Below are 72,089 nucleotides of genomic sequence, written 5' to 3' on the forward strand. Positions count from 1 at the left end.
AAAGGACATTTGTCCGATTTATTCCCAATTGTTGGTTATTTCTTTAGGCCAGTTCTAAAATGGAGGGTTGTCAAAGTTTAAAGTCGACAAGGTTTTGATAAGAGTTGTTAATATGTTGCAGCTTTTCTGAGGCCAACGCATAAAACACTTGTCACATTCTTACGGGACTAAAGAGCCCGCCTTCTATTGTCTACCATGTTCTAGAAATTATTTGTTAGTTAACGCAGAACTAACACCGAATACTTGCAACGTAACAATAACGGCGAAGCTTATAGTCTGTATGACTTAATTGGAACTGGAGCTTGGTATTTGATATCTTCTTGCAATGTGTGTGCGTTCGCCTAGAATCTCTGACATTAGAAACAGTGTGTGGTTGGAAGTACACACGAGACATTTGGAAGTGTTAAAAAGCTGAGCTAAGTAAATAACCAGCAATTTTATACTAGTGAAGAATTTGTGTTAGTTCCGAGTGCATTAGTCTAATGAAAATGATTTAAATGATGCATTTACATAAGTCAGCATGCATTAAAAACATGCTTGGTTAAGATAATTAAATGTTAATATTAAATGTAAAATAAAAGATTTGTCTGAAAATCATGGCTCCGGACCGTAGAAGCGTGTATCCGACTACCCGTATAATAGTTTTCAAAGACCTAGTATGAAACATACATAGGCGTCGAAAAAAAATATTTTCTCAGGAAAACAGCTCTCCTCGGTCTTCCACAAGTTCGATAACCCAACGAAGCGATTGTCATCACCATCGACAACAACAAAGCCTTCTAACCAAGTGGTATGTAACTTCCGCTTCACTGCTGCAACGAAATAACTGCCAGATATTTGGACGCCTGAGGCAAGTAGTATCTAGCTTTGTGATGAAGCGAGGAGGATGAGAACTGTTGCAATCATCAAAAGCGCCATACCACCATACCTAGGGCCACCATGACTAATGCAAACTGTGGCATGCGCCCAAAGAAAAATAGAAAAGCCAAAGGCAATAACAAAAACAAAGGCAAAGCAACGCCGAAAATGCAATGCCATAACCAGCTGGCGGCCACAGACGTGTGAAGTGTATGGGCATTTTAGAAACCAAGCGAGCAGCGAATCAGTAACGACTCATGCGATTTTTTGGTGTAATTTTTGAAGGCAGTATAACAACTAAGGGAATGAGTGGAGACAGAGGCAAGCGCGGAAGAAACAAGTCGTCAAAAAAGATTTGCTTGCTGTAAACAGTTTTTTGTTGTAAATACTTGAGACAACAAATAAACAGCGGGTTACTCTTTTTTTGTATACTCGCTATACGCAGTAATAACAGCAACACCAACGTCAACTGCCAAAGGCGTCAATGCAAACACAGCACTACAGCTGTTGTTGCCGACGCCAATCTTTGGAAGCATGAGCGCCGTGGCGTTGCATGGTATGACATGAAAAAGTCTTAACAGATTTTTCGCAAAACAAAAACAGAATTGCTTGCTTAGTTATACGGCAAGCACTCACCCAACCAACTTCAAGTAAAGATGCGCTCCCTCCATTGCCACTGATGACATAACATTTGCGGAGTTACGTAACATTTGCGGAGTGACATTCGTTGTTGTTGTCGTGCTTGTCGGTCTGTTGCGCTTGCGCAATCATCGCTGTCAGCCACAGCATCTTCGGGTTGACCTGCAGCTCCCTGTATACTATGGGCTGGTGTGAATGTGTTGTGTTCATTAGCAAACTTCACAAGTTTTTATGTGTGTGTCGCGTTAATAATTACGACTGGTTGCTTGCGACTGTGCTAAATGTGGTTAGCGTGTTTGATTTCATGGTTACATAATAAGGTAAAATGCTGCTCTTTGCACTGTCTGATTTATTGGCGATTCAACTGTAAGGTGCTGATGATTCAAGTGACAATATTGCGAATGGGGAGAGAGAGAAATAAAGAGATATTTACACATAGTAATTTTACTTAACGATTCGCAGGGTTTTTGTAAGAAACATTTGCTTAGAAAATGCTATTTTAATTGCATAGGCCCAATGGTGATTTTGAAATCGATCTGTCTTAAACTACTTTATTTTCTACTGAAATTTTATCGTCTATACAGTTTGTTTGATACGCATCATTATATAGACCTGACTATCGAAGGAATTTAAATATAATAAATGATAATTCAATACTGTAATATACAAAAACAATTATAATTACTAACACCATGCCAATTACCTTATAATTCTTAATGCAGTAATTTTACAGAATATAGAATAAAAAGTTTATAATTTTAAATAGCATGAATATAAATTCTATTACCGATAAAGTCCTCTAAACTAAAAAGTATTTAAGACAAAAGAGAAGAACATTTATTTTATTTTTTCAAATTTGAAATTTATCCTCCTCTTTCAACTTGTGGCTGACAAGAATCGCTTATATTAATCCAAATATTTATAGTTTATTTTCCTTTCTTATCAAATCTATTATAAAATGGGTTGAAGTTATACACACGAATAAAACCACAAAAAATTTTAAATATAAAGTTTAAGAGGCACGGAAGTAGAAACAATTATAAAAACTATTATACAACACTGTGGAAAAATAAGGATGCGCACGCTAGTGAAAGTTTGTGTCAAATTCTATTTGCGAAAATAGTATTAAAAACTTTGACACATAGAATATTGCACCATAGTGGCACAAACACCACTTGAACACAGCGCCACCAGAAGCGAGTGAAAAAATGATATTTCATGAACAACAAATTACCAAAAAAGGAAAATGAGTAAAATACTTCACATAACAACGGCGGCAGCACACAACCAGGAAACCGATGTAATTTTTATTATACATTTTACACGAAAACATGAACTTACATAGCACGTGTATACTGACGAATGCGTGTATGCGTGTCTGGTATATATTTTTCAATTTATTTTACAAGTATTTTGAGGCTGCCGAAACTGCTTATTTGTAAATATTATTTACTAACTTTTTGCCCACACATATACATATAGTGGGATTTGGTTTGGAATTTTAACATACAAAATATATATCGCTCATTTACTTGAATAGTGTCACATCTCAAAAAACTCGATTTTTGAGTTGAGTGTGCAGAAATGTGCGCAATTTCATCGTCCATATTATATAAAATTTCATTCCGATGCGCAGAAAAATAAGCGGTGAAATAAGAATGTGTCGTTATTAAACTTGTTATGTTGCAATATATTTTAACCACAATAACGACACTTCTCAGTTGTGCCAGAATTAGTTATATTTTTTTTACGAAACAACGACATATTTTGTGTCACAACACATATTGTCATAGGGTGAAGTTGGTTTTCTTTTCAGAAAGAACGACATATTTTGTATTGGAACGATATTGGTGAAAATTAATTAAATTTTTCATATTGCTTTTTTCAGCAAAAACGACACATTTGACTTATGACGGCGAAATTTATTTATATTTTTCACAAATAACGACACAATTCAAAATGGGTCACGTTTATGCCCAAGAAAAAGCACTAGTACACTCTATTTGGTCCATTTATGCTCAACATTGTATTTCATATATTACAGGCCACTAGATTTGTCAAGAAATTGATGGCAGTTTTCTATATTTGCTAAATTAGAGACAATTGAAAACTTTAAACCGGTCTCCTGAAAAATTGACTTTTTTGAGTTGTGACATTATTCAAGTAAATGAGCGATATATATTTTGTATGTTAAAATTCCAAACCAAATCCCATTATATCCCCAGATTATGATATTTGAAATTTCAGCGAGAGATTTAAAATCAAAAAATATCACATCTTTATTCCAAATCCGAATGAGACTTAATTAGTGCTTCGAAGAACGTCATTTAAACGCAATGTTATTCCCAGTTCTAAACACTACATAAGTTTAATCAATACATGAATTGTTCACTTCGCTAACGAGCTCTTTTTAACTTGTCTCTATATTATAAAAAAGAGATCGGAGAAGACAACATGTAACTTCAAATGAGCATGTCAACATATTTGGTCTCGAGTTTTTCAATTTCTCCATTTAAATAAGACGATTTCAATAAAAATTGGTCAACACTGAACTGAAAAAACTATATCGACCCAGAGTTACGTAAAAAATTAGCGACCTATTTTACAACAACAACATATATCTAGACAACTACCGTCCAACAGTATTTGCTAACCGAGCGTAGAACTGCTATGATAAAATAGAAAACACGTTCGAAATGTCCAACTCGAATCATGATGAATTAAATGGCATCAAGTGAGTACATAACAGTTGCAAGTTGTCTGTGCGCTTCAGCTGGCAGATTGTAAGGCAGCAAGCAACCGCTGTTGAAGAGCACAAAACCAGTCGCGAGAATTGATTAAGTTGCCGTGAAATGTCGAAATAACGGGTGATTTTTTTGAGGTTAGGATTTTCATGCATTAGTATTTGACAGATCACGTGGGATTTCAGACATGGTGTCAAAGAGAAAGATGCTCAGTATGCTTTGACATTTCATCATGAATAGACTTACTAACGAGCAACGCTTGCAAATCATTGAATTTTATTACCAAAATCAGTGTTCGGTTCGAAATGTGTTTCGCGCTTTACGTCCGATTTATGGTCTACATAATCGACCAAGTGAGCAAACAATTAATGCGATTGTGACCAAGTTTCGCACTCAGTTTACTTTATTGGACATTAAACCAACCACACGAATGCGTACAGAAGAGAATATTGCGTCTGTTTCTGAGAGTGTGGCTGAAGACCGTGAAATGTCGATTCGTCGCCGTTCGCAGCAATTGGGTTTGTGTTATTCGACCACATGGAAGATTTTACGCAAAGATCTTGGTGTAAAACCGTATAAAATACAGCTCGTGCAAGAACTGAAGCCGAACGATCTGCCACAACGTCGAATTTTCAGTGAATGGGCCCTAGAAAAGTTGGCAGAAAATCCGCTTTTTTATCGACAAATTTTGTTCAGCGATGAGGCTCATTTCTGGTTGAATGGCTACGTAAATAAGCAAAATTGCCGCATTTGGGGTGAAGAGCAACCAGAAGCCGTTCAAGAACTGCCCATGCATCCCGAAAAATGCACTGTTTGGTGTGGTTTGTACGCTGGTGGAATCATTGGACCGTATTTTTTCAAAGATGCTGTTGGACGCAACGTTACGGTGAATGGCGATCGCTATCGTTCGATGCTAACAAACTTTTTGTTGCCAAAAATGGAAGAACTGAACTTGGTTGACATGTGGTTTCAACAAGATGGCGCTACATGCCACACAGCTCGCGATTCTATGGCCATTTTGAGGGAAAACTTCGGAGAACAATTCATCTCAAGAAATGGACCCGTAAGTTGGCCACCAAGATCATGCGATTTAACGCCTTTAGACTATTTTTTGTGGGGCTACGTCAAGTCTAAAGTCTACAGAAATAAGCCAGCAACTATTCCAGCTTTGGAAGACAACATTTCCGAAGAAATTCGGGCTATTCCGGCCGAAATGCTCGAAAAAGTTGCCCAAAATTGGACTTTCCGAATGGACCACCTAAGACGCAGCCGCGGTCAACATTTAAATGAAATTATCTTCAAAAAGTAAATGTCATGAACCAATCTAACGTTTCAAATAAAGAACCGATGAGATTTTGCAAATTTTATGCGTTTTTTTTTTAAAAAAAGTTATCAAGCTCTTAAAAAATCACCCTATATTTGAAAGCAACTTTTACTGGTTTTTAAGAGTCTGACTGGGCTTAAATGTACTACTTGGTGCTTTTAATTAGGTTCAATTGAATGTAATGCGGAATTTAAAAAGCGCAACCAAATACAAGCGCGCACGAAATTACTTCATTTGCAATTGCAATCGTACAAAAAAAATTTTCACTCCACTCTAAAAATTCACTTTTTACTACTGAACTACTCTTTTTTTCCTACTTCATTCTCACTTTGTCGCCCGAACACACAAATTAAGCGCTTGTTGCACTCGGTAATTACAAATATTGCCTGAGGTTGATCTCTCCAATATGGATAGTCGGACGACAACGCTGCTACATGCTTTGATGTGTAGTCGACATATGTACATATGTTTAATATAATTCCGAAAAGTTGTATGCAGATTGAGGGTGACAGAGAGAAGCTATCTGTGTTGTCGCAATGATGGTTCGACAGAGAACATAGACAAAATTATTGCCTTGAACCATCCGTTCAGAGTATGGAGGTATCAATATCAAAACAATTTTATTATAATCAGGTACTATTATGAGCCAAGAACCAAAACTTTCCGTTTATCAAGTAAGCCTACAGTTCAGACGGTAGATTTTTTCCCTTATATGCGCGACTTCTTTGTTGTTTTCCATTATTTTGTTGGGCCCACCTTTATGTAGATAAATTCGATTTCATATTCACTAGTGGCATTACTAAGCTGCCAACTCAGTTCGCCAGTAAGCTCATTCGCTAAGAAGTTGCAGCGTGCCCGCAAGTCACAACATTTAATGCTACCACATACTTTTTAATCTCCTTCTGCTTTTAATCCAGCTGCTGTTATATTAAATTTAAAATTCTACATTGCCACGGTTAACCTTTTGCTTTCAGCTTAATCACCCTTGCGCATATGTTTACACTTTGAGCACACGCGCAAGCGTAGCTGATTTTATTTCACTGCCTTGCACACCCAGCTGATCGGTATCTTATAATTCATATGTATACCTGAGCAAATAAATTGTTATGTGCGTATTACTAGCATGCAGAATCACCGCCGTCCTCATCAGCTGCGCTTCGCATACCTTAGCTTTCGGCCACGTTCTGACTTCGACCCGTACCTACCCTCACAATATTATCTCATTGATCTTTTAATCGTCGCGACTTTGGCGCGCATCTTTACGCTGTTGTCGCTACAGCACCTTAGTTCAGCTACAGCCGGTTTTCTTGTGAACTAGGATTATATGTTTAGCAAGCTGACACCGGCTGCTGGAGAGATGTTGTATAAAATATTATAAAAGGATTCAGCAAATTGTACTCTTTTCGAAAGAAGCCTCTTGGTACTGTCTACAACCAAATCTTACAGCTTTTAATGAATTATGGTGACATTAATGTATGCTTTTCTACTTACTTTAATGACTTTTTCGGAGCATATATGATATGTATATGGAAGCATAATTTGCGACATCAAAAATGGATTTGAGAGACGGAGAGGCAGTGGTGTTGTCTGCCTTTAAGTCCTCTGTCCCTAACTCTAAATTCTACCACAATACTCTCGACATCTCCACACCCTCCGGCTTGAGCTAGAATCCATTCTCAAAGAAGTTCATTGATTATCTTCGGATTGTTCAAAAATATGTTGTTATGTCAATATGTCTCTACATATGTATATATGTCACTTAATAATCAAGTATAGTTTTACAAAGAACAGCTATGTGAACAAAACTAGAAACTTCTGTTCCCAACTAGTTATGTTCGGAGATAACTAGCATTGCAAACATCTGTTCATATTCAGGCTAATCATTCTTCCTCAACAATTTCTTTGCATTCTAATGGTTCAATGTTCTTATGTATGTATGAGTTCGAGTATGCTATATAAATGTTCTCATTTACATTTCGTATTTTTGCACTGTACATATATAAGTATTAGCATATAAATCAAGCGTATGACTGGCTTGCATAGCAGTGCACATAATCGATTGCAAACAGGTTCCAATTGGCGAAAGCCACAAAACTACCAAGCTGGTTACTGCAACACTAAGTTTGAAGCTTACAGCAAAGGCATAAAAGATGCCAAAAAGCCATAGTCAAAGTTTGTTTGAATATTGCAAGTAACATGTTGTTATTGTTGCTGCAGCGAAAACGCATACCTTTTTTACAGTTTGTGCTGTTGTTGTTATGATAGATGCAAGATGCTGCACTTTCAAGTTTACAATGTCGGGCGGAGTAGTAACCGATTAGCATTGAACGCGATTAATTTTGGTACAATGCAAACAGGCGACTAATTGGATTGCCTGGTCTTGAAATTGTTGTGCCTATTGCAGTCTCGTAGATGAATTTATAGACCGACGTTGGTGACTGCAGCATGCTTGGTTTTATTTTCCAACTTAATCAATTTGATGAGTTTAGTTGTATCTTGCGTCTCTAATGCGTTTATAAAGATTTCATCTTCATAGCACCGCCATTGTGCGGGGTATGTAGCGCTATTGCAGTGATATTCGTACTTTGGTGTTCCTGGTCTTAGTGGTTTTAGCTTAAGTAAATTTGCAGCTGGCCAACGCCTGGTAAATGGTCTGCTTCTGAGCTAATAAATGTTGTCTAAAAGGTTTGTAACCCGCTGCTTACTAGTTTGAAATTTTTCTTTTACTTACTTTTACTAAAGAGGCGATTCAGGGATATTAGCATATGCCTATACTCTTATTGCTGGGTTGCAACATAAATAAATAAACTTTTGCTTTCGAAAAATTAGTATTGATCAAGTATTGAAAAGGCAATGAAGTCCTTCTTCAACTATGGATCTTTAACAAAATCTTCCACGATACAAGCTTCAATGAAATGAATTAGTGTTAGATTGGTTAAGCTATATCTTTTTGACAATGATCTAAAATCTCGACAGTCTAATTTCGACTCTTCGATACGCCGCTCATCTCCGCTAAACATTTTAATAGCCGCAAAGAGGCACCATCCATCGTCTTTAATATTCATATAGTTTATTGCTTGATTTTGCGCCTCTTTGGCTGGTTGGCTTTCATTTTTAATACGTTTTTGCTCTTGTTGTTGTTGTTTTTTCTTAATAAAAGGCTTCATAAAATCCTTAAGCCATTCAACGATATATAGTATACAGTCTTCTATTCCTATCTAAGTAGTATTAGTATTGCAAATAACAGTACATATAAGAAATCATGTTTAAATCATTTGAAAACTGCGGAAATTTACCATTCTTTAGTAGAAATTTCACTAAAAATTCACTTTAAACATTATTTCATATTAAGTTTAAAATATTCACCTCTTTCTTTCATTATGCCTTAAGATTTTAAAGCTTTTTAAGGACTTTATCTCGATTAATTTTAGCTTTATCTAAGCCAGTCACTCGACCACAATTCATACTTATTGTAAGTATAAAATATTCCTATTATTGTTCGCACTTCCGGCCATTGATGTGGCAACGGTTTATTGGCGGCATTTTTCTTTTTCTGTGTCTTATTTCCTCTCTCTGTGTGTCTTAGTAGCCAAGCGGACAATTCTCAATGGATTTATGTGAAATTGATGTGATTTGTGTGGATATTTCTTGATTGTAATGAGTTGGCGATTGTTGTGCCATTTTCTACACGTGTTTGCCAAAAGCTCGTTTGTGCGGTCTCTAAAGGGAATTGAACATCAAAAGTTAGACATGTAGAAAAACATATTAAAAGCTTAGCCAATAAATAACGAAAACGAATGTCTGATATCGATTTATTAGTTAAGCCGTTGAGAAGTCGAAAAAAGATAGAGTTTCCAAAAAAAATTTAATTCAGTGTGATGTGTTTGTATATTCGCTCGAGAAATTTTGCTTTTCTCGGTGGAAATTGATGGCAAACGAGCTCATTAAGTATTGTAGATGATTGCAAAAGAAATTACGTCATATCTAAATATTATCGAATTATTGACCGAGTTTCTTGATGCAACCATCAGAAATATTTTCTTTTTGTAGAACTACTAATTTCAATATCAACTACTTCTTTGATACTGAAAATTTTAAAAAAGAAATTTCATAAATAATAATATTAACTTAAAATTTTACTTTAATTTTGGAAAAACTGTAAAAAAAAAATTATTTTACTGCCTCCATTTACGCTCCTGTGGCTGATGCCACCGTTACTTTAATTCACCTAGCATCTACCAACAACAGCGTCACAACCATCATGATATTATAGCTTTATCTGCTTAAAAATTAAACACTACTTCTCTATTAATAAAATACGCCCAGTCAGCTGCCACCCAGCTCGTCTGGAAATCGTATGCAACAGCTGCGACAATGGCTGCGAGCAACCAAATTATTTTGACCGGCAATTACAGGCAGTAAATTGCCGTTGCAAGTGGCATAAAAAGTTTGCCCTGCGACATGTACACATAAACATTTTATATAAGGTTTATGTACATATATATACAGTAAAAGCTCCTTATTCGCGCTTCCTTTATTCGCGGATTAAAAAAATGAGACCCAATTTCTATATTTGCGACTAAAAATTTTTTTATTAATAATTAATAATTATTAATTAATATTAATAATAAAATTATTCACATAGGTATCCAACCCAATATTCTTGTCAAAAGGACTAATAAAAAAGTAAAATAGACAAGAAAATGTTAAATATTGCATTATTTTCGCAATATTTTTGAACTTTTGGTAATATTTCCATATAGAAGGCGCTCACATGGAACTGAACTCTTGTTCTTACCCATTTTTTAGAAAACTTTCAAAAAACACTTTAAATTAAATGGAACCAATAAACTCTTCACTTTTTTAATATTTTTTTTTACACAAATCGTGATTGCTAAGGTTTCGTTACATTGGCTTAATTATATGAGCACACCCGACTAGATCACCTACGAATGAGCTCTGCGATTTCTTTATGAACATTGATCCGTCTATGGAACGAAGTCTAATTTTTAAGAGACAAATTTCTAATGCGACTGCTGTGTATCAGTCTGAATTGAAGGAGTTTTTGAAAACTGCTAAGCAAGAAAAAATTACAAAACTCTTCAAACCATTGCCTTTAAAGCTTAGGCTTAATTAATTAAAATGTTCAAAAACTTCAATTAAATCATATTTTATACACCTATTCGTTTTTTTTTTTTGTCACCTAGGAACATATCCCCCATAATCCCATATAAATTACCATCTCGTATTCACGGTTTCTGTATTCGCGGCATATTTATGGAACATATACCCCGTGAATAAAGAGCTTTTACTGTATTATAATAAAACTTTGTACTCCTATGAGGTTATGGTATGTGAGTGTGCGAGTAGTGGTAAGAGTTGAATATGGAGCTTTTGTGAAGTTTTTTTTTTTCATAGTTTTAAAGTATAATAATTAATTTTATTAATATAGCAAATGCTGTTAAGCGAGCTTTACAGCATTAATTTTATATAGCAAATGCTGTTAAGCGAGCTTTACGAGACCTCGTGTTAGAATGTGGCCATAAAGGGACACGTATTTTTGTAGACGAACGTGTTTCTTTATACAATCATGCGTATGTTGCTGGCAACAGCAAGTTTCATAAAAAATATTATGAGGGAATACAATAACAATTAATAATATATCACTTCGATAGACTCAAAACCTTAATGCTATTTAGGGTTAACCAAAAATAATTTAAGAAAGCTTTTTAAGATAAAACTGAACTGAGTTGAAGTGAAGTGGAGACATTAAATGGTTTTAAGAAAGGCATTTTTAGGCATTACAGGACTTTTAGTACTACGCTAGTGTACTTCGAGAGACACCGTACTCATACAAGCTGCATTAAGAACAGTACCACAAATTTATTGTTAGTTTTTGCTTTCAGTTAAGAGATGGGCTCTATGAGTTAAATTTTCAACGCCTATAAAAAGGGAACAGCGCCAAATGTGAGGAAGTCGTTAATTAAAAAATCTACACCGTTTGGCTCAAACTAACTAGAAAATTGCTTCAATAATTCAAAGCTACAGCGGAAACCAGCTGGCAAGGAATAAGAGCCAAAAAAAAACAAACTAAATTGTGAACAACAAACACCAGAGAAACTCGAAAAACAAAATCATTAGCAAAGCAAAACAAATGTGTGTATATATAAATGCAGTATTAAGCATTACGAATATTTAACCGAAAGATTTACTCAGCAATAAGGTACATTATTTTACATGGGATTGGTACTAGTGACTTTAGAACCATTGTTAGTTCGTTTATTGTATTGGAGTAATTAGGTTACGGTGATCTAATATCATAGATCTTAATACATTTGGATGAGTTTTAATTATTAACAATGGTATGCCTAGTGGTGATGTAATCGTTGTACAATCTCAGACCAATACTCAAAAAATATTTGACATTACGAGATACTGGCATATACTCGTAATATGTTTAAGTGGGACACGAATGTTCTCCATCGGGATCAGCATCTGTTCTTGGAATTGAATATGAATTCAGCTTTTCAAATCAACTCTGACTTCAAAGTTTCATGCTGTCGCTGTCAGAAAACATTGGAAAAGTCTAATGTCGAACCTCGTTTTAAGATATCCAGAACTGCTCAAAGGATAATTGGTTTAAATACGGCAATCAGGCTGGAATATAAATGTTATTCTTTATTTACCTATTTGGATATGGCAAGAAGAGGTTTTGCCCAAAGGACATCCACAAAAATTTCGAAAAATACTAGAAACTTCTTCTCTTTACTTAAGTCTAAAAATCATCGATACATCAGCTCGACTTTGTTCTACCTAAGCTTTTCTCGCTCCGGTTTTGAGTTCCTCGTTAACAGAAACTTTCTAAATGCTTTCGGAAGTTCCATTATTGGACGAAGAAATAATAACTAAACAACATTAGTGACTGCAACGAACAACGAGTAACTGACAACTTTTGGCAATGCTATCCAGGAATTAACTTTAAGCAGAACAAGAGCAGATGGTGTGCTCCCGAAAGCCAAAACGGGCTGATGTGAAGTAAAACAAGAAGTTTCATTGTTTTATTTAAGCAGTAGTGGACAAAGTTTCTCCAACTGGAATTAGTAAAGAAACAAAAAAGTAAAGGATTTATTTTAGACGACGACTGAAAGGCAACGAAAAACAATGTAAAATGAAATTAAGTAAATCTTTAAACTAATTCCAACCGGCTTTATTGCGCCTGGAGATGAACAGCCCAGCACTAGCATTGACGCAGTGTAACTCAAGCAACTCGGATGAGCGTCAACACTAAGTGAAAAATAATAGACGTCGCATTAAAGTAGCTCAGCTGTAGACAGTAGCTGCTTAAAAGAATCGCACAGGGCGGCAATAAGTTTGTGTGGGCAAAGCATATTGAATAGGAAAGTTTGCAAATTAAAATAGTGGAAATAAAAAGAAAATCAAAATGAGTAACTTAGTGAAAAAGGAAAAAGGTAGAGAAATAATTTAACTCATTAAGATGTGACAGTCTTTTTTTAACTCTAAATTCTCTTAACACTTTTGTTTTCAACTTTTACATCATCAATCCGTCCAGGCTAGGGCTTACAACTCGGTAGCATACCTCAAAATTATTAGATAGATATAGTATTTTGTATCGCCATATTAGCCGCTCTTAAGCCAAAAGAATTTACGGATAATATAGCTGAGAGTTGTCTGAGTTCCGTGGGAACTGTAACTTCCATATGAAATGACTGCCAGGGAACCGTAAGAACACTGGTTTAAGTTCGAAATGTTTTTTGGAGCTATCAAAAAGAGCTGTCTGTTTTGGCTGGTACCAAGGATCCCGGAACATATTTTCTTAGCACAAAAGAAATAATTGAAATAATTACATCACAATTCCTAAACTCAACTAATCTTCTGCTTAAGTGCTAATTTATTCCATAATGAAGTACAGTGCGTATACGTAACTTTTAAAAAGTCATGAAAGCCAAAGGAATAAATGTTTAGAATAAAAAATAAGACAAATTGTGTCACTCAATTTTCAATGTTCGAAAAAAATAAAAAAAAAAATTATATTAACAATACTTTAGTACTGCAACTATAATAGTTTCGCTTTCATACTGAACGCTAATATCGCTAAGCAAAATACATAATTCATAACAAAAGCTTAATCACAGTCAAATTAGTGTAAATATATAAAGCGTTATCCACACTTTGCCATAAAATAAACCATAAAAGCTAAATAAATAAAAGGTGACAAAAACCCTTTTCATCCTTCAATAGTTGTTTGCGTCAGCTAAGGAAGCGAAACATACAATATTTTATTGAAAAATACTCAATTTGACAGCTTCACACTTTTAGCCCGTGTATTCACATTCTTATTTTCAAAATATTTTATTTCATTTGTTGCCGTAGATTTATTTCACACATGATTGAGTGATATTTGCCGGGTCGACTGAACAACAGTACGCGTTAAAAATATGTTGCTCAAAATTTACATATTTCGCATTGATTGAAAATGCAAAGTCCACGAAAGTGGAAAATCGAATTGCATGCCAATGCAAAAATAAAGAGTGAGAAGCAGAGAGTAAATGTGTATGAGCAAATTTTGTGTTCGATGCTTTAGGAATACAGTTGATTGAAAATAAGTTTTCCATGGCATATTTGTTCAAAATGTGATAAATTGAAATGAAAATAGCTCAGATGGAAATAAATTCGTATGTCGACATATTCATATTAAGAAAAGCGGTAGAGGAAAATAAAAGTACTAGTATGATTACGTAGTAGGAGTAATATTGTTCGAATATGTATGAAATCTAATCAAAATTTGTATAGTCTTTTATTTTGCAGCTTGAAAACTTCTTATGACTTCTTTAGGATAGAAATGATCAATTGATTTTAGAAATGGGGAATGTCGAACGTCGATATATCAGTCGCTAAATCTTTCGAAGTAACTAGATAATTGTACTTGAACCTCAAGAATCCATAAATCTCCAAAGTTTCATATGTTTGGCAATCGAAGAAACTACGATTGCTGTTTTTTAACTCTTAGTTTAACAAGCTTAGTTAGAGTAATGTGGTAATTTAGGAAGATAATTATCCTTTCGATGTATCTTACTATCCCTCTATTCATCGATGTTTCTCAATATAACCGTTACCTTTGACCAGCTGTGAAATGGTACATTTTATTTGTAATAATAAGGTTCGCTTGGCTCTCGTCTTACATTATATTTGCTATGTGTTATTAGTGGTTGCTTAAGCAGTTTCTCATGCTTTCAACTTTCACACTTTCATCTTTGAACCGACTACGTTTCGCCAGTTACACGTCAATTTGTATTTATTGATATGTTGCTTCAACTTTCAACATGACGCAAATGTAATTTTTCAGCTTTAAAATTTCTATCGCTGCTCGATGGCTATTTCAGGAGCAAGGCAAGGCATTCTATTTTTAATATTGTTGTTACTGTTGCTTGCGATTAAGTTGCAAATTGTACATATCAGAATGTTAACTGTCAATTGGTTTGACACATGTGGCAGCAATGTTGTTGCTATTTATCGCAACATTGTAGTACTTGGACATACACACTATAGTTTAGTTTTTACTCTCGCTACATGTTGCACAGAGTATTATAGTTTTGTTCACATAACGGTTGTTTGTGTCACCAAGAAATATAAGCGTTAGATATGGGGTTATATATATATAAATTATCAGTATGACGAGTGGAGTTGAAATCCGGATGCCCGTCTGTCCGTGCAAGTGATAACTTGGGCAAAATCGGTCCACTGCCACGCCCACAAAATGGCGAAAACCAAATATGTTTTTTTGTATATATCTTGTAAACCAAAAACTGTATAAACCAAACTTTCTGCAGTCGTATCTTTTAGCCATTTCCTTATACAGTCTAAAAATGAAAGAAATCGGATAATAACCACGCCCACCTCCCATACAAAGGTGGGCATTAGGTTGAAAATTACTAAAAGTGCGTTAACTCACTAACGAGAAACGTCAGAAACACCAAATTTTACATAAGAAATGGCAGAAGGAAGCTGCACGGTACAGAACTTTGCACAAATACTACGTAAATCGCCGAAATCGGACAATAGGTTTTCAAGGCCCCATATATCGAACATGAGGACCTCGGTGCTTCTAACCTAATATTAGGGTTTCCAACTTTCAATAGACTTTATACAATATATATGACGAATATGTAGGTCAAATTGTGTATTATATAATATTAATTAAGTTAAATAAATAAATTGCGAGAGTATAAAATGTTCGGTTACACCCGAACTTAGCTCTTCCTTACTTGTTTAGTTTTTCTTTGTTGCATCAACGTGAGTTAACATTTTCCTCTGGGAGCCGTTGGTGTTGCAGGAATGAGGAAGCGTGCTCTTGACTGCAAGCAATAAGCAACAGCAGAAGCCCACAGCGTTACAAAGTGTACCGACACCAGTTTGTGTTGCATACATCGTGGGACACACGACAGCAGTGGCAACAACTTATTGCATGGCGCCGAAAATTGCGTGTTTTCAACAAGCGAAGGCAAAAAGTAGAAAGAAAAATTAAAATTGAATAAAATAAATCGTAATGTAATGTTCCTTCCACCTATGTGGAAGTGTGTATTGACTTTGACATCGTAAATTAACCGGTTACGACCGATGCGACTAGGGGCCCTTGAACATTGAACGTGCAACATAATCCTCATGATGCACAGTGGGTCGGATAATGAAAATAGACTTCTTATGTTTCGAAAAAATGCTGACTGTGGATGATCCTAAACTCCCCTTGACGTTCTTTTCAATTATTTATGCTCCATGTGGCTCAACTAATCAAATCTTAACTTTTTCCCTCAGATAGCTCCTCTAAAATAATACAGTGTAAAGATAATGAAGAGATCGAAATTTCTCGAATCCATCTAACATCTATCTACAAATCTATAAGTCTCATTCTACTCGTACCACAGTGCTACTTCGTACCTATTGGCGTCAATGTACTTCTGTTCGCAAGCAATTAGAATTGTGCTGGACGCCAGCATTTCATGGTTACTTCTCAACTGCTGGCCTGACCCCGCAGCACCTTCAACCATACTATTTCGGCTATTTGCTAACTCTACCATTCGTGAATCGTGCACAGAACGAAGATGCATATATCCGAAGCCAGTGTATCCAGTTACTAGTTCTTTCACAGATTATCGCCATGATCTGCAAGAACAAGTAAAACTGATCTTATTTGCTGTTAACCACAATGAGCTAAAGTCGGAATGGACAGTATGTTGTTGCGTGTTGCAAGTCTGTGACTTTACAAACATGCAATGCAAATTGATTTCCAGCAGATATTATTCCCTGGTAAATACAAGATATGCCACGACACGCTACAAACGCGCGCGTTGGGGCAGTGTGTACAACAAATTCCAAGTGTTCTACTTGCAATTAACCGCAAGTTAATTGCAATCGAGTCCAGACAGTCGCCGCAATGACAAATTGACAGAATGACGCTTTGGACGGCCGACAAAACGATGAGGTGGCGAGACAAAACTGGCAGTGCCCTGGAGTACGAGTTATTTGCTAATATTTTAGCTTATCAGTTGGCAAATAAACGGCAAAAGCCGAGGCACACAAACAAGCGTACTTATTGACAGTCGTGTCTTTGTTGTTATACAACATTTATGTATATATCGGAATGCATAACCATGCAATTGTGTTGCACTACAAATTGCTCTTCAATGTGCCAAGTGGCATGTTTTGGAAGCGTTGATGTACTATCATTATTTCTCTGCGTTTTCAGTTCAATTCAATTGAGTTCCATTCCATACCACGAGGAGAGTTTGTAAAGCAACACTGTTTTTGTGAGTACATCAAGAGTTTTTAAAGGACTACTACTAAAGACCATTAAAAATTGTTCCGATTTCGCTATTTCGCTAGGGTTCCTATTTCTACTTGGTAGATCGTCGGTTCGAGTTTCGAACTCAAATTACTACAGACGATAAAATAAGTATATTAGAAATTCAATAAAGTGGTCTGAATTTGGTTGTGAATTTTTGGGATTGAACTCTGTAAAGCATCGAATCATATCCCTGCCATCAAAATCTACCAGATTTTAAGAAATTCCTTAAACCTCTAATAAAATCAGCCAGGCATTCAGACTCTGCTCATTAGTTATGTATTTGTCCGAGAAATGGGTACTTATCTCAAGACTTGAGCTACAGAACTCCACTCTGCTATAAAACATTATCTTCACATTCAACTATCTGCGCGACTCACCAAACTGCCCTCGTATGAACGCATGTTTGTATGTAAATAGAAATATGAAATTATGTCAGTTTCGTAGATGATTTAGTGCAGCGCCATCGGCAAGCGTTTAAACGTGACCAGCTGCTAAACCAGAAATCTCTCGAGGTTGCCGAAGGAGGTCATCGCGTACATATCTGCATTAAATTATGATATTGCAGAGCAATTGCTAGCCTATTCGTGTTCCAGTTTGAGGAGAATGATCCATATTGATTTGGCATGGGGAGAGTCTGGCCAACCTGATATTATTTATATATACATACAATTTGGCCTATGCACCGCTTATGCGATTTTAGGCGAATCTAGTTTTGCGCTAGTTTTCTCTCCTTTTTGCAGTCTGTCGCCAATTGGAAATACCAATAGAAACCAGGTCACTTTTTCGCCGTTGTCTATGTTCAAAGGACCATAAATCTTCCACAAAACCTTTTTCTCGAAAACTCCTAGTGCCGTCTCATCGGATGTTGACATCGTCCATGCTTCTGCACCATAAAGCAGAACGGGGATGATAAGGGACTTGTAGAGTTTGGTTTTGGTTCATCGAAAGAGGACTTTAACATTCAAATGTCCACTCAGTCCAAACTAGCATTTGTTGGTAAGACCGATTCTGCGTTGGATTGCGAGGCTAATATTTTTGGTTTTGTTGATGCTGGCGATGGCTGGAGGTGGGGAAGGGGTCATGTTCAGAATTTCACGCAAGAAAGTATCAAGACTCAAGCAGCTCACGACTTTCGGTCCGGGTGTCATGATGAATAGTATCTCCCCTGGTCTCTAACTTTCTTAATTATCACAGTATTAGTAACTTAGGACAATAAAGGCAAATAAGTTAAATTAATAGTATACGTTATATGAATTACCAGGGGACAAAATCAGTTTTCGAATCCAGTAAACCGCACGATCGGGGAGCAATAACTAAAAAACTACAGCGCTCAAACGGATTTCGCGATTAGTATTATTAACTTCAAGCTGATAAATGCTCTTGAACACTTTTTTCAATACGATCGTCATTGAATTTATGTCGTACCAACGGAACAAAATTTGGCAGGGTAGATACATAAAAAAATCGGGACAAAAGTTAATTTAAACAAGTAAGGAAAGGCTAAGTTCGGTTGTAACCGAACATTTTATACTCTCGCAATTTATTGAGGAAATTTTATCATGATAACGCACAAATTTACCCATAAATTCGGCATAAAGTTTAATAGAATATCAAAAATCGTCATATATAGATATGAAGGCTGAGATAATTCGTGAACCGATTTCATTCAATTTCACCAGCAAGGTACACTATACGATCACTTAATTTTGCTAAGATATATTACATATTAACCAGTACATATAAAGCCCAACAAATTTTTGAAAAACGTATAATTAGGTATATGGAAGCTAGGGGATGATAGTTTTGAAAAACCTATAATATCACTATATGGGAACTAGGAGATGTTGTGACCTGATTTTACTAATTTTTGGAACAGAGACACACTATTGGAAAAAAAAACAAATATCTTTGAATTACATTAAATTATCTGAGATATTTACCCATATTTTCGGTTAAAATTTAACCTTAGGCCCTGAGTTCAATATTTGGGGAATTGAAAAGTTATAGTCCGTGTTCGACAATTTTTTCACAAGTGATGCCACAGATCATATACAGTATTTGTGTAAAGTTTTATTTCGCTATCTTCATTGGTTTCCTATGTATATATTATAATGTGAAGGAATAAGATGGAGTTAAAAATTGAGTTACATGGGAAGTTGTCGTTATTGTGAACCGATTTCATCCATTTTCCACACGTGTCATCAGTGTGTCCGTTATATACCGTATTTCATTGAAATTTGTCGAGTAGTTCCTGAGATATGGATTTTGACCCAAAAGTGGGCGATGCCACGCCTAATTACCATTTTGTAAAAGCTTCCATCTGCCATTTCTTATGTGAAATTTAGTGTTTCTGACGTTTTTCGTTAGTGAGTTAACCCACTTTTAGTAATTTTCAACCTAACTTTCGTATGGGAGGTGGGCGTGGTTATTATCCGATTTCTTTCATTTTCGGACTGTATAAGGAAATGGCTAAAAGAAGCGACTGCAGAAAGTTTTGTTTATATAGCTTTATTGGTTTGCGAGTTATATACAAAAAACCTATTTGGGGGCGGGGTCACGTCCACTTTTCAAAAGCAATTACATCCAAATGTGCTTTTCCCTAATGCGACCCTATGTTCCAAATTTTATTTTCATAACTTTATTTATGACTTAGATATGACACTGTATAGGTTTTTGGTTTCCGCCATTTTGTAAGCGTGGCAGTGGACCGATTTTGCCCATTTTCGAAAGCAACCTCCTCAGGGTGCCAAGGAATATGTGTTCCCAGTTTCGTTAAGATATCTTAATTTTTACTCAAGTGATCGCTTGCACGGACAGACGGACAGACGGACGGACAGACATTTCAAATTCACTCATCATTATGATCATTTATATATATATAACCCTATATCTAGCTCTTTTTTTCTTAGTGACACAAACAACCGCTATGTGAACAAAACTATTATACTCTGTGCAACATGTTGCGAGAGTATAAAAATAAAATTTGGCAGCATATATCCAGGCGCAAACCGCTGTAATAATTTCCAGTAAATGCACAAAGGAATTTCAGTTAAAAATTATGTATATCATTCATCAGCGCTTAATAAAACAATAACAACTGCACAAATATCGATAAAGGCAAACATTCACTCACTTACTAAGCCAAACAACGACGTTAGGCGCCCAAAATTATGCTAACACATAGCGCAGGTAAATAAGCAAACAAATATAAACAAGTAAACGCAACGCAGAAACTTGCAAGGTAAACGAAAATCGCCGCTACGCAATCAGCGAAATATGCAAAGCATAAATTTCAACTAATTGAGGCATACATTTAGGCGCATAATAAATTTATTTCAACGCCGCGCTACGACTGTGAAGCGACGCGAAGGAAAGTGGCGGAAATAACCCATTTTGACTGTAAAACTAGAAAACGAGAGCAGTTGCAGGCGCGTGCTAGCCATAGGGTCAATGCATTTAAATGAAATATTGCCAATAACGAGGCGCACAACATTGAAATACATCAACTTCTAGTCAACGGCTCAGAGAGCGCTAACAGCACTACAAAAACACTATCACAACAAAAACGAAAAACTTAGACACAATACACACAAGCACAAGAAATGGCCTTCATTTGTCGTCGACGCTCTGCGTCCATTGTGAAAATCGTTCCCATGCTCACCGCCATCTGTTCACAGTGGCGTTCTTCCTATACCACGATGACTCTTCACAAGATGGCAGCAGCAAATGGAACGGCATGCAAGAGCGGTATCAAAAAGGTGCCCGAAGAGTATGGTGAGTTCACTGGCGTTTTCTTCATTATTCAAAGGATATATATATATATATTTATTTTATACTTTGTTGGCGCTTAATTTTTGCTGCGCCTCACTGTTTTGTGATTTGCGCTGAGCGTGCAACATTTCCGCGCGCTGTGAGTTTGTTTAAGTAGCCAGCTCATCAAATTAATTTGGCGTATACACCAGCGGATTCGGCTATAATCGCTTAAAGCGGTTCCTACGCCAAATATATATATATATATACACCAGCGTATATATATATTCGTATATATAATATATACATATATTTACTTTATAAGCCATTATGCATTGTGTTAATTCCTACCGATTGCGTTTTTGTGGTCTTTGTTGTTGTGGTTAGTGGTCATAAAACGATGAGGCTGGTAATGTAAATGTCTAATTTGTGGCAACACAATGTAGCATGGAATATTTTTTTTTGCAGCAAAATGGATGTTTTATTAAACTAATTATATTATACCTTCAAATTAAATTCTGTTACATTTTCCAAAGATCGCATTGAGTTTTACATTATTCAAGAAATATTTTATTAATTAGGGTCCGAAAGAATAAAACTCCTTTGTCAAGGCTATTGGTAGGGTCTGAGGACATGAGGACAAGGTCTTGCTGTACAAGCATAAAAAAATTTCGTGATGAGATTGACAAAAGCACTAAGCAACTATGTAGGTACTGGTATTTGGATAGCGATCTGTTCAAACTATTGAATCTCAGACGTCTAGAAATAAACGAAAAGTGAAAGTCAATGAAGCTAACTCATATCCTGCGACAGCTGGAATATATGTATGTATAAAAAACCAAAAGCGCAAGGTAGTAGAATATATTGTTAGACATGCAAAGCACAGCATGTGGCATGCCTATAAAAATAAATATTTGAATTAGTGCATTGTCAGAGGAAGTACCGAACACTTTAGACACGCAAAAAGAAACTACTATTCTTATGAATGATTCTGTATGTAATCCAATGCGTGTTTACTTACATGCATACAGGCATTTGTTTAATTTCAACAGTGCTAGCTGCAACGTCTTCCCTATTTGCACAACCACTCAAGCCAGCAACGGTGCAACGATATATCCACTCAGCTATACATTATACACCTACGAATCGTTCGTATCGTTCTTTACTACATCCGTCAATTGCCCGCGAATGCTTGTCTTCCACAATTCATCTGTCGGCTGGCGTTTAAGGTTTTATCGTTGTTGGTAAACGATTAAAGCGCGATTTAAATGCGCCCTCAGCTTAAATTGCCCTGCCACGCACTTGAGTAACTGCTCGCGGCGGTACTTGGTTGGCAATGATGTGGCAGTGAAGTGCAAAATGATTGCTGTTGTTGTTGATGCTGGCATGCATGTAATGTTGCAAATCAGTAAACCCATAAGAGCATGTATACAACCACATTACTATATTTTTATTGTCAACTGGTGCTTGTTAGTTGTACTCAAAGGGGTGGTTGTTGTTCTTGTTTTCTTTATAATATTCTGCATTTTTATTTATTTGTGGTTGTAACTTTTCATTTGACTATTCGTTTTTATTGTTATTGTTGTTGTCTATGCGTTGTCAATGCATTCGCAAGATGCTGATTTACGAGCGTTTACAGGCAGTATATTCCAATTACGCAGATAAATGGTTTTGAGAATCCGTTTTTAAATAATTACCTACACATTATTTTCCTTAATTACCCCATTTTATTAAGAGAGCATGCGTTTAGGTACCATTCTAGGCATTTTTAGTACAACGAAGGTAATCTAGGCGAAAAGCTTCAAGACTATATTTGTGTATATAAAAGCGTATATAATTTTTATTTTTATATTTTTGTGTATATAAAATTTAATTTTATTAATATTATATAATACACAATTTGACCCACATATTCGTCCGATATATGGTTTAAAGTACATTGAAAGTTGAAAACCCTAATATTAGGTTAGAAGCCCTCATGTTCGATATATGGGGCCTTGACAACCTATTATCCGATTTCGGTAATTTTTAGAATGGGGCTGCCACACTATAAACGTAGTATTTGTGCAAAGTTCTGCATCGATATCTTTACTAGTTCTTACTTTATATATTGTAAAGTAAACGATTCAGATCGTCTTCAAAGTTCTGGTATATAGGTAGTAGGCGTGGTTGTGAAGCGATTTGGCCTATTTTCACAACATATCATTAGGTAAAGAAACTATTACAAACCAAGTTTCATTGAAATCGGTCGAGAAGTTCCTGAGATATGGTTTTTGACCCATAAGTGGGCGACGCCACGCCCATTTTCCATTTTGTAGAAAAATCTGAGAGCAGCTTTCATATGCCATTTCTTATGTGAAATTTAGTGTTTCTGACGTTTTTCGTTAGTGAGTTAACCCACTTTTAGTAGTTTTCAACATAACTTTTGTATGGGAGGCGGGCGTGGAACCGATGAACACAAACTATTATGTTATGATTGTTTCCAGAGCATATTTTTAAACAACTAAACTGTTATTTCATTTATAAGCTTTATGGGCTTCATTTGAAAGCTTTGTAGGATTCATAATTCGAAACGTACGCGAGCGCTGCGGGCTAATTCACTAGTGTGTGTCATGCCATATATCAAATAGAATTATTGAATGTCGAATCGTACTAAAATGTATGTACTAAGGCCTGCCTTTGTGTGTGTGTATGTGTGTATTGAGATACCATTTGTATTAAGTGTTGCATGCTTTTCCTATTGTTGGCGGCATTAATGAATCGCTTCGTGGGACAAATTAAGCGCAATAAAAAGTAAAACAAAATGCAACAAAATGGCAGAAAATCTGAAATTTAGCAAACTCATCGTTGCATATAATTGCTTGATAATTGATTGCGCTAAATTGCATTGCGAACGCTGATTGCATCTCTTGCTGGCGCCTAAAGCCGGCAGAAGCAACAATTCGCTAAAACTGGTGGCGGGTCAAGAACGCAACTAGTGTGGAATAGAATAGCAGTCAGTACCAAAATATACTATTTCATTAAATTACTTTGCAGCAAGTTCTCAGGTGATAATATACTGAATTCACATAATCAAGACGAATATCAATCATTTAAATTTTTATTGTGAACAATAAGGTTATTCTAGAGACCCTTGGCACAACATTATTACACTGGGAACGGTTCCGAGGTGTTCTAGTACCAGATGGCCTGGCATGGCGTAAGCATTGGTTATGAGGATGCGATTTTCCTTTGGGACATATATTTGAACGGACGATATTTGTAAAAATAGTTTAGAAGAAAGCAATTTCTCTATGCCTTTTCATCTTTCAATAGACAAGGTTTAAATAATGCCATAAATTGTTTTAGCCATTAAAAATGTTCTTACTTTTTTAAGAAATTTCTGACATATACTAGCCCTTATCCAAAAATTATTTTGGAAATTTTATGTCGATTTCGTATATATTAATTATCCGCTTGCAATGATTTGAAATTTTATTTGAAAGCACCTCGAATGCTCCTGACAGTTCAACAATCACTAACTGGTACACCGCTATGATATTCATACTTACAATTAATGGGCTAATGCGTAATGCTTTCATTCCAAAAACACACTTCATTCATTAAACGAGTGTGTTATATTACAAACAAAGCTTTTATGAGCGCACAAAACTGTGCTATGGAAAAAAAAACAACAGCAAACAAAACACTATAGAAATGCGTGAAACAAAAGCATAAATAACGCAAATGAACTCGAAACAGCCATCTCAGCATTTTCCTCCCAATCCAACCAATCATGCTAACCCGAGAATTTGCAACGCAAGTGAAATAAAGCACGATTCAATAAAGAATTATTTCAATGAGAGACAGAGAGTAAGCGTGTGCTAGACTTAAATGCTGATAAATTATGTAATGGGGAATATATATATTTATACAATTTTGTGTTTATGTGTATAAGGGCCTCATAAATTCATTGATTTTTCATGTTTAATTGCCAGATATTCACCATGCGCCAAATCTTGGAGAAGACCCGTGAAAAGAGGATCGACACACACCGCCTTTTTGTCGATTTTAAAGCTGCTTTCGACAGCACGAAAAGGAGCTGCCTTTACGCCGCGATGTCTGAATTTGGTATCCCCGCAAAACTAATACGGCTGTGTAAATTGACGTTGAGCAACACCAAAAGCTCCGTCATGATTGGGAAGGACCTCTCCGAGCCGTTCGATACCAAACGAGGTTTCAGACAAGGTGACTCACTATCGTGCGACTTCTTTAACCTGATGCTGGAAAAAATTATAAGAGCTGCAGAGCTAAACCGAGAAGGTACAATCTTCTACAAGAGTGTACAGCTCCTGGCGTACGCCGATGATATTGATATCATCGGAAGCAACAACCGCGCCGTTTGTTCTGCTTTTTCCCGCATGGATAAGGAGGCGAAGCGAATGGGTCTGGAGGTGAATGAGGACAAGACGAAATATCTCCTGTCATCAAGCAAACAGTCAGCGCATTCGAGTCTTGGCTCCCACGTCACTGTTTACAGTCATAACTTCGAGGTCGTAGATAATTTCGTATACCTGGGAACCAGCATCAACAACACGAACAATGTCAGCCTCGAAATCCAGCGCAGAATAACTCTTGCCAACAGGTGCTACTTTGGACTGAGTAGGCAATTGTACAGTAAAGTCCTCTCTCGACGAACCAAAATCAAGCTCTACAAGTCGCTTATCATTCCCGTCCTGCTCTACGGTGCAGAAGCTTGGACGATGTCAACATCAGATGAGACGACACTAGGAGTTTTCGAGAGGAAAATTTTGCGTAAGATTTATGGTCCTCAGAACATTGGCAACGGCGAATACCGCAGACGATGGAACGATGAGCTGTACGAGTTATACGACGACATTGACATAGTTCAGCGAATAAAAAGACAGCGGCTACGCTGGCTAGGTCATGTTGTCCGAATGGACGAAAACACTCCAGCCCTGAAAGTGTTCGATGCAGTACCCGCCGGAGGAAACCGAGGAAGGGGAAGGCCTCCACTCCGTTGGAGGGACCAGGTGGAGAACGACCTGGTCACACTTGGGATCTCCAACTGGCGCCGAACTGCGAAGGAGAGAGAGACGTGGCGCACTATCGTCGATTCGGCTATAACCGGCTAAACGGTTGCAACGCCAATCACATACATACATACAATTGCCATTCAAATTTTTGTTCCATTCAACTTTTCTACACAATTCAATATAAAGCTACTCTATGCATTTTTTTTTAGTTTCTCTCGATTTTCCGATTTTATGCTGGTGAATTTGTAATTTATTGCAATAATTTTTGTTATTGTTTAAATATGTATGCCTACCTTTCCATTGTTGCGTCTTATTAGAGCAATAAGAATGCTGCAAACATCTCATAAAATTCAATTAGAGTCCATATTGTGCATATACGTATGGACGTTACATTCATACAAAATTAATATATACAATTCCTTTATGATACTTTGTTCCGTCGAATATGGAGTAAACATCTACATCTACAAACCTGTTATTATCTTCTTAGTTGCCAAATCCTTTATGCTGGTTAACCCTTTTTTTGCTCTGTATGCAAGAATGCAACCAACTTTAATGTCGCATAACTTTTGTTAACAATTTTGTTGTTCTTGGGCCTATTTTTTTCATAATTTTTACGATTTTCATTGTTTGCACCCAATTTTATGGGGATTAAATGAAATATGTGTACTTTATTTCTATAGAATCTGTTCAGTATGATAAAGGATACAGTTGATTGCATAAATTTAGCAATATATTTAGACAGTGGATCCATAGGCAAAAATCTCAAAAGTCGTTAATCTTCATATGATCAACAATTTTCGGAAGTTTAAAAACAATAAATGGATTGAATGATTCTGACAATAAATTTTCATTATAGTATGTTTACATATGAAAATAATCTCGTTCTAAGCTCCTTCGATAATCTAACCGTTTGCATATAGCCAAATGAGATTATCAATTGTCAAATGTGTTGCATTTGTTGTTGTATTACACATATTTTTTTCGCTGTCGGCCATTGTTGTTTACATTTACATTTTCATTCAGGAATAAAACCGAAAATCTAGTAGTGACGCCTTAGAGTATGCTATCAATGTGCAACTATGTGTCTTAGTCCCCCATAAGGCCAGACATAATATATCTGCCCTCAACAAGATAACTGAACAGTCAGATATGCATGATAATACAGTTGTTTTAAAAATAGAATTCCAAAAAGAAATAAAAATTACGAGACTGTAAGCAAAAATTATGTGTTACAACTATGATGGATAGAGGTATGTAAAGCAGATCTGCAAACAATAGTCAACTCAAATTGCCAAAGTATGAATTGACAACAAGCGACTGCAAAAGCCATAATATGTGAAAATATACGAACGAAAGCAAGAGTGAAATGTGAAAGATTAATAAAAGACACTAATGCAACAGTCAGTGTGTTTGCTTTTATTGTTTTTGTGCTACTTCAGAGTCGATACATTTGTTTATGGTTATCTTTTTGTGCTTCTTTTACTTTATTCAGGCAAAAAGAAAACCCTCGGCTGACTAGACATTGACAAATAGCTTAGCTTCCATAAAAGTCTTATTGCAAATTGGAAAAATTTAGAGCAAATATGTATTCATCACACAAGCTTACGTGACCAGTCCACTTATTCAAAAATACTTTGACAGTTTTTTATGTTACTTTTCTTCTATATTTGTTTTTGGGTATATGTGACGGCAGTCAAGAAATTGAATTGGTTGTCCTTGCAAGCAAATGTATAAGAAGTATCAACAGTTTGGTAATTTTTAGTTTTCGTTTCAAGTTTTGCTATTTTCTAGTATTAGAGGGTTGGTGGTTGACCAATAGGAGGTTAGGTGTGATATTTCTTCGAGACATTTTTATTCAAAGTACTAAAGCCTTCTAAATGCTTTACGAATATAAACTTCACAGTCCAAGTCGTTTATATTGATAAGAGTTTAGATTTATAAGAAAATCTAAAAAGCAGAAATGGTACCTAATCCTACTGTAATTTATTGAAAGTTTTCACTTTCTATTATTCAAAAACCTTTTTGATACACACTTCGCAACTTTTACTTTCTCTTCTTACGGCTCTATTGCATCTGAATGCATTGAAATAACCTTTCAAATATCCTGCCACGTCACGCTTTCAATGGCAGACATGCTGAATTCTCGCTTGGCTGTTTCACATACGTATATCATCAATGTATGTATGTGAAAGGGCTGCGTGTTCACATTCGTGTTTCCATTTGTGTTTCGCTGTTGTTCTTTTAAATGGATTGAAATTCTATCGATATTTGCACTGTTCGACGCTTGCCATTGGCAATATTTGCATCCTTGCAGCGTCCCACAGAGGCACCGCCACATACCCAGATGCATACATATTTATTGGGACCTTAGAAAATCTATTTCTGGGTATTGGCATTTGTTTCTTTTCTCCGGCTTTGTCCTACAAAATGCATTGCATGCAACAAATGTTCTTGAATCCCTCTCTAGCTTTGAACCTTCATGGTTTTGCTTTCGCTTTTGCTGAGCTCATACACAATTTTTGTTTGTTTGCGAGTTGGCGGGATAAATTCTGTCAAGTGGGATTTGCTCACGCTTGCCATTTGTGTACGGTTTTTAGGAATCTCAATATTTTGCACATGGGTCCCTGCATGTATTCGGCAGTGTCACTTCCAATAGGTCATATCGAAGCTGCTGCGGCAATCTTTCATTTAAGCATATTTTAGATGACTTTTAAGCGTAAGAGTTTCTTAAAATAATTGAATATTGCTGTTAACTGATTATATGTTCTTTTTGCTTTTGACAATTCACTTGAGATATATGTATAACAAAAGAAATTTTTTTTGTATATTATTGTATTTGTGTATTAATCAGTTGCTTCTTAATATTAATTCCTATTCTTCTTCTTTTCTTTTCAGACAAGGCGTCTTCGTACCGCCATCTCCACTCAAGGATGCGCCAGGTGAAATGGGTAAACCTTTTGTTCTACCCACTAACATGACTGCTGAAATGAAGAAGGCCGTCGAAGATGGTTGGACGAATAATGCATTTAATCAATATGTATCCGATATGATATCAGTACATAGATCATTGCCGAATCCACGAGATGCTTGGTAAGTAACAAAAACGGCAAAAACATTGCAATTTATTTAAATTAATTAATTTAAAATTATTTTTAAAAAGGGTCAATCAAAAACAGGGAGTAGAATTTTTGAAATGTCAAATATCAGTCAGATCGGTAGAATTATGAGCTCAGGAACTCTTTCCTTACCGACTTTGTCGACTAAATTTTTTTCAAACTGACTCATATTAAGGAAAGGAGACTAATTTTTTCAGTAGATATAAAGAATATGCAAATTAAACTTACGTGAGGGAAGAGAAAGATCATAATACAAAAATATTAGCGAGATATAATTTGTTATATTGAACTGTCACACCAGGATATCTGTACCTATGTTTATAACCTTTAAATAAACATACGACCTATGTAATTCTCTCTCACAGTGTTTTGAAATCATAGCTTAATGCCACTATCTCAGCCTCACACTTTAAGACAAAAACAACTAAAATTGTATTTAATTATAAATAAATTACTAAAAAAATGTTTCCCATTTGCACAGGTGCATGGAACCAGGTCGTTATGTGGACAATCTGCCCGAAACCGATGTCATTATCTGCTTCCACAACGAGGCGTGATCGGTGCTGTTGCGTACAGTGCACTCCGTATTGGATCGCTCACCGCCGCATTTGATCAATGAAATTATACTCGTCGACGATTTCTCCGATATGCGTAAGTTGCAACCACTACATGCACTTTATTATTATTTTTTAAACTGTTGGTAATATGCGCACATACTTCGCATTTTAAGTGCGCCCATGCCGACAAGTGGGCCAAACAGGCTCAAAAATATGAAAACAAATTGTTAAAAGCCATAAAAATAAACAAAATTGAAAATTTAATTAAAATACCGTGCTATTTTCATACTATAAAGTAGTTCAAACTAAAATTTAATTACAAATAATTCTGAAAAGTTTTGTATTTCTAACCGCAAATCTGCTAACACTCATAGCCCACTTGACACAGCTGCATTTGAAGCCGTGGTAGGCAATCGGCAGAATTTGTTAGCGAAAGCCAACCGATAATATCATTGCGGTTAACCATTTATATAGCTGTGAATTACATTTTGCGCATATTGTTGGTGTATTATTAAAGCTTATAAATTGTAAAGATTAATTAAAAAATAATGAAAAATATCGGCATGTTGATAGATCGCGTTCTCAATAGTGGAATTTTTTTGGAAGTTAATTTGAAGGTGCAAATGGTACTCGAAAACATTCTCAAGATACGAAAGTTCTCAAGATAACAGTATTCTACGTTGTTGGGTTGCACCTACAGGAACTGTAATTCGTTCACTATTCAAATTCACAACCGCTTAAACCTAAAGTAATCCCACTCTGGGCCCTGCTGTCGTCCATTCTTTCCACGTATCTAAAAGAAATTAGTCTCGTATTTTCTGCCTGATTTTGCTTATATTTAAAAAAAATATAGTTTAATAACTTTTATAATAATTTTAATATATTTAATATTAATTTTACCACATTTTTATATTTTGGTTTACAATTTTCATACTATAATTAATTCATACATTATAAAAACTGGTATAACAAGTAAGGAAAGGCTAAGTTCGGGTGCAATCGAAAATTTTATACTCTCGCAATTTATTGATATATTTTTATTAAGATAACACACAATTTGACCCAATTTGAAAATCCTATAATTAGGTATATGAGGGGTAGGGGAAGAAAAATATTTCCTCTAAATTAAATTAAGATACCTGAGAGATTTACCGAAATTTTCGATGAAAAATTACCATGGGACACTGAATTCCTCATATTCGGTATTCGGATGATGCCACAGATCATATACAGTATTTGTGTAAAGTTTTATTTCGCTATCTTCATTGGTTCCTTATGATATATTATAAAGTGAAGGAATAAGATGGAGTTCAAAATTGAGTTACACGGGAAGTTGTCGTGTTTGTGAACCGATTTCATCCATTTTCCACACGTGTCATCAGGGTGCCAAGAAAATAATATATACCGAATTTCATTCGAATCAGTCGAGTAGTTCCTGAGGTATGGTTTTTGACTCATAAGTGGGCGATGCCACGCCCATTTTCCATTTTGTAAAAAAATAACAGTACAGCTCCCTTCTGCTATTTCTTCTGCAAAATTTGGTGTCTCTGACGTTTTTCGTAATTTCAACCTAATTTCGTAATTTTCAACCTAACCTTTGTATGGGAGGTGGGCGTGGTTCTTATCCGATTTCAACTATTTTCATGGTGTGTGGTGGGGTACGTAAGAGAACCGACTGCAGAAAGTTTGGTTTATATAGCTTTATTGGTTTGGGAGTTAAATACAAATAACCGATTTGTGGGCGGGGCCATGCCCACTTCCCCAAAAAAATTGCATCTAATTATGCCCCCTCCTAGTGCGATCTTTTATTACAAATTTTACTTTTATAACTTCATTTATGGCTTAGTTAAGACACTTTATGTGTTTTTGGTTTTCGTCATTTTGTTTTTCTTATCTTATCTTATCTTAATTTTTACTCAAGTTACAGCTTGCACAGACGGACAGACGGACAGACAGTCAGACAGACAGACAGACAGACGGACAGACGGACAGACGGACCTGATCACTTTGGTATATATGACTCTATATCTAACTCTTTTAGTTTTAGGTGTTACAAACAACCGTTATGTGAACAAAACTATAATACTCTCGTAGCAACTTTGTTGCGAGAGTATAAAAATAGGAAAAGAGAGCTAAATGCAATTACGCAAAGCAAATCGAGTGCGACCTTATCCAAGAAATCGATTTAAGAAAGAGTTTACCATCAACCATTCTAAATTTTTTTTGTGGAAATTTCAAATACATACTTTCTACTTTTTTGTTGCGCCCGAAGAAATTGTTTATTGTATGTAGATGTTATTTCAAATATTTTTCGCTTTACTAGAATTTTTAAGTTTTCATTACTGAAAACATTGAAATAATAAACTTACAGTTTTGTTCGGAAGCCTGAAAAGCAGAGAAGTGGCTATAAAATTCAATTTCTACTTTTTAATGATTAATGACCAAACAAACACAGTAGAGAATATGAAAAGGGATAAGATGCAAGATATGCGCGAGTGTATTGGTGTGGTCTGTATGGTCGCCTGAGCTGATTTGGTTATACACTTGAAAAGTGTATGTGTGTGTATGAGCTTCCAGGATGGATGCTTAGCCGTTTACGCTCGTGTATTGTAGGGATGTTTTGCTGTTTTTTCTGTGAGCATAACATAGTTTGCGGTTGCTTGGGTTGGCGGTTATGATTTCGGTTTGGTGAATACATTGTTTCCTTGACTGCTTGCCGCTGGACCATGGTGATGGTGGAGCTGGTCAATGGCTTTAATGGTTTGCGGTTAAATGCATACATATACATTTTCTCAACCTTTCTCACTGTTGAGTAAATGCATTTGTTATTTAATGTTTATTTACTTTATTTTTGAGTGAGTTGTGTGCTTTCTTTGTTTTTCAACATCCCGTTGCCTTCCGCTATGTGGTTGCTTAGTTTTCCTGAATTTATTATTTTTTATTTTTTTGGCGTCAACGCTTCAAGTTCAATAGTCGGATTATGATCATGAATCTTAAATAGAAAGACAGCAAAAAATGTGCAATGATAATAAACCAGTGCCCAAGGCAGTTTGTGTGTATGTATTTCGAATATAATTTAAATATAGTTGTCATATAACAAATTACCATTATTTTTATTAAGGTTAAGCTTCCAACACACACAACACTTTGGTAGTCGCAGTTGACCGACTTTGATTAAAATATACTCTGAAGAATATGACAGATTTTTGCAAAAAATCTATTAATAATAATTACGCACTAAACTTGCCTAATTTATAGATTATTTTTAATAGATTTACGGAAACAGCAACAAAACAAAAATCATTAATGTAGTGACTTTTGAAACCATTCGACTTTAGTGCGATTTTCCCATTTTTCCAATTCTTTAAAGCCAAACCACACAAATAACTGGAAGGCCATAGCGTTTGACGTGTAGAAGACAAATTTAATGAGGTAATCACCGGTGGGAATCGGTAGCATCAAGTTTGTATGCAACGGCCTGAAGCGATCGACTATGAACTCGCCCTGAAAGAATATATAGAATACATAAGCGAGGCTTAAGACCACTGAAACTTTATGTTATAACCGACATCATAAGGACACGTGTGATTGGCGTTCGTGTACTTCTCTATCAGTTTGATTAATATGTCGAAGTAAATAGCGTTCTTACGCGTTTTCAAAAACTCGCAAGCGTCGAAAGTTTTATTGATAAAGAAGGGCTGATAGTTGTTGTACTTGCGCAGCAGTTCAGCATGCAACTGAAAATATTAATACAATAAATTTTGAAGATATACGACAGTGCCTAATTAATGCTCATTTTGAGTTACATTGCAATTGTAAATTTTTCTTAGTAGCTGCACGCGAATTGTCGCCTCAGTAACGTCGCGTTTCACCGCCTTCAGGCGACACGCATTCAGACGTAGCAGCGTTTTATCGATAACATTACACTCTATTTTGGTCATTTTGAAGAAAGTTGCGGCATGCTTTATGCGTTGTTTGTTGATGAGAGTAATGTAAAATAATGAAAACATTTAAATATTTAATATTCATTTATTTCCACAAACATGTTTTCACTTACAATTTCACAGAAAAACGCTTGCACAACAAAAATCAATACAAATTTGCGACTCATACCCGACTTGTTGTTACTAGCTTAACACGAAAATCGCGATTAATATGCTCGCATTGTTCAAAAACATAACTGAGGAAAATTAATGAGCTTTTAATAGTTATTTTTGCTAAAAACTATTTTGAATTATTAAATAAATGTCTGTTAATTAAAATCAGAATATAATTAGTTTGTCTAAAAATACTATAGAAATGCCCTTAGCCAATTAATTAGTGGTTAGTTTTTGGGCGTGTACTCTACCTAAATTGATCCGCCGACCAATCTAAAAACAGTTCCATCGGAAGTAAGTTAACCATGTCCCCTATGCTGATGATATGGACATCTACACATTAATGCCCGTTTATGTATGTGTACTTTTATAATTAATAAAAATGCGCAAAACCACACTTTTCATATTAATTTGTATAACCAATGAGCCAAGTAATTAAAATTACATTGATATTATCAAAGCAACGAAGGTTTCATAATTTGTTTATAAAAAGCAACAAATCTGAAATATTGATAAATGCAACGAAATTCCAAAAGTATGAAAATTTAATTAAACACCCTTGCTATTTTCAAACAATAAATAGTTAAAACTAAAATTTAATTACGAATAATTATGAAAAGCTTTTTATATTTAGCGCATATTGCTGGTGTTTTGTTAAAGCTTTTAAATAACATAGATTAAATTACTATAAAAAAATTGCAAAACATTTTATGGTAATTTTTAATGCTTAGTTTGTACAGTGGAGCAAGGTGATGTATAATTCATCAGTTTTCAGTAACACCTATAGGAACTGAAATCAGTTCATCATTTAATTTATAACCGTTTAATACTATTCTTTAATTCCATTCTCTCTGCCGTTCTTGCCACGTATCTAAAATAAATCAGTGTCTAATTTCTGTCTGCTTTTACTTAAAAAAACGTTGAAAACGTGATATCAATTATACCACGTTCTGCTTGTACATACTTTTGTTATAATTTGTTTGCCATTTTCATTCAAATCTAAACGATTTACCGTTATGTCGATAATCATTTTGGGTAATTTATTTTACAGTATTTAAACTACAAATTTAAATGGTCACCAATGGAATTTTCTATAAATTGCGTATTAATTAATATAATTAGTCACAAAATCTAACCACATGGTTGCTTATTTGTGATTTACTTATGTTTTTACAACTTTATGTGGAAACATAGCCACGTGATTGCGCTTTGATTTTAATTCATATATTATATATATATATATTTAATATTTAATTCATATTTCAAAAACTATGCTACTCAGTTATCAAAGCTTTTTAATTGTTTTCTGATGTATTATATGTATGTTCTTTATTATATCTTATTCAATTTCGGCTAATTCACAAATTTGTATCATGCCACTATTAAACTAATACATCAAGTAATTGATAACTGGTATTCTCTGTTTTAAACTCATCTATTTATTAGCTGTCTTAGATTCGTCTGGCGGAACGAACAATAATTGGTATAAAAACTGGTATACTCTAAATATGAAGTGTGATGGTGTATTAAACGGTTGTAATATTTTAATGTTGTCTATTCCTTTTGACATGTAACTTTATGGAAAAGGAAGCAATACTTATATAGCGAACAGCGCACAAGCATTGACAGCTAGGAAGCATTGACAGCAAGTAAGCATTGACACCAAGAACTCAATTCAAGAGAGGGTGAACCATCAATAATTTCCACGTATTTGTGCGGATATTTAAAATACTTTATTGTTTTTATGCCGCCAGAAGAAATATTTAGTGGTAGCTGATATCCAAATATTTTTCGCTTCAGAAATTTTTAAATTTTCATTACTTTCGCTGCCAAATAGAACAAGCACTCAACACTCATAACTTGAGATAATAAACTTACAGTTTTGTTCAAGAGCACGTAGAGCGGAGAAGTGGCTTTAAAATTCAATTTATACTTTTTAATGATTGATGACCAAACAAACGCAGTAGCGAATATGTAATAGGATTAGCTGCAGGATAAGTGCGAGCGTATTGGTGTGTAAGAGACTGTATGGTTGCTTGGGCAATTGATTGGATTATACACTGCAAAAGTTTATGACTGTATGTAAGCTTTCAGGAAGGATATTTACCCTTTTGTGCTAGTGTGCTGTGGGGATGTTTTTGCAGTTTTTCCTGTTTTCCTCAACTTAGTTTGCGGTAGCTTGGGTTGGCGGTTATGATTATGGTTTGATGAATACGCTGTTTGCCGCTGGACCATGACAATAGTGGTGGTGGTCAATGGTCTTTGATGTTTTGCGGTTAAACGCATACATATACATTTTCTCGATCTTTCTCACTGTTGAGTAATTGCATTTGCTATTTTATGCTTATTTACTTTATTTCTGAGTGAGTTGTACTTTTTTTAGACGTCCCGTACATATACATTTTCTCGATCTTTCTCACTGTTGAGTAATTGCATTTGCTATTTTATGCTTATTTACTTTATTTCTGAGTGAGTTGTACTTTTTTTAGACGTCCCGTATCTTTCCGCCATCTGGTTGCTAAATTTTCCTGAATTTATTATTATTTTTTTTGCGGTTGGGTCAAGGCGTTCACTTCAATAGTCGGATTATGACCATAAAGCTTTAATAGAGAGCACAAAAAAATGCATAATGGTGAACAAACAGTGACGAAAGCAATTTGTGCGACCGGGTGTAGAATATCATTATTGCCTGAACAATAAATTACTGTTACTTTTTTTTAGGGCAAAGATTAAGGCTACCACCACACACTTAGGCACGTCGCTTACGCTATATTTTTTTTAACAATATTAAATTTTTTTCCGGTTCGTCCAGCTTCTTTGCTCGCCTCGTCGTTACTATACATCAATATTCATTTCTTTCCTATATGCATTCCCATTATATTATTATTTTTTGTATCGCTTTAGGCCGAATTGAGCCACTGCTCGATCACAACGCTCGCAATAGCACCAATGTGGTTTGTGCGGTCATTGATGATACAACATTGGAGTTCCACTACCGTGACTCGGACGGCGTAAATGTGGGAGGTTTTGATTGACAAGGTGAGTGCAAAGACTCCATACATATACATAAATATATACATATATGGGTGCCGAATTATCGAAAATAATTGCTAAGTGAAATATAAAAAAATTAAGAGAAAATAAATATGAATTATGAAGTGCTAACTGGGGCATGAAAAGGTTTCGTACAATTGTAAATTAAAGTGTTATACAAACATGATCACATCTAGGACTTGTTACAATTTGCTCCGAAATATTTACCAAAGCCACAAAATTCTTAAACTCTTTCAAAAAGGTTCATTTATTCCAGCGCCCTAAGTTTTGATATTTTTCGTTTCTTAAATAAATTTAAACCTGTAAGAAACACAATAGCGTGTTCGAAAAAATATAGAAACAGGAAAGAAATGCAATGTTTTCATTTTCACCTTTTCCCTGCTAATAGTTGTAAAATTAACTAGTAAATATATCCGTTTTCCTATTGGGTTATTATACGAGTCTACGTTCATCCAACAAAGGGGAGTAATTTTTACTCGTATATCTGTCTGACACTTGTCGTAGTTGCGTCGGATATGTTTTTCGCCACCAACTAAACGTATCGCATGTTTTCGTTGTTTAAACGCGCACATTTGTACGCAACACGCTAACAGTACTACCGATGGCAACATCTGGCCTTCATCCACCATTCGCCGATGTACCATTACTTCAAAATGCAATGCATGTTAGCATTGAAGATTTTATTGGAAAACTTCTAGTGGCCACCGTCGCAAATGCGTGTTCCTATTATATGCGTCTGTGTATTTGAAAGGGTGTTGGTACATATACGTGTTGTATTTTGCATGCGGACTACGGAATAGAGTAGCAACAATAAACGTAACGTGCTGAAACTACGCAGAAAAAGTTCGGCATGTTAGGCGCCTTAGGAGCTATTGTGTCTGCTGTTATGCTTCGAAATGTTGGTTTAAGTAGTTTTGTAGGGAAAGTAACATCCTTACTTGCGTACATATGTTAAGGTGTTATAGGAGGGGCAATTAATGATGTGTACGTTAGAAAGGACCTCATATTCGGTATAGAGAGTTCGGACCAATGTCAATTCTGCCTGATATGAGGTCGTTCGGATGAACGCAGTTGACTGTAAGGAAAAGGATAGATATTAATTATACTTTACATATTTTGTCTATTATTTGTTCCTTGATTCACTGCATTTTTTAATCTGTATATTACTACATTGAGAACATGAAGTGCATATTAATAAAGTCCATTAAAACAAACTAGAAAGCTACTGCATCTAGTTGCGAATTTAAAACACATACCGAAAAACTTTAAATTTTTCAAAATTGTATGGTAAAACATGTCGAAATTATTGTTATGATGTGTAAATTGTACTCCAAGTACAACTTATATTCAAACACATCCATAAAGTTTAAGTTATTCGGGTTATTTCTCAACAAAGTAGCTGCTGAGTTGAAAATTACTACCGCATGCTTGGAAATAATATTTCTGATACAGAAACATTCGCTAACAACAAAGGCTTCCTTTCGTTTAAAATGCATTAATATGCACATACATATATTTCAAAAATACACGTGGTAATACTGCATTGTTACTGCAACTGATGGGAATATTTACATAAAACATAGAGTTGAGCAGCATTTTATGTATACGTATTTGTGTTTATGTCTGTTGGTGCTTTCAAAAGCAATTGCGTACTTCTTGCTAAAGTTTTTCTCGCACTCATGCACCTCTACACTCCCCTACGCTATATGTACGATTTTATGCTATACATACATGAATATGTTGGTCTAATAATTTCGACATTACTGCCACATAATGTTTAAGTGATTATTTATATGACGGCATGAGGGCTGGTCATACAAGCTAATAAATGCAACAGTGTGCTGAGTCCTTCGCAGCAAAATGCTTGTACAAGAAGAAAAATGTTGAAAAGTCAAGGGAATTGCACTCATAATGGATTAAAGCTCATGTGTGGCCAGAGGAAATAAAATAAAAACCGAAACAGTTGTGTGAGTGCTTGGGGGAAGCAATAAATTGGTAGTTTGTTGCTTTATACTTGTTGAAAATTTTAATTTCTTTTTTTCGGCTTTTAATTTGTCCGAATTACTTATTTACTTACTTTTTCATTTAATTGTTACAATTTTTTATTTTTTTCACTTTGCTCATATATCATATATCTTCTAAAATGCAACTTGATATTTTTCTCAACTCCTTGCTGAATATAGATCTTTTACACTTCTGATTCACTGCACCCGAAAACGATTTTGTTCTCCATCATTGTGATCAGAGCAAATTAATTAACATCACTCATACGCCCGCGTGGCCTCAAACAATGCGTAAAATTTTCTTCTCTTCTATTTTCCTCAAACACTTAATTAATGTACAAGTTCTTTTGTTGCTGTACATTTGCTGCCTGTGCTAAATAGCATTCAGTAATTTATAGCTGTTTGTTGAATTTGTACAAAAAAATTTGAATTTATAATTTGTTTGCTGCTTTCTATGATAACACTCCTTTGGCTTCTCTCTCTCTTTCTCTCTGTCTACTTTGCTCCTATTTACACCCATATAAATCAAGTGAAACGTTGTTGGTGTTCATTTGCCGCATAATTGTCATAATTATGCGGTAAGGCAAGCGTGGAAATGGAGAAAAATAAAGAAATAAGAAATGAAAAGAGAATTTAAGACACAATATACCAAGCATGTAACTATGTAAGTAGAATGAGAGTGCAAGAAAATTTTTACGTCGCTTATAGGCAACTTCTCTTTAGCTAATAATTCATTTGCTGTCTGTTTATATATATAACTTTGTAATAGAAAATGGTAGCAATAGCTTATTCAGGCTATGTAATAGCTGTCTTTGTGGAATGTGAAATTTGCGCAAATATTTCAGCTGGGAATAAACATGTCCTCTTGAGAAATTCCACTCACCGTAACGGCTTGAAATTTTGTACGTGAAAAGGATTGCCAGCCCCTTGCTCGCTCGCTTGATATTGTAATTAAAATCTCTCGAATTTTTCAAATTGAAAGCATACACCCACATGCAATTGAGGAAATTCTATGAATATAACAGACAATAAAAGCAAAATTTAATTATTCGCTGTATGTTGATTTTTTATTTGAAACAATTTTCTCGCATTGCGCAAACTATTTACATATTGGAGGCTTTTAAAGTAAGCAGATTAAAATTGTTGAAAATACACAAGATCAATTTCCGAACGTAATAAAATTAATATCATATTTGTTTTTATCATCCAACGATAGAATAATATGTTAGCCTAGAATATACTTTGTAGCACTTTGCCTTTCCTAAAAAATTAATACTGCAATAACTAAAACTGTGGGAGCTTTTTTCATTAAACTTTCTATATTTTAAGCTTTTCTTTCAATTAAATTTTCTGTAATAAGTTGTCATTCTAGACAACTATATAAAGCCAGACAAACGCAAAAAAATCGGAAAAAAGCTTTCCAAAAAAGCTCCACGTATAGTGGGGAAAGTATCGAGTTCAATCTGACAATCTACATGAGTGATTTACATAAAGTGATAAGCAAAAATCTACTACTAATTGTGCCTATATTTCTATAATAATTCTGTAAGCTTTTAGAGAGCTTTTATATTCATATTTTAAAGGAAATTTTTAAATATCTTACGAGCTATCATTTAAATTGTAAAAGATAGAAGCTTTTCGTATTTCTATTCAGAAAGCCTTCAAAGCTCTTCAAAGCTGTTTCAATTCGCCAATGGGAGTTAATATTTTGTTTCACTCCCTAGACATTATTTATGTTATAAAAACTATTTGTTACTCCATTACTTATAATCTTCGCTGTCCCAATTAGCTACGCATACTCTACCCATTCACAATTGAACACCGCCTAATATTATATATATCATTTACAATTTCAGCCTTCCTCATAAGAGAAAGCTCAACCACACTAAAAGCAAAAACAAAAAATCCACACAAAATATGTGAGCCGATAACACCATCATCAGCGGACCGTTTAATCATAATAAATTTTCACTACAACAAAGGACTGAATGGTATCCCATGAAAACAACAAAACTAGCAAACAATAGTTGTAAAACGAAATGCCGGAAATAGGTTGGTGTATCCGCATCCGCTTTGCATTAGGATAGGATTAGGATCATGTGCTGATATAATAAAAAGAATAGCCAAAACATGATGGCATGATGTAGGGTACAACTCGCAGCTCGTAAAAATGGCAGTCGGAACAATAAACAACAAATAAATACAGCTGGATATACAACACTGCATATATCCTTCAAAGGATATGCATATACCTACGATGTGCGCTAACTAATTAATTAATTTTGGGTAAATTTAACTACTTTTGTATCACCGTACCCAAAATTATCGAAATCGCAACTAGAATTACTGTGATCACTGAGCAGTGATTGGTACTTTTCGAACTGCTATTACTGCAGTGATCGAATTAGAATTACTGAACTCCTATATGTACTGTGATCGCACAAAAGTACTGAACTCCTCTATAGCTACTGTGATCGAACTCAAATTACTGAACTGCAATTGCGATTGTAAATCACTGCTATTTACAAAAATGTTGCTATAACTGATTTTTCAATCACAGTAAAAAAATCACCTGTAGTGAAATATCGCTCATCAATAGTGGATAGTAAGAGGGGATCCTTCACAACAATAATGAAATAATGGTCGATTTAGAGAGTGACAGAATTACCTTCACTTGGAAAAATTTGTATGTCCTCAGAGATAATTCATCTCTTTGCAAACCAAATTCGAAATTAACACCAAAGCAAACTCTCTACAATTGGTACTCAGTGGATTAACTTTAAATCCTTTACTATGAACAATATCGGAATATGAATATTCTTAAAAATAATACTTAACAAGTGATAACTAACATAGCACTACAGCTATGTATAGCAGCTCCATCTCAACAATTTGATATTGTACTGTGTTTCACTCACTCATTTTACACAAGCAATCATACTTATAAGAAAATGAATTTTAATGTCCTTTCATACTCAGTGGGGACGCTTGCTTGTGTTTTCTGCATGCGAGCCATAAATAATCTGTTTATTTCTGCACTCTACCCTTTCAAGCTGTCTATGGCAAATTTTTCTCTGGTTTTCATTAATAAGTTTGTTTGTTTATTTGCTATTTTCTATTTTCTTTATTTTATTTCGCTTTGGTGACAACGATAATGATCTAATTAACGAGCTGCACGTGGACCACCAATCACACTTTAAATGTTCTCCATCCCTATCTCTTCTGTAAATAGTGTTTTATACTTAGCGCTGTAATTTACTATTGGAATTTAATGAAAAGTTGTTGCTTCCATCGTGAATTTTTTTGTTATGCAATTTTTGCTCTCTAATGGAGTTATTACCAGAGTTCAGTTGTTTTTGAATGCCATAAATATGTAGTCATATTTTTAGTTGTGCTTAAATGAGTTATGATATGGCATATTTATAGCTTTAAATATGATTTTGAATTTTTAATGATTATGGAATATGATGGGTATATTGGTAATAATAAACCAAACAAATTAAAATACGAGCAAATATTGTTTGTATTCTATTCACCATTTCTCTATCGCTCGCTATTCAAAAACTTGACGAGTGAGAGAAAGCATAGGTGGAAAACTCGTTAGAGTCTCATAGCCCCTAGCTTTGCTATCTGTATATACTTTTGTAACGTGCGAAAGAATATAAAAATATCTAAGTATATAAACCAATGCTGAGCAAAACTTTGAATATACATATGTATAAACGTACTCATATTTAAATAATATAAACATGCACAATAAAACTAACACTAAGCAGAAATCTGTCTTGCATGAAGACAAAAACTTTGTTATTCTAAGCTGAGCTTTTATTTACGTTTGTGTGTGAAAAAATATAATTTATGTCAAATGTCCCTTTTGGAAATAAATTAAGTTGAACTTAACATAAGTTTTATTTAAATGTGTACCGTTTAATGGAGATGGATCAGTTTAAAAAACCTATTTTGATAGCACATCATTTTTTAACTAAAAACCCTGTTAATTTCAAAATAGTGTATACGTTCGTTCGTTCCCATGGCAGTTGGGCTTTCGTATAGATATATCCCCAATTTTCAAGCAGTCAAAGACTGTTACCTTAGACGCGTAACTAAAAATTATTTGAGAGAATGTTTATTGCTGTTATAACTATAACAACAATACAGGCGGAAAAATTATAAAAAATGTAATAAGCATATTGAATATTAATTAAGAAAGTGGGTTTAGATCCTTCTACAGGTTAACCCTCGGGTGAACTTCAAAACTGAACAGGTATGCTCCTTCCTTCTTCCTTAAGTAGACTTCAAAATCTCAAAAGCCGAAGCTACAGATACAACGATAAATCGAAATCGAACATTTTGCGAAGATTTTACATTTTTTCCCCACAGGCCAGTCATTTAGGGTAACTAAATAAAAACAAATGTATCCATGTTTACTTTAAGAGAAAATTTTATGAAAAGTCTAGAAGCTGTTAGCTTCTGTGGGCAGTAAGTTTACATTTGGGACACCTTCTTTTCTTGTTGTTCATACCTATATATACTACATTTGTTGACATATAACGATGAACAGCAAGCAAACAAATATGCAACGAATTATTTAGTTCGATCTGCGGCTGCTATTCGTCATGATATTGGCAATATACGCTGAGAATGAACAGATTTATTCCACATCCCTACCCTATAAATACATAAACTTGGTGGTCATGTGTACTTTAAATCAACTTTATAAAGTGCCTAGAACGTGGCTTGAGATTTCACTTGCGTACTTACTACTCACATTGTGCTGTTATTTATCGCTGTGTGCCTTCTACAACTTTGCATGCAATTGTCCATCTTAAAACCACATAAATTGGGCTATAAAATGTTTTGTACTCGACCAAGTTTTAAGTACAATTGAAATTCACAAGTTTTTGAAAGAACAGGCATGGTGAAGCAATAAACAAGCGCATGGTAAACACAAGGTTGTGAGTAATGGCGAGTTTGGAGAGTGAGAAAGAGGCTTTTGCAGTTGCTGCAAATCTTTTGTAAGTCATTTACATGTGCTATCAGTTGGATGTGTATGCTCTTAAAATATTTTGAGGCTAAGGCGAGATTGCTACCAAAATAAAATGAGAAACTAATGCAATACAAATAAGAACTGTCGAACTGATACACTTTAAAATTAAATTCAATAACATTAGTAGTTAAGGGGAGGTTAGGTTTGTTGTTTGTCGAAAAAATACCTTTTTTCATGCATTTTTTTTTTTTAATTATTGCTGTTGGTTTATTTTACTTATTATTATATGAAAGTACAACATTTGAAGGATACTTAAAAAAAGTTTTATCGAAAAATAGCGAGGAATAACGTAGTTATCGTCGATCTCTGCAGGCACCTCGAAAAGAAGTTTTTGTGCGCTGACCAGCATACAGCATCACTGGATCATCTGAGACCAAAAAATCAAAATACTTTCTTTAGTTTATTAGTTTATCTTTCAATTGACGTCGAGTTTTTTTTTTAATTTTTCAATTTTTCAATTTTAAGTACCATTTTCAAGCCAAAATACATAATAGACGAAAAAATCGACCTATTTGTTATTGTAATTCGAGAGTTATATATATGTAGAATATTTGTACAAAATTTTAAAACGATCGATGCAGTAGTTTTTTCTGTAGGCTGGTCATCGACTTTAAAAATGACATATTTGGGAAAATCGATTCAAAGTTTTGTACGAGGGCTGCTATATATATTTCTGGCCTAGGCAACACTAAGTGTTGCCAGGTGCAATCTGACATTTCCATTGGAAAGTTTGACATTTTTTAGCATAACATCACTCAGAACGTTTTGTCATTTAATCGTGAATTGTTTTATTTACAGGGAATGAAAAAATTCATCTCGCCCAAAAAATGGAATTAACTCGTGAACATTTTCGTGCGATCATTTTTCACAACATTCGACGTGGATTATCGCGAAAAGAGTGCATCGATGAACTAAATTCTTTGTATGGCTATGAAGCACCATCCTATAGCACTGTGAAAAACTGGTACAACGAATTCAATCGTGGCCGACGCTCGCTCAAAGACGAATTCCGTGAAGGTCGTCCAAAAACAGCCGTTGTGCCAGAAAACATCGATGCCGTAAGTGAACTGATAATGCATGACCGTCATGTAACATACCTTCAGATAGAGCCATGCCTATGCATTTCTCCCACCAACATACATTCGATATTGCATGAACACCTGGCCGTAAAAAAGGTTTGTTCTAGTTGGATCGCGCTCAATTTGACAATCGCTCAAAAAAAGGCTCAAAAAAGTGCTTCGAAAATTGGTTTGAGCGCATGCAAAAGTGTATAAATCTTGATGGAGAATATTTTGAAAAACAATAAAACCATTTTCTTTGATAAATATTCCTATTTTCATTATTAGGCCTGAAATATATATAGCAGCCCTCGTACACTCAGCGCAGGTAGCTGGAAGGCGTGCAAACCTAAGTTAGAGGTACTGTTATTCAACCTGCTGTAACTTCGTTAGTTTTTCTCCGAATGACCTAAAACTTTAACACAATATTCTTGAGATGTTGATGGTTCAGAATAAAAACTCAGTAAAAGTGTTTGTCATTTTCTGTTACAATTTTTGGTAACACATTGAAGTGTTCGAAAGAAATTGGTATTCTACTCAAAATAGTGAAATATGCGTTTGTTAATTAATACCTAATTTAAATTCTAATTGTTAACTTAATGTCATAAAATCTGACATTTTAAAATCGCGTATAATAGACTACTTGAGCTCAAACTGAAAACGAGTTACTTCAGAAAGTTTAAAAGTTTCAAAATGGGCGTTGTGTACTTACATACAATTTTATGTAACTTATTATGCTCCTCTTGATAAATGAATATTCTTTTGAGGCCCGCTTACATGAAAATATTTTTTAAGACTTAAATTTTTCGTCAAATATGAAAAGCTTTAAAAGTTCTGTGTTGCCCAGTAATTTCATGTTTCTATTCTATTTTCTAGTCTATATTCTAGTTCTAGTCAATTTTGTAATTTCGTAATTTCTTATGAATGTAAAAAAATATATAAACAAAATACGAAAATGTTTAGAGGTGACAGATTTGTGGCGATTGTGATAATCTTGGTGTTTTGTGCGAAGACTTTATTTATGTCCTTCTATGCGCTAAATCAATATCCGCGTTCGTATTACCTAAAAGTGCAGATTAGTGGTGGGTGTAAGAGAATGCTTGACTAAATTCTTTAAATTAATTTAAATTAGTGAGATGAAACAATTTTTAATCCTTCAAAAGTATTTGTTGATAATCAATACGCGTCAGAAGAAAGAAGTGTTACTCCACATTTATTTCTAATTTTGTCTGTTAAAAGTATTTTTTGTTTTATTACTAATTACAGCTTATGCAGAACCTACGACATATTTATGGTTCACTTTCATTTCGAATTTGACCACTTTCATGGCAAGTTTTTTCCTCTTCGCAGGACTTTATGAGGTATTATTTTACTATATACATACATATGTGATTTTCGTTTCAAAAAATTATATTTTATTGTTTTTGCAGAATTTATATTCTTTCTTTTTGCCCGCTTTTGCCGTTATTGTATGCTACATTGTGGGCGATTTATTCCTTCATTGCTTTTCTGTATTCATCACTACTGAATTTCATTTGCTTATGATTGTCAATTTTTGCTGCACGAGTGAGTACTAGTTGATTTGCATAATAAAGAAAATTAAAAATATTTTCCCATGTTGTCGTATAAACTATTTTTTTTTTTCATTATATACTAGAATTTATAGGAATGGTTAATTTTTTTAAACATGTTTTTATTTAATAATAAATATACTTTAACTTTGGATTATTTTCATTTCAGTTGTATTTGCTGGCTGCATGTACTTTATCCATAGATGCTCTAAAGATTTCTATCAACTCAGTCCTACTCAAGAAATGCCGCGAACTACATCTGTAAGCAGCTAAGCTGGTGCTAAAGGTGGATTTTTAAAGCAAATACAGTAATTGAAAATGTGTAGAAAAACTAAAAACTAAACATTAAAAAATGCAAAATATGTCTAAACTCTCTTTTATATCATAAAGAATTCAAAATAAATGAATTATTTAGATATATAACAGCTTATCGCTTATGTACTTGTAAATTTATTAAGAATTTAACAGAAAATATGAATATGAAATTTCAGCCACAAATCTATACAGCAAACTCTTCTCCCCTTCTAACCAACTCACATGTTGCTCATATGCAGTGTCTAACTCACTCTGACTTACCCAAACAAGTAATAATCCAGCTTATTGACATGAGCTAATAAATATAACATGGATTTATGAGTACAAAGTGACATTTAAGCAGAACTTATAACAAATTTGCAATACACTTTTCGTACTGCTAAGCATGCACATAAGTATATGCAGAATGCAGTAGAAAGTAAATATACGCCTCGTCAACAATAATGCAACACGCAAAATCACTTATATATATACAATAAATGTATATCTTTAAGATGACATCCTTGCAGTATTTCGTGCAAAGAAAACAATACTAAGATTAAATGAAAAGAAAAGAGCAAAGAAGGGAAAGATAACGAACCGTGCAAAATGCAGAAAAAAGAAAGATCAAGAGAGTTTTACTGTGGACTACGAAATCATTTGCAGTTATGTGGGGTCTTAACATTCCCTTAAGAAACAGTAGCGAGCATAGAATTGAATATGGCGGCCTTGATAATATGGCTGATATTATTAAACAAAACTTTAAAGGATGTAGAATGTCTTAAATATAATAATAAGTTAATTGAGAACCACAAAAATAGTACAGCAAATAATCGATTTCTGTCATGAAAAGTACTCTCTGGATGACGGATGAGAACTTTTCATTTAATGAATAACGTAATTTTGAGTATTTAGTAGTACTTTGAACATACAATGAGTACTACTTTTAGTAAAGACTAGCACATTGCATAAGGAGTTGTACCATGAGTATTCCTTGAATAAGGGGTAGTACTTAGAGTACTGAGTTTTTCATCTATGTTTTTATACTCATTTATTCCCCATTAATTTTAACTCTTTTGCACTCTTCTTGTGTTCTCAAGTAAAATATTTACATCCCGTTTCTACTTTTTGAATACTGGTAAAACAATTTTCTTTGCTGCAAGAAAAAATACTTTATTGTGCCACATGTCCTTGGTGAAAGCAAGTGAATAAGTGACAATTTAATTGAACTTTGGGGAAATTGCTTTCCATTACAAAATATTTAAGAAGATTGCAAATATGTACAACACTTAAGGCACTCGTGCGAAAGAAACATTTTTCAACACACTCACGAACACACTTGGACATGTATATTTACCACATCTGCGTCTTAGCTTAATTCACTTTTTGTGAAGTCTTCTTATTCTTCTCCTGCTGCAAAGAAATGTGTGCAGCTGTTTGCTGTAGTTATTTCTTTATTGCTCTTACACATTTCCTTTGTCTCAGAATATAAGCAACAGTGTTGCATGCAACATGTTGTTTGTTTTATGGCAGCAGCACGCAGTTTACTTCACTTTGGAACTGAAAAACCTTACTGCGCGCGTGTGAGCGAGTCATTTGCGTTTCTTATACACTCATCTGTGTAATAGAATGCACGTTATTCTGCAAATGCTGTTTCATGGAAGCAAAAGGTCATTCATAAAAATTAATTCACGGTTCTTGCTTGAAGATGATTATGGTCACTGCTCGCTCTAGTCAAAAAGTTTCATCTGAAAACATCATAATACCTGAATAGCTTATTTAATCGGAAATACCAATCTTAATTACATATATGTATATCTATTCGATTATTTCATTCCATTTAAATTAGTTTTTTATTTTTTCCGCCACCTCTAAATCGTGGCTAATAAAAGAAAGTTTTTCTTTGTTTCGAAGACAACTTCTTCCCCCCTAGAAATCATACTCATACTAGAAATCTGATTTAAATCTTCTTTCACGATTTTACGCACTTAAACCTAGCGGTATAATAAACATAGAGATAAATATTATATTTAAGGCAAACATCAACATCGATGACATAAATAATTTATGCAAATGAAACGGCAACTCTAAAATGAACACTGAGAGAAGGCAATGAAAGCCAAGTGAACACTGACTTTATGGATGGATAACTGTTTACACTAACAGGACACTTAGTTGTCACCGATATTCCATAGACCAACCATCATACGCCGCATTCAGGGACTAAAAAACGCCAAAAAAGGAATAAAGTAAAATAAAATAATAGTAAGTCAATAATATTGTTATCCTTGCCGCTGGTAAGAGCTTACGAACAGCTGTAAAAATAGATTTAGCGCAGTGATCATTTCGTCATTTTGTTCGTGGAAAAATAAACTCAACAAATGCAATTATTACGGGAAACTGAAAAAGTGGGCAACAGAAGAGTGGAAAAACCGTGACGAGTTTGCCAAAGCATGCCGCGTAAACAAATGGGATTACAATAAGTGCGGATTAACAGTGTCAAATAAATTTTTTATAACGTTGAATTTTAACATATCAATTGATGTAAAATTCACTGAAACATAAAGCAATAAGGCGCTAAATTTGATGAATTTCACACAAAACGTGGAACACAATGCTGCGCTCGCAAGTGAACATAAATATCTTGCAGAAACACAAGATTATATTGGACGTTCATTAGACAATTGGGTCAACGTAAAGGTGGACCCGGTTTTTTAAAGGAGTGGGAAAAAATAGCGATCGGACCTCCTTCATTTGCCTACTACCAACTCCTTATAACCTCACTGACTGCATGGAATTAATTCGAATTTTGCGGCATTCTTTCTAATTAAAATATTTAAACATTTTGGTCCAAAACAAATACTTCATTGGTACTCGTAATTGTTGGTTGCATAATACTTACTAACAACATTTAAGTACGAGGGCTGCTATATATATTTCTGGCCTAATAATGAAAATAGGAATATTTATCAACGAAAATGGTTTTATTGTTTTTCAAAATATTCTCCATCAAGATTTATACACTTTTGCATGCGCTCAAACCAATTTTCGAAGCACTTTTTTTGAGCGATTGTCAAGTTGCGCGGGATCCAACGAGAACAAACCTTTTTTACGGCCAGGTGTTCATGCAGTATCGAATGTATGCTGGTGGGAGAAATGCATAGGCATGCCTCTATCTGAAGGTATGTTACATGACGGTCTTGCATTATAAGTTCACGTAAGGCATCGATGTTTTCTGGCACAACGACTGTTTTTAGACGACCTTCACGCAATTCGTCTTTGAGCGAGCGTCGACCACGTTTGAATTCGTTGTACCAGTTTTTCACAGTGCTATAGGATGGTGCTTCATAGCCATACAAAGATTTTAGTTCATCGATGCACTCTTGTCGCGATAATCCACGTCGAAAGTTGTGAAAAATGATAGCACGAAAATGTTTACGAGTTAATTCCATTTTTTGGGCGAGATGAATTTTTTCATTCCCTGTAAATAAAACAATTCACGATTAAATGACAAAACGTTCTGAGTGATGTTATGCTAAAAAATGTCAAACTTTCCAATGGAAATGTCAGATTGCACCTGGCAAGACTTAGTGTTGCCTAGGCCAGAAATATATATAGCAGCCCTCGTACTCCCAGGCTGTTGTTGTTGTAATTGTTGTTGTAATTGTTGCTGCCTCACATTCCACTACTCACTTTTGTTGCCTTCGCTATTACACTTTACGATACAGGTTTATAGCCAAAGTCAGCAAGGCAATGACCGACATCCAAACAACTTAAGGCAACTGAACTCGGCGAGAAGGATGTAACCAATAAGAAGCTATGCACTATACAGAGCGCCGAAGAAGTTTTATGGGTGCTTCTGCTGAGCGCACTACTAAGATGGGCGGTCGGTTGAAATAAAATTAAGCAGTGCGAAAAACGCCTGTAATCTCGTCCCTACATACTTGCCGAAGAACAGGCGAATGAAGGTATGTTTGTATATATGTAATTATCATATTTACTAGGAAATGAAGGAAAAGGCCATTATTCTTTTGGAGCAACCACGATCTAATCGAATACCTCCAACGTAATTATATAAGGTTCCAACATACCGGTTCTAGAAATTATATCGATTTAAGAAGCGGTTGTATTAAAGAGAATACTCCGAATTGATAACAATCTCATATCTATGGTCCGCCCCGAACTTTACTATACCTGTTGAATTAAATTCTTTGTTTTTCATGAATGCAGCCGCACTGCCACTTACCGCAGCTTACGATTTATTACAACCCCTTTAGCAGGCAGCCATTTCAATGCTTTAACTTAATATGTGCATATTTTTACAGCAGTTTCAGACACACTCAGACATACCTTTTTTTATTGTCGTATAAACGATAGCGTCCTTATAAAACTATATTTCTCGCAGTACTACAGTTGCATATTGAGTAGCGCTCCGCGGAAATCCACCAACTGCCACAAGCCCTAAAACTCGTAACCCACTAGCAAGGTCGAGTTATACTTACATATGTATGAGGTAGAAAAACGGGTGGAAGATAGGCGTAAATAATGCTTGTCAGGCGTAAGAAAGCTGTCATAAATGTATGAGAGCAATGTTACACACTGCAATTTAGATAAATAAATACATATATGAGCTGTTGAAAAACGTATAATTAAATGCTTGTAAAACTGAACCGCTCATTATCTGTAATTAATACCTTAACTGTTCTTTTTTTTACAAAGAATCTAGAGGTTTTATATGCAAGAGAACAAACACACTATACTTAAGTACATATCTACATAACCCTGAATACTTCTTATATGATACCTTACCTCGGGATTTCTTTACCGTCCACGTTAAATACTTAATTTAAAACGTTTTTTTATATGCAGTTCTAATTGACCCGCGATAACAAGGAATGCTTGGAATTAAAATTATGACTAATGATCTCACATTGCATATTTATGTATATGTAAACACATTCTTGAGACTCATGGGAAAATATGTAGGGCAATACCGAGAAACACCTTGCCCTGGTCTATGCACTCCGACAGGACAACGTTTTGTTATGAGACTCCATTCATTGTCATTGAAAAACATTGAAAGCGAAAACCATTCAATCCACATTACCATAATTCGTAGCATGTTGTGCTTGCCACTTGTTAGTATTGCATTCACCAGCAGTAGCAGAATAACCAGCTGCAAATAACGGCATTAAATACTTTACATTGTCAAGTCCAGGTTGGCGGCCAAATTATATAAGTAAATACAGAGAAGTCATGACCATTGTCTTTATGAGCCCCTTTCTGCTCACTTTAGCTGAATGCTTTCGCTGGAGGGATTGCACACTAAAAGCGCCAAACTCCAAATGGATTAAGTGCCTGATACCGGCTTATTTAATTGGCGTACTAGCGTGGTTAGCTATGTAGCACGTGAGCACACCTTGACAGACAAATCTAGCAAATTAAATGTTCATGCTCATAAAGTTGAACGTAAATACACTGTGGACGAGCGCTGCAGCGGATTAGTTTTCGAGAGCTGGTCAGAAAACCACTACACTCCATATCAAAAGCCAAAACTAAAATAAAACTATTTAAGTGCAACAAGAAAGCAACTTGCCCCAGCATCGCCACATTCCAAACTGCCACCAAAGTAGTTACATCTAATTACAGAAAAGGAAGTGCGCCGCCAAGCAGACCAAATCATTAGCCTACTGTACTGAGCAGTTAGTCTAAGTTGGCCAGACAATCAATAAGCCGGTAGGCTAAGTCAGCCTACATGCCGTTCCATGGTAGTTACGAAACACGCCTAACGACGAAAGAGACAACGTAGGCGACCGAAATGGGCACTTAGACTTCGCAAATGAGCAATTCATAGTAGGCTATTTTGTGGGTTGAAAACTAGCAAAGTGTCGATATCTCATCTGACGTTCATTTTATGTTTGTTGAGCCATACTACATGCTTATACAAATACTCCAGCAATCCCCTCAATTCTCCCCAACCAAACAATTCAACTGTTTCCGTAAAAGTTCAGCTTAACTATTCCTCTATTTAAACGTTCAATTGGCACTGCGTCCCACTCCATGCCGCTGTGTAGACTTAGAGCTAGCCCGTTCCAGTTTCTCCATTGTGACCGTCAAAAGCTCGGTCAACTGGCTAGCCATTTTAGTTAGTTGATATGCAATAAAACTATTAACAGATTTCGCCTAAAGTTATTAGTTTGTTTGCTGCTATTCGAGTCATTGTGCTGTATTGTTGGCTGCTCTTTTAGCTTGCCACAAATTTCAAAAAGCCAGTTTCGCGCACTTGTTGCGTTGTCTGTCCATGGGTGATAGCTGTGGCTTCGATTGCAGCGTTAAATATAGTGCTTATTGCCATTGCGCTTATTTCGCTTGTTTTCTAAACAATTCATTACAGTTTATTTTGTGGAAATTGATATCTGTTGCAATTTGAAATTGTTTAATTTTGTCTGAGGCTTGGACTTTTTATATATCCACTGCACTGAATTATTCAGTTACGATAACAAAAGCGGAACTCTTTCAGTATCTCGTGAGTTGTTGTCACATATTGATCGGAAATCACGTGAATTTATAACCGCCGAGGACTACTATATCTTACGAAGCTAAATCAATTCCTATCTCAGGAAAACCGGTTTATTGTTATGATCTGTAGTCTAAATTGAAGCAAAGTCATCTGAGGAGTTCAAGAATGATCTTCATATCGAATAGTCAAACCTTCTGTACCTTTTTTTAAACTATATATAGAATTCTATCAAAGATTCGCATATTAATATATGTATGTACGTAATTATTTTAGTAAAACAATAAAGCCAATTTCGAAATAATAAATTAAGGCTCTCAAGCCGCTCAAGGGCAGTGACTGTGGCCAAAGCAGCTATCCAGAAGGAACGAGTTCTGCCACCCGCTGCTTTGGTGGGAGTCAGCAATGTACGCAGAAATGCATGGAGGGAAATGCGCAAATGCTGATGCTGCATAAGACGACCAGAAAGCTATTAAACGTAGCACCGATAGCTGCTCCGAGCTTTAACAATTTATTTAGCTGTGTCTTGAGTATACGACTATTCTCGCTGAGGTTTCCATGCTGTCGGTGATATTATATGTAGATTTAACTAGAGCTACAGAAACATTCCATATATCAAGTAAGAATTTAAAATTTTACGTCTACGCTACTTAACAACTTTATGCCCGCCGCGGTCATACACCGCTTTCTCTTCCCTAACTGGGCTTTGACAATCTTTGTGCCTGTGCCGTCTCCTTTGTCACCATACCAAGCGCTCTCTATGTATATTATGTAAGTAAGGAAAGCTTTCTCAATGAAATATAGATTTTACAGTTGAAAATTTGTATATTTGTTGTGTGGCTTACAGGTAGGGCTTGCGGCACGTGTAAATGTCATCTTCATCTCATAAAATGGGCAGGAATAAATTTATGAGGACAATATCCATAGCTACACGCCCTCCGAAATATGTTCGGCTTGTCAATTGCGTGTGTAATTGTGTGAGTTTCCTTTTAGTCACACATTATGTTCATTAATAGGGGGTCATCCCCCATATTAAGTGTTTGAGGTGAATATTGTACGGCTGCTAATTTCGCTTCTGTGTCCAAAGCTGATGAAGAGCTTTTCAGCAGGTGGACAATGGCAGACGTAGGCTTTCCAGCCGCTTTGATCATAGCGGATATTGATTATAGTAGCCTCAATAAATTCATGGAACGAAGTTATACAAATGCAATGTAGGTTAGATTAAGCTATGTTAGGTCACATATAAAATTTTGCATTTACTCTAGTTGATTTGATACACACTGTATTATGTAAAACGATCATGTTTATTTACGCACAAGTGGAAAGAAAGGAAGTGGAAGAGAAGTCAAAATGAAATGGAAATTGTGGTTAAAGTGTAAAAGTAATTGTGAATAAAAAGAAGAAAAGTCAGGATGATTTTTGCAAAATGCAGGAAGAAGAAGAATTTCTAGATAAAAGTGTCAAAGGAAGTAACTACAAAATTATATAAAAAGCGCAGAAACCGTGAAATGAGAAATAACAATGATGAATGCTTTACGAACTGTAGATGGTTAGTACGAAGTTTCAACTAAAATAAGCTGATAAATTGATATCTCTTTGCAATGTCAATTTATTATAAACGTTTTTGGCTATAAAACTCTTAAGAAACCTCAATGCTCCGGGTTTTTGGCAAATTGTTCGAACTTTTGAAGTAGAATTAATCCTAAAAGTGTTGTGGCTTAACGTAGACAACGACTAAGGAATTTTAGTTAGAACCTTACTTATTTACTCCTAACTTAAATAAATTTTTTGTTCAAGAAAATATGATTTATCTTCTTCTTCTCATTCGCTCAGGTCTGGTCCTCTGAAAGCAAGGAATATTTGTGAAATTTTAACTGCTATAAGAAATGAAGTAAGAAATGTAAATTTTCGGGGATTAATTTCTGATGAGTCCAGTGTGCCAAAATTTAGAGAGCAATATGTATACAGAATAATCGAGAAGATACATATATATGTTGGCTGTGTAGAGTGCTTATCAACAATAATTTGGATTGTTGCAGTCATATGGTGCATTAAGTAATTTATTCATGAAGCAACATTTTTACGGAACTTCTGTGAATATTATATTGGTATATATTTTATCTGCATGCCGCATAAAATACAAATAAGGGGTGATTATTTTGAGATGAAGAATTTCCTACAGAAATACCTGCAGAAGTAAGCAAATGTGTTTGATATTTAACACATACATATAAAGGAACAATGTTAAAAGACAAATAAATTTATTTCCAAATCTCGGAATTTTGAGTGACTAAATTTTCGAGTTATCGAAGTTAAAATTTGTAAAATTTTCACTACAAACTATAAGCCTATAAATGTACTTATATAAGTTAGTAAAAATGCCTTTTTTTACTTTCACAGCGATGTTAATCGCTTTATTGATTCCTTCTGAATGAATGCCTTAGTTAAATGACTTACTTAGTAAGCTTATAGTTACTGCTTGCTCCACGAAGAAAATATTAGCAACAAAATTGCAAGCTGCAGGTTTTGGCGGGAAAACCGAGCTATGCAGGTGTTGTTGGGTGTTGCTATGCTGACCAGTCAGCTAACGCCACGCACGTACGCATATTGAGTAACTTTACATGAACTTGAGTGCAAGAATGCACTCAGCTGACATTAGAGAGAGTGCAACAATTGGTCAGGATTAACCCTTATGGAGTTAACCCTTAACTACTCCCCTTGTTAAATTCGGAACGTCCTCGTTTCGATAAAAATATTTTGAATCTCGAAAATCGATGTGATTGTAGGAGCAAGCCAAAATAATATTTGTTTTTGCAATTATAGTAGCTTATAACTAGGTTTACAAATTTGTTGTAATTATTTGATTCGATTTTACCATCGTGGTAAGAACAGGTCAACTTAGTAGCTTAAAACTAGGTTTACAATTATATTTTATAGAAATGGTAATAATTCAAGATCAACAAAAAGTGTTTTCTTTTAAATTAATAGACTTGTTAATTTTAGTTTTTTGTGTTCGAAAAATATTATATTTTATTGTTAAATTTTATTTATTCAGGAAACCATTAAAGAAAATTATCGCAAATTGCTTTTGTGGATTTTTTCCTTCAATCATAACTGCGGTACCGAGATTTCTTTCGACAATTTTTTCTATAAAAAATTGTATCAAATTTATTACCCAATCGTTTGTTTCTTCTCAAAAAAACCTTTTCTCCAACTTCGTATGTTTTAAGTATTTTATTTGCATTAAATCTTTTAAGAGTTTTTTCTTGAGCTTCTACTAACCTTCTTCTAACAGAACTTAATTTTTCAGCTGGATAATTGTGAAACACGTCAATAGGCTTGGCTTTTATGACTGAGTTAATGCTATGGTTGTATTTGTGGGTGGCTAGTAAAATTAGGTCAGTAATTTCGTATATTTGTTGCTGTTCTTTAATACAACGCGTAATTTCAAGCAAGATGGAGTGGAACTTTTCCACTTGGCTGTTGCTTTCGCTGTGAAGTGTGGGTATGAAGAATTGATCGATAGAAAAGTGGTCTCTTAGTAGTGTTTTAATTACATTGGAGTGGAAAGCCTTTTCGGTGCCAGATACAACGGTTTTTGTACCATTGAACATTAGTACTATTTCTAAAAGAGCATCTTTGATATCAACAGTGGATCTTGATGCGATTGGCCTCGCCACGGCAAATTTAGAAAATTTATCGACGCATGTCAAAAAATTCTGTTTGGTTGTAATAAAAATATCTAGATGGAGAATTTCGCCTGGAAAATTTGGGATAGGCGTTTTGTCGATGCCAGGGTTTGGTGGCTTGCGTTGATAATTATTTTCCAAACAAATCTTACAATTTGCGATTACATTTTTTAACATTTGTTTTAAATTCGGGAAATAATATTCTTTTAAAATTTGGTAAACGTTTTCGGATAAGCAGCGATGTGCTCGATTATGTTCAGTGGCGACTGTTTCCAATTGGTCATCCTTGTTTGTCAAATCAATAACGAGTAATTCGGTGTGAATAAATTTTACACCAGGAAATTTAGATAATATGGGATTTTGTATTTCCGCTAAAGTAGAAAGGTCACAATGAATTGCATTTATTACCTTATAATTTAGTGATGATTTTAAACAGTGAATCAATTTTTCAACAGTGTCAAAAGCAATGGAGTGTCGAATAAATTTCTGAAACAAAATTTCGGTGTTTTTACTGAAATTACTTGATTTAGATAAAATGAGTTGATTTTTGAATTGATTAACGGGTTGCTTTATAGTTTTTATAACGTTACTAGAAGAGACTTCACTATGAGCGGTTTCGTTAGTTTCAGATTCTACCAAATTATTAACGTACTGACTGGAGAGCGCGTCAGCTACCTTATTCGCTTTTCCAGATTTATAGTGAAATTTTGGTGAAAATTCCTCTATGAATGCATGCGTATTAGATATGTTAATCATATTATGAGATTGAGATTTAATGAGAAATGGGACAGTTTTATTTTCGTTTTCTATTGTAATTAAATTGCTTTGGTTGCATGAGAGATGCTTTAGTTTCTCTTTACCGTTGCGGTGAAACAAGTATCCATTTTTAGTATCAACATTTGCCTCAATTTCTCTAAGAAAATCGTATCCAATAATACCATCAAACGTACTTAAGATGGGAAGTAAGTAAAACGTTGAGGTATGGTCAAGAACTTTCATTAGACATTTTTTATTTATTAAATTTGTCCCATTGATAGACTTTAATTTGAAGGGTATATCGATATTTTTAATGCCCTGCAAAAACGAAAAGTTTTTAATATAATTCTTAGAAGTTCCAGTGTCGATTAAAAGACGTAGCTCTCGACCGCTTTTGGAAGTTTTTGTTATAAACGGCAGGAGCGAGTTTAGTTCCAAAAAAAAAATTTCTTCAACATGTTTCGTATCGCTATCAATGTGATTGTAGTCATTGGTATCATCTTCAATGCTAAAACTCTCAGCATAGTTTGTCAAACTGTCGTCTTGAATATATTCTTCATTATACTCTTCAAAATTTACTTTATCGAACATTTCTTTTTCGGGCATAAAATTAACTTTTTGCAATTTATTTAGGGGTGTATGATTTGAGGAGGATTGCTCGCGTGATCGCTTAAATACCGTGGGATGAATCGTAAAAGGCTGCTGCGTTGAAGCATTTCTCATTGACTGATTTGGTTGAACATTATTTTTATTTTGCTGATATCGGGGATTATACTGATTTTTAGTAAAAGATCGTTTATGGTAATAAGAGGTATTATTGTCGATTTCCATCGGTGTTGGCCTATTATTTGCGTTTTGAAAATGTGTTACGGGTTCACTTTGCCGATGAATCGGTTGCGAATAAGTTTTAACTCCTAATGAGTTACCTGCAGCAAAAGCTCGAGCAAAGTCATAACGCATGTGACTAATTTCAAGCTCTTGAGCTATTGCGAGTGCGGAAGGAAGATCATTTGGCCTTGACGAAAAGAGAATGTCGCACATAGGACGGCGAAGTCCCGATATGAATACCCGCAAAGCGTTTTCTTTTGCACGATCGTTAAGAGCTGCAATGATTTCCCTATTACCACTATGGGTCATTATTTGTTTGTTAATTATGAGGGTTAATTGTTTGTCAACTTTGTCGTAGTACTCGGATATTGACAACCTGTCTTGCCTTAATACGCTAAGTTCATTTTCTAGAACATACAATGGTCTTTTGTCAGAGTACGATTGATCTAACCTTGCAATGATTGCATGAAAATTAAGGACTGTATTGAACGATGAAAGAGTAGCATTTGCAGACTCAGTAATTTTATTTCGAAATATCCCCGTTGCAATGTAATATTTTTCCGAACCCTCTTTATAATAATTCATTGCAAACTGCGCAGCGGTACGCCAAGCCGGATATGATGAAGAATCGCCTCTAAATTCAGGAAGCGATTTAATTAAGTCTAAGCTAGCATTATTATCTGCGACTAAGGGATCAATAGATACCGGAGCATAAGTTTGAACTGTGGGACACACTAATTGATTCAATGTTAAAGTTAATTTATCTAGCTGTTCGGCAAATACTTGCCTAGTCCGCTCAGCAGAAGTATTAACTATTTCTAGAACTTGTTCCCTACTAATGCTCATGTTGATATTTTAAAACACTTAAATTTCGTTTTTTATAAACTTTTAATTGTAGTTTGAAGCAAATATCACGATATCTTTTTTTAAGAAACAAATTTTATTTGAAAAGTGGAGAAGAAGTAATTTATTCTATGCGATCATTGAAATAGACCTTTTTACTAAGCCAAATCTAGTATTATAACTATCAAAATGGAGGCCAAAAAGGTACATTTAATATTTCTATGAACTACTTGCACACACACGTGTCACTGATTTTAGTTAATTTAATTACTTTTATTCAGACAAAATACTGAAATTTTAAATGAAAATATCTCGAAGTATTCCACGTTTTCGTTTTTATGATTTCCCGCACTTTTCACGCTTTTTAATAACACAGTTTTTTTAGAATTTATCATATATTTCGTTTAAGCACAAGTCTACAACTTTCTGTGATTTTGAATTACTACTTACATATAGAAATTTTCCAGATGATGAACTGTGATTCCTGTCCTCAGGGTAGGTGGTCCTTTTCCTTCAGGATAAGTGGTCTCCTTTTATGTCCTTGAATACCATAATTCAATTTTATGGATTTTTAAGAAGTCCCACGCGGTTGGGCGCCAGTTAGTAAAAATGCCTTTTTTTACTTTCACAGCGATGTTAATCGCTTTATTGATTCCTTCTGAATGAATGCCTTAATTAAATGACTTACTTAGTAAGCTTATAGTTACTGCTTGCTCCACGAAGAAAATATTAGCAACAAAATTGCAAGCTGCAGGTTTTGGCGGGAAAACCGAGCTATGCAGGTGTTGTTGGGTGTTGCTATGCTGACCAGTCAGCTAACGCCACGCACGTACGCATATTGAGTAACTTTACATGAACTTGAGTGCAAGAATGCACTCAGCTGACATTAGAGAGAGTGCAACAATTGGTCAGGATTAACCCTTATGGAGTTAACCCTTAACTTATATACGTTTTTCTACTATGGAAACATATCCGGGATATGACAAATAAAAGTGGCACCACATCTGGGTATACGTCGTGGCCTGTCACATGTATTTTTGAATTCACTCACTCACATACTCTAACGGTAGTGAACATTGCTACGAATTATTTATCAGAAATTGTTCAACGCTTGCTTTCCTAGGCACTTCAATGGTAAAACTACTATACATACATGATATGTATACGATTGTGTATATATGTATTTATGTAGACGTGTGTGGCATCCACCCACCTGCTAATTTAATGTGTGAGCATGCAAGAATTACGCGTAATTAACAATTTTACATTTCAACAATTCAATGCAGCGGTTGATAGCGCCACAGCTGGTGGAGGCGTTGAGGTTTGTTGGACTGCGAATGTGTGCGTTTTTATTTTGCTTTTAAGCGTGCTACCTCTTCTTAATGAAAATTACATGCGTTGCATTGGTTCGGAGAATGGCAAAAAGGATGAATTGCAAAAAATACAAAAAATAAATAAATAAAAATGTGTTCAAAAAGCACCATTAAAATGCCAGCGTATGCGAACGCACACTCGACCATGTGCAGCGAAATAAAAAATTTAAACATTTTCCCAGTTGAATGGTTGGCGAATGCGCTTGTCAGCTGGCAACTGAGGCTTACCAACTTTCAACGGCAATTTAAATAAGCAAATTTAAAATGTATACAAATGTTATCTTTGTTAAACAAAAGAGAAATATCTTATCACAGTGGACAACTGAAGTAAATTAAAAAAAAAAATAATAACAGTGGGTTCATTTTAATTTTAAGTTTCCATTATCAAAAATGTTGAAAGTAAATGACTGCCTTATTTTCCTGCCTTAATTTCACGCATACAACTATTTGCGTATGCAAGTTAAAATTATATTTAGCCCCTACTTATATATGGTACATATGTACATATGTGGCCTAACTGAAAATAAAGAGGTGATGAAAAAGGAAAATAAATAAGAGAAAAGGAAAGTTTTAATAATTTGCAACGAATTTCCGGATGCGTGTTTATTTCATGAAGCTTAAAGTGGTACATACGAATATAAAGGGTGATTTTTTAAGAGCTTGATAACTTTTAAAAAAAAAAAAACGCATAAAATTTGCAAAATCTCATCGGTTCTTTATTTGAAACGTTAGATTGGTTCATGACATTTACTTTTTGAAGATAATTTCATTTAAATGTTGACCGCGGCTGCGTCTTAGGTGGTCCATTCGGAAAGTCCAATTTTGGGCAACTTTTTCGAGCATTTCGGCCGGAATAGCCCGAATTTCTTCGGAAATGTTGTCTTCCAAAGCTGGAATAGTTGCTGGCTTATTTCTGTAGACTTTAGACTTGACGTAGCCCCACAAAAAATAGTCTAAAGGCGTTAAATCGCATGATCTTGGTGGCCAACTTACGGGTCCATTTCTTGAGATGAATTGTTCTCCGAAGTTTTCCCTCAAAATGGCCATAGAATCGCGAGCTGTGTGGCATGTAGCGCCATCTTGTTGAAACCACATGTCAACCAAGTTCAGTTCTTCCATTTTTGGCAACAAAAAGTTTGTTAGCATCGAACGATAGCGATCGCCATTCACCGTAACGTTGCGTCCAACAGCATCTTTGAAAAAATACGGTCCAATGATTCCACCAGCGTACAAACCACACCAAACAGTGCATTTTTCGGGATGCATGGGCAGTTCTTGAACGGCTTCTGGTTGCTCTTCACCCCAAATGCGGCAATTTTGCTTATTTACGTAGCCATTCAACCAGAAATGAGCCTCATCGCTGAACAAAATTTGTCGATAAAAAAGCGGATTTTCTGCCAACTTTTCTAGGGCCCATTCACTGAAAATTCGACGTTGTGGCAGATCGTTCGGCTTCAGTTCTTGCACGAGCTGTATTTTATACGGTTTTACACCAAGATCTTTGCGTAAAATCTTCCATGTGGTCGAATAACACAAACCCAATTGCTGCGAACGGCGACGAATCGACATTTCACGGTCTTCAGCCACACTCTCAGAAACAGACGCAATATTCTCTTCTGTACGCACTGTACGCATTCGTGTGGTTGGTTTAATGTCCAATAAAGTAAACTGAGTGCGAAACTTGGTCACAATCGCATTAATTGTTTGCTCACTTGGTCGATTATGTAGACCATAAATCGGACGTAAAGCGCGAAACACATTTCGAACCGAACACTGATTTTGGTAATAAAATTCAATGATTTGCAAGCGTTGCTCGTTAGTAAGTCTATTCATGATGAAATGTCAAAGCATACTGAGCATCTTTCTCTTTGACACCATGTCTGAAATGTCTGATCTGTCAAATACTAATGCATGAAAATCCTAACCTCAAAAAAATCACCCTATAGTTACATGCGTACCAATCAAAGTGTAATAAACTGCATTTACGCGTTGAAATTTTACACAAGTGCGCTCCAGTCGTCAAGTTGCCTGTGTATTTCACTCATATTTGTGTCCCACTTTTAAGCAAACTCCCACACACCCTTTGGCGCACATGGCCCGCTTTTTTGTTATTGGTTGATAACATTGTCCCAATTGTTTTCTGATTGCTCGCATCCCTATTTGGGTGAGTGTGCTCGCAGCATTTCACAACGCTGTCTGCACAATCTCAAAGTTCTGATTTTATTCTTTCTTTGTTGGGCTTTCAGATAGCCAGTGACCATTTTATTCAAAAGTTGCTAAAGAGAGTATTATAGTTTTGTTCACATAACGGTTGTTTGTAACACTTGAGTAAAAATTAAGATATCTTGATGAAACTTGGCACACTTATTTCTTGGCACCATAGGAATGTTGCTTTCGAAAATGAGCAAAATCGGACCACTGCCACGCCCACAAAATGGCGAAAACCGAAAACACATAAAGTGCCATAACTAAGCCATAAATAATGCTACGGAAATAAAGTTTGGTATGAAGGATCGCACTATGAAGGGGCATATTTGGATGTAATTTTTTTGGGGAAGTGGCCTGGTTCCGCCCCCTACTAAGTTTTTTGTACATATCTCGCAAACCAATAGAGCTTTATAAACCTAACTTTCTGCAGTCGTTTTTTTAGCTACTTCCTAATACAGTCCAAAAATTAAAGAAATCGGATCATAACCACGCCCACCTCCCATACAAAAGTTAGGTTGAAAATTACTAAAAGTGGGTTAACTCATTAACGAAAAAGTCAGAAACACTAAATTTCACATAAGAAATGGCAGATGAAAGCTGCACTCAGATTTTTATACAAAAAGGAAAATGGGCGTGGCGTCGCCCACTTATGGGTCAAAAACCATATCTCAGGAACTAGTCGACCGATTTCAATCAAACTTGGTTTGTAATAGTTTCCTTACATCTCAATGATATGTTGTGAAAATAGGAAAAATCGCTTCATAACCACGCCTACTTCCTATATACCAGAACTTTGAAGACAATCTGAATCGTTTACTTTACAATATATAAAGTAAGCACTAGTGAAGATATCGGTGCAGAGCTTTGCACAAATACTATGTTTATAGTGTGGCAGCCCTATTCTAAAAATCGCCGAAATCGGACCATAGGTTTTTAAGGCCCCATATATCGAACACGAGGACCTCGGTGCTTCTAACCTAATATTATGGTTTCCAACTTTCAATGGACTTTATACAATATATATGACGAATATGATGTCTGTCTGTCCGTCCGTAAGCTGTAACTTGAGTAAAAATTGAGATATCTTAATGAAACTTGGAACACGTGTTCCCAGGCACCATAAGAAGGTTAAGTTCGAAGATGGGCGGAATCGGACCGCTGCCACGCCCACAAAATGGCGATAACCAAAAACACATAAAGAGCTATAACTAAGCCATAAATAAAGTTATGAAAATAAAATTTGGAACATAGGATCGCATTAGGGAGGGGCACATTTGAATGTAAGTTTTTTGGAAATGTGGGCGTGACCCCGCCCCCAAATAGGTTTTTTGTATATATCTTAGAAACCAATAAAGCTATATAAACCAAACTTTCTACAGTCGTTTCTTTTAGCCGTTTCCTTATACAGTCCAAAAATGAAAGAAATCGGATAATAACCACGCCCACCTCCCACACAAAGGTTAGGTTGAAAATGACTAAAAGTGCGTTAACTCACTAATGAGAAACGTCAGAAACACCAAATTTTACATAAGAAATTTCAGAAGGAAGCTGCACTGAGATTTTTTTACAAAATGGAAAATGGGCGTGGCGTCGCCCACTTATGGGTCAAAAACCATATCTCAAGAACTACTCGGCAGATTTCAAAGAAATTCTGTATATAATATATTCTTGACACCCTGATGACACTGGTGGAATGGGCGAAATCGGTTCACAACTACGCCTACTTCCCATGTAACTCAATTTTGAACTCCATCTTATTCCTTCAATTTATAATCTATACGTAAGGAACCGATAAAGATAGCGAAATAAAACTTTACACAAATACTGTATTTGACCTGTGGCATCACTTGTGGAAAATTTGTCAAATCGAACCATGACTTTTCAAGGCCCCTGATATCAATCATGAAGAACTCAGTGCCTAAAGGTAATTTTTCACCGAAATAAATTGCGAGAGTATAAAATGTTCGGTTACACCCGAACTTAGCCCTTCCTTACTTGTTTTTTTATATTACGTGGAAGTATTTTTTTGTAAAGCTACTTCCATTTTTTGGCATTAATTTTGAATTAAAGTTCTGACTTTTCTTGAACATTATATAAACAAAACTCACCTTTTCTCTCTAGGAAATCCGCAAGGGAATGGTTTACCTGAAAATCATAATAAACCTTAGGTAAATTGTGACTGTTACCACGCTATAATTGGAATGGTGCTTGGAGTGTTAAGCCTACTCATTACCAACATTTATAATTTTATAGAAATGCAAATGGAAGAACACTTTTCGATATTTAACCATTTATTTCTTTACTGTTAAATTTATTTTTATGCTCATTGCTTTTTTTTGCTGTGTGATTTTGAAATATCCTTTTAATACGAAAACTTCCTTTTGCATCCTTGTTACACATATTATGATTGTTATGTCATTAACGGCATCAAAATACTACAAAAATGGAGCATTGCTCTCTCCTTCTTCTTCTTCCTGACTGGCGTAGACACCGCTTACGCGGTTATAGCCGAGTCCACAACAGCGCGCCACGCATCTCTCCTTTTTGCAGTTTGGCGGCAATTGGTAACACCAAGTGAAGCCAGGTTCTTCTCCACCTGGTCCTTCCATCGGAGTGGAGGTCTCCCTCTTCCAAGGCTTCCTCCGGCGGGTACTGCATCGAACACTTTCAGAGTTGGAGCATTTTGGTCCATTCGAACAACATGACCTAGCCAGCGTAGCCGCTGTCTTTTTATTCGCTGGCCTATGTCTATGTAGTCGAATAACATATACATCTCATCATACCATCTTCGGCGGTATTCGCCGCTGCCAATGTTTAAGGGACCATACATCTTCCGCAAAACCTTTCTCTCGAAAACTCCTAGTGCCGTCTCATCAGATGTTGAGATCGTACACTCTTCTGCACCATGAAGTAGTGGAATGTTGAGGGAGGATGGGGTAACGTGTTCACGTAAGTGAGGAAAGTTCCTGACTGTCATTCACTTGGGAGTGGCCAGGAACGCTTTTTTTTGCATGTCACTCAAGCAGCTCACGACTTCCGGTCTTAGACTAAGTATTCTCTGGGTAGCCAACAGACATCCATTTGGAGGCGAGCTAAAGTGAGAAGACGAAACCCGCTTATGCGGTTGTGCGAAGGGGTTGGGGCCCACCACATAAAAAAACACCCAATTATTACAATTACAAAATGCATAATAATTGTAAAAGAAGGAAGAGTACAAAAAGGTTTCCATGCGACGGGGGTTAGTGTTATTGAAGAAAGTCTGTGCACTCAAAGCCTATCGCATCCAGACAGCGCTTACCGTAGAGATGTACTCACATCTTGCAACACAACAAGCCGCCAAAGGGATTCTTTATATTTTTTCGGGCTTTAATTATTTTGTGCTCCACTTGTTGAAAGTCGCCGACCAGATAAAGACTCAGACGACTATGTTGCAACATGGCGAAAAAATAGACTGATAGCAAATGTTTACATACATGTCTGTGGGCACAGTATGGTATCTACGCCACTCAGTTGCCTTCACTGCATTTTTTTACTCCCCGATTTGTTTTTTTCTTTTCTTTATTTCAGTTTTGTTTTCTGTTTGTTACCTATTGTGGTAAGAAAGCCATTGGCGGTGCAAATGACTTAGTTTTGTGCCTTCTTTTTCAGCTTGTTCATATTCCATTTGTACAACTTAATGGCATAATTTGAAAGGATTATACTCTTTTGTTGATAAGAAGGCTAGCAACTCGCGCAAAGAAGTCTAGTAGTCGAATTAGGTGGATATTTACTATACTTAAAAATAAAATTCACTTACCAGCGGAGTGTGCTTGCTTAGAATGGCGGTAATACTGCATAAAAAATGCATAAACCCACTTGAGTTGATGATCCATGATTCGGTGAAATTATGTATATATTTTTTATCTTTTCATTCTTCATTTGGAACATGTTAAGATAAGTTATTTGCAGCAACTGAAAAGTACTTAAATAGATGCATTAAAAAGAAAGAAGCGTTGGCACACTTCATTAATCAAAGAATTAAAATGGGCGTAAACTCGCTTCCAAATATGTATTAGTTAGACTTACGACCATTGCCAATTCCCAATTTAAAGACTATTTTGAAAATCACTAAAACTACGATAAATCGTTAACTAAAAACATCATAATATCTGAGATATCTTAATTCCGAGGACGTTGGTACTAGTAATAATGTGCTTTGGAGATGGAAACAATCGGGTCTAAATCCCTTTTAATTGAAAGTTATAAAATTTTTGGTTTTATCCGATCTTAGTCCATCCCTACTTTCTCCTATATATATGTATCTCAGTCTGTAGTAGACCATAATAGAATTAAATTTAAGCTTAACCATTTTATATTAAATATATGCTTATCTACAATTCTACAAATAATAGTATCAGTGAAATATACCAAACCTCTGATGATCATATTTTCTGAATGCAACGGTGTGATATTTATCTATACTACTATTATAAAGAAGAAAGATTTGTATGTATGTTTGTAATGAATAAACTCAAAAACTACTGTGGCGATTTCAAAAATTATTTCACCATTGGAAAGCTACATTCACCCCGAGAAACATAGGCTATATTTATTGCTAGAATCTCAACTTTCTGGAAATAGTTCCCAGGTGAGGGTATAAAAAAGACTGCGTCGAATCGTAATCTGAAACTGAAAATCGTCTTGCAAGTCATTCTCTTCGCATCGCAACCGCGTGCCAGAGAGTCGAGTAACGAGCGCTCGCAACTGCTTGCTGAACAAAATTTCAAAACCTCCAAAATACGCGCTTGAGAGTCGAGTACGGAGCGGATTGAAAAACAAAATATTAGAAATACGAGGGCTGCTATATATATTTCTGGCCTAATAATGAAAATAGGAATATTTATCAACGAAAATGGTTTTATTGTTTTTCAAAATATTCTCCATCAAGATTTATACACTTTTGCATGCGCTCAAATAAATTTTCGAAGCACTTTTTTTGAGCGATTGTCAAATTGTGCGGGATCCAACGAGAACAAACCTTTTTTACAGCCAGTTGTTCATGCAATATCGAATGTATGCTGGTGGGAGAAATGCATAGGCAAGCCTCCATCTGAAGGTATGTTACATGACGGTCTTGCATTATAAGTTCACGTAAGGCATCGATGTTTTCTGGCACAACGGCTGTTTTTGGACGACCTTCACGGAATTCGTCTTTGAGCGAGCGTCGACCACGATTGAATTCGTTGTACCAGTTTTTCACAGTGCTATAGGATGGTGCTTCATAGCCATACAAAGATTTTAGTTCATCGATGCACTCTTGTCGCGATAATCCACGTCGAAAGTTGTGAAAAATGATAGCACGAAAATGTTCACGAGTTAATTCCATTTTTTGGCCGAGATGAATTTTTTAATTCCCTGTAAAAAAACCAATTCACGATTAAATGACAAAACGTTCTGAGTGATGTTATGCTAAAAAATGTCAAACTTTCCAATGGAAACGTCAGATGACACCTGGCAAGACTTAGTGTTGCCTAGGCCAGAAATATATATAGCAGCCCTCGTATATAAGCCCGCAGTAGGGCGTCGAACTCTGAGCTTTCATAATACCATCATAATCAGAGAGAAAGACAGCGGACCCCAAAGAATAAAACAATACAATATAATTTCATGTTTGAATTTTGCTCATTTAACTTATTTTAAATGAACTCAAGCAAGAAACGAGAAAGTATAATACAAACATATGTATGGGAGAGTGTTCTATAAGTGTGTAAAAACTTATAATTTTTTTAATTGTAACTATCCTCTATTCCGTTAAAGAAAGTTATTTATATAGAAATCCCATTAAATGATTGAAGTATGAAGGATTAGCATCGCAACAAGTTGTTCTGTTGAAAACATAAATAACGAAAAACTGCAATCAACCGAAAAATTATCTTCGATTAATCGATTCATATAGTTTTTTGAATTAATATGCCATTATTATATACATATTAATGGTTTCATATATAAGCGACCGAAATCCTTACATTACATACCTTCTGCGAACACAGAAAATAAAAAGAGTAATTGGAAAGATACAGACAACGATTTAAATTAAACTTATGAATGGATTTGCTACATTTACAAGTCTTTCCCTCAACCCATACTACTGTATGTTGTGTGTGTCTCAGAAAAGGTTACAATTAAATAAAGACATTGACAACCGACAAATATCAACGAAGCGGCAAATGATGGTGAAACCACTTGATGAAACTAACAAAATATAACTAAGAAAAGGATGCATATGTATGGAAGAGGGAGCTTTGTTTATTTATTTATTTAGGCACTTTTGTAAGGAGAGCAGCATACTTGAGGGCGCACACCGGCGAATACAAATTAAATTGTGCAGCTAATTTGCTAAACTATTCATTACCTTAACTATTTGCGGAGAGAAAATTTAATCGGGAGCTTTATGTATCTGTACATACAAATATATGTATGGATACATTACTGTTCATTAGAGAAATGCTGTTACTTAGGAGCAAGTAAAGATTTCTGTTTAATATGTTGTAGTAGGGATGCCGAGGGGATACATTTATGCCATCAAGAAAAGAGGTCTGGCTGACTTTCTAGAACCAATATGAATATACACTCAATATTTTGTAACGTTACTTGTTCTAAACATTGTATAAATTAGACTGAGTATTAAAATTTACTCAAATATTTATCAACGATATTCGAATATTTGTGTATTAAATTTCTAATTATAAATTCAACGTAGATAGCATTGCCTTTAAGTTCATTGTTTGCTTAAGCCAAAGGTCAAATTGCATAAAACTTTATTATTTATTTGGATGTTTTCAAATATTAATCGCATGTGAATAAGGCAATTATGCTGGCACATTTATTAAGTATGGAATGTGCGAATGAATTTACTATACTATTTATTAGCATATGTGTACATATCCCAAGGAGCAGTGGACGACAATCAGATACATAATTCACTTATAGCAGTATATTAATCACTCAAACAATTAATTAGTTAATTACAAAATTAATTATGGTTGTAGCTTTTGATTAGTGTTTGCTTCAATTTCAGATTTATTTATTTTTTTTGTTTATTTATTTACAATTTTGTTAAGTTTTGCCTTTGTATTGTCCTCAAGTAGAGATTTAACGCGTTCTTAGCTATTCTTAATGATAATTTGTATTAGAAAATATCTGAAAATAATTTGTCACACATTGCTGAAATAGTCCTTTAGGATCATCAATAGAACTTTCTAAACTACAGAAACGACACATTCATACTTGAAGCAGCGATATCTCTAAACAAACCCATGTAACTCGCTAACTACAGTTCATTCGTTGAAGGGCTACAGAAATAAATCGAGAATACTCTCAGGTGACATTACATTTCTTTAAACTGGCAGCTGATACCTCATTTTCTTATCCTTAAGAGGGGTTATAACTGAACTCGTCAAAGTTTCTGTACATATAGTCGTCCATAGAGAGTATTCCTGCTTAATCATCCCGAAGTAATATCTGATTCATAGTTATAATCTCCAAAAATCTCAAAAACCAACCATGTATTTATTCAAAACTGTATTGTCTGTCCTAAGTCTATCTTTTCATTCCATCTGTTTAAAGCAGATGTATATAACTTTACATCTTTCAATTTGTATCTTTTATTATTTACGTTTTTTTTATTGCGAACCACTTGTGTGTGAGTCCACGCGGCAATATTTGTCAATATACCAGCAAGCGCGGGTGACATGTGTCAACAACAGCCACATCGCCACCAATGGGCGCCAATAAAAGGGCAATCATGCTTATCGGTCGTAGGCACAGATGGATGCGTTAATTTGACTTGAATGCCACGACAAATGAGCGCAGAGGAGAACAAGCTAAGAACCCGAACAACAAATGACCAACACATTGCCGACTTTAGCATTACTTTTTATTGACAATGCGCTTTGTAGCACCACCATTACTTTTACACGCTCATATTGTGGTGTTTCGCAAGAGACTCGATGGTGCTCCTGTGCGCGCATTGAAATTGTAATAAAAACTCGCTATGTTCAAGTTAATGACTCCTTCACAAGCGATTGCATATTGGTCGCTACAAAAAAAAAAAAAACAAAATAAACACAGAACACGTGAAGGTATTTACAGGCAGAGGAGAGAGATTGCGATGGGAAGCTCTCTCTACCAGTGAATGCAAGGCTTGTGGTCTTCCGTGCATTGCCACCAATCAATAACAACAGTCGGGGAACATAAGCTCTTGGCAGCATTGTCAACCATCAATGCCAAACTTTGTCGCTCTTCATGTCAGGACTGTTGGTGATACTCGCGTATCAGTATTAAGTTTTGGACACTTGTGTTGCTCTGATCGTTTATTCACATTCTCAGTGTATATTGTTGCTTGAAAGAACAGTTAGTTAAACAGTTGCTCTTCTTGTCGGTATGTGATATTAGGATAATTATTTTTCCAAACCCGACAAGTAATGAAGCTTCAGAAGGAAAGCGGCTGTAGACCACCGAAAGAAACATTCGAGACAAATTGTAAAGGGATGCGAAAAGCGTTGGATAATACATACAATAAGAACATAAAAGAACTAAAAATGTAATGATGAAAAAACCCTCACTGCCGTCTTTCAATGTCATTGAAAATAATTTTCTAGCTTGTGTAATTATTAATACAAAGTAATACCTATCGAAGTGAACTCATAATTTTTCTCCATAACAATTGGAACATCAACTGCTAACTTATTTAAAGGTATTTATTTCTTTGCACTCTCTAATGCCTTCACTCGCTTGGTTGGTATCTGATCCGACACATTTAAAGTCGTTTGAATTTTCTAATGATGTATAGCAGCATTTACCTTGCAAACGCTTGTAAATTGGTT

At 35.2% G+C, this 72,089-nt stretch overlaps 2 protein-coding genes across 2 annotated transcripts; one reads left to right on the forward strand and one right to left on the reverse strand.

Moving 5' to 3' along the window:
• Nucleotides 1–4,193: 4,193 nt before the first annotated feature.
• LOC105220440 (putative polypeptide N-acetylgalactosaminyltransferase 9) lies at nt 4,194–29,887 on the forward strand. The gene is made up of 3 exons (XM_054235281.1): nt 4,194–4,231; nt 29,110–29,304; nt 29,812–29,887. Exons 1-3 carry the CDS (start codon nt 4,194–4,196, stop codon nt 29,885–29,887), a joined length of 309 nt encoding a protein of 102 aa, XP_054091256.1.
• Nucleotides 29,888–33,423: 3,536 nt separating this feature from the next.
• Nucleotides 33,424–33,828, reverse strand: LOC114805202 (uncharacterized). The gene is made up of 2 exons (XM_054235283.1): nt 33,694–33,828; nt 33,424–33,624 (listed from the first exon to the last, which is right to left on the reverse strand). The coding sequence occupies exons 1-2, from the start codon at nt 33,826–33,828 to the stop codon at nt 33,424–33,426; spliced, it is 336 nt and encodes a 111-aa protein (XP_054091258.1).
• Between the last annotated feature and the right edge of the window lie 38,261 nt (nt 33,829–72,089).

Source organism: Zeugodacus cucurbitae, chromosome 6 (genome assembly GCF_028554725.1).
Source record: "Zeugodacus cucurbitae isolate PBARC_wt_2022May chromosome 6, idZeuCucr1.2, whole genome shotgun sequence".
In the NCBI taxonomy this organism is placed as follows: domain Eukaryota; kingdom Metazoa; phylum Arthropoda; class Insecta; order Diptera; family Tephritidae; genus Zeugodacus; species Zeugodacus cucurbitae.

Bases quoted from the DNA above. Each gene is read 5' to 3' on its own strand.
- LOC105220440 (XM_054235281.1), top strand. From the start codon at position 4,194: ATGTCCAACTCGAATCATGATGAATTAAATGGCATCAA. The intron at 4,232-29,109 runs GTGAGTACATAA...TTTTCTTTTCAG, and splicing joins GATGAATTAAATGGCATCAA to ACAAGGCGTCTTCGTACCGC. The intron at 29,305-29,811 runs GTAAGTAACAAA...CCATTTGCACAG, and splicing joins CCGAATCCACGAGATGCTTG to GTGCATGGAACCAGGTCGTT.
- LOC114805202 (XM_054235283.1), bottom strand. From the start codon at position 33,828: ATGACCAAAATAGAGTGTAATGTTATCGATAAAACGCTGCTACGTCTG. The intron at 33,625-33,693 runs GTAACTCAAAAT...TAATATTTTCAG, and splicing joins GAAAAATTTACAATTGCAAT to TTGCATGCTGAACTGCTGCG.